A 70,880-nucleotide genomic window follows, 5' to 3' on the forward strand; every position below is an offset into this window, starting at 1 on the left:
CGAGAAAACGGAGCAGAGGGGAGCCTCTTGCCCCGACGGGACATTTGCTGCTGGATACACGATGGACTCCTGGAAGACGTGGAGGATCGTGTGTCTGTCCATGCTGTCGGCCGAGGATGTTGAAGATGCTTCATAACTGGATTTCTGATAACAGGATTTCCTCTTTTTGGAGCTGGCGGTTACCTGGAATATTGACAAATTTGGAAAAACGGACGAATCATTACTGAGTCTGACCCAAATACAACTGTTGATTCTACAACCTGACCTTGGCAGAGCGGCTTGGCAGGCCGGTTTAGTCACAATCTCCCTGGATTAATGAAAACAAGACCTGGACCAGAACTGTACCGAGCTGATGACATCAAGGAAAATGGCTGAGGAGCAGATCTGGGACATAGCCCACTGATAAAACCATGCACACATAATGGTAAATACACCTCCCTCCTTATCCAACACCTTCCCTGCCCCCCCTCCCCAAATAAGTGAGTTCTGTCTCATTTATTGAAGCTTTAACGCGTCTGAACTGGGAATTGAACCAGCGACTTTCTGATGAGAAGCACATCTCTTTGAAGAGTCAACGTCACCTCACCAAGAACTCTTTTATTCACATTTCTATTCAAACAACCAAGAACAGCTTTGTGTCCGAGTTAAACATGCATCCATGTCATTGTTGAGAAACTATCATTAAAATGACCTGGAAACCTGGAACGTGACACTGATACTAGTTTGAAACAGGAACGTTTCCTGTTCTGAAAGAGTTCAAGTGTTTTTATCTCAGACATCATATCCTGCTGGACTCTGAGCCTCATAAACCGGCAGATACAGCCTGAGCAGGTTTCCTGGTTCCCGCCCCTGCAGATCTGCAGCTATAAGACACGTCTGAACAACACGAGCTGAACACAGAGCTGACAGCCTCCGTTCTCTGCACACCTGATTTGTAGATCAGAGCTCAGACTATTCTCACCTTGTGGAAGTAAAACTGTCTCAGTCTCAGTTATCGAGAGGAGAAATGGCGCAGAAAGGAGATCAGCTGGACCAGGAAACCTTTTCTTGTTCGATCTGTTTGGAGATTTTAAAGGATCCGGTGACTATTCCCTGTGGACACAGTTACTGTATGAACTGTATTAACAACTTCTGGGATGAAGGAGAGAAGAAACTCCCCAGCTGTCCTCAGTGTAGACGGACTTTCACTCAGAAACCTGAGCTGGTGAAAAGCACCATGTTAGCAGCTTTAGTGGAGCAGCTGAAGAAAACTGGAGTCCAAGCTGCTCCTGCTGATCACTGCTATGCTGGACCTGAAGATGTGGTCTGTGATTTCTGCTCTGGAAGAAAACTGAAAGCCATCATCATCTTCATCTGTGTGGTCTGTCTGGCCTATTACTGCCAGAAACACCTTCAACCTCACCGTGATGTGGCTCCATTAAAGAAACACCAGCTGGTGGATCCCTCCAAGAACCTGCAGGACAACATCTGCCCCCGTCATGGTGAGGTGATGAACATGTTCTGTCGTACTGATCAGAAGTCTATCTGTTATCTCTGCTCTGTGGATGAACATAAAGGCCACGACACGGTCTCAGCTGCAGCAGAAAGGACTGAGAGGCAGAGAGAGATGGAGGTGAGTCGACAACAAATCCAGCAGGAGATCCAGGACAGAGAGAAAGATGTGAAGCTGCTTCAGCAGGAGGCGGAGGCCATCGATCAGTCTGCTGATAAAACAGTGGAGGACAGTGAGGAGATCTTCACTGAGCTGATCTCTCTCCTCCAGAAGAGAAGCTCTGAGGTGAAGCAGCAGATCAGATCCCAGCAGGAAACTGAAGTGAGGAGAGTCAGAGAGCTGGAGGAGAAGCTGCAGCAGGAGATCACTGACCTGAAGAGGAGAGACGCTGAGATGAAGCAGCTCTCAGACACCGAGGACCACAACCAGTTCCTCCACAACTACCCCTCACTGTCATCACTCAGGGAGTCTACACACTCCTCCAGCATCAGCATCCGTCCTCTCAGGTACTTTCAGGATGTGACAGCAGCTGTGTCAGAGGTCAGAGGTCGACTACAGGACATCCTGAGAGACACGTGGACCAACGTCTCACTGGCCGTCACTTATGTGGATGTTTTACTGTCAGAACCAGATTCAGAACCAGAACCAACGAGCAGAGCTGGATTCTTGAAATATTCATGTGAAATCACTCTGGATCCAAACACAGTAAACACACGGCTGTTACTGTCAGAGGAGAACAGAAAAGTGACTTTCATGAACAAACATCAGTCTTATTCTGATCATCCAGACAGATTCACTAAATATTCTCAGGTCCTGAGTAGAGAGAGTCTGACTGGACGTCGTTACTGGGAGGTGGAGAAGAAAGCAGGTGTAGTTCGTGTAGCAGTTTCATACAAAGATATCAGCAGATCAGGGAGGGAAAGTGTATTTGGATGGAATGACAAATCTTGGTCACTACGTTGTCTCTCAGACAAATATGAATTTGTCTACAACAACATCCACACCTCCATCTCAGGTCCTCAGAGCTCCAGAATAGGAGTTTACCTGGATCACAGAGCAGGAGTTCTGTCCTTCTACAGCGTCTCTGGAACCATGACCCTCCTCCACAGAGTCCAGACCTCCTTCACTCAGCCGCTACACGCTGGAGTTTATGTTCATGGTTCTGGAGCCTCAGCTGAGTTCTGTAAACTCAAATAGACTTATTTACTCTTCATGTCTTTATTGATTTTCTTCTCTTCTCAGAGATGATCGTCTCAAACTCTGATAGATGGAGGGATGTTTTCGTTCTATAAGTTAATGTTTTGTTGTTATTTCATCTTTGGATGTGAAAGTCGTTCTTTTGTAGTTTCACCTGGGAAATATTAATAATATTAACATGTTCTTTTTCAGTATAAAAACATAGAAATAAGCCTGTGTTGTAGTAATAATAATAATAATAATAATGACTTGGATTTATATAGCGCCCTTCAAGGCACCCAGAGCGCTTTACAGAAATCATTATTCATTCATACACATTCTCACCAGTGGTGGTAAACTACATTTGTAGCCACAGCTGTAATTGTTGTTAACTATTATTTTTTATGTGTTTCTATGTTGTATTTCTCTTTTCTTCTTCATGGACTCCAACAGACGACCCACCAGACCTTCTTCATCTCTGATTTCATGTCTGCATTCACTTGTTTCCTCATTCATTGGCAAACCAAATGTTCTTGTTTTCTAAAGGTGAAAATGTTTTTTTTAGACTCGAGCACAAAGTAAATGATTAGAGAAATGTTAGTGACAGCAGCAACGCAGCAAACAGTTGAGTGAAGCCTCTAGTTGGTGTAAACTAGTGTGTTGGGGCCGGTAGTCATCGCTGCAGCTGCAGGACCAGACTAGATCTGCAGATCACATGTTGATTTCTAAATCTGTTGAGGATGTTTCATGTTTAACAATCTGAATATTTAGTAAGAAATAAAACTTCTGACGTTCTAACAAAGTGTTTTCTTCAGTCTTCATTCCAGGATTTGACTCAGATCTGAGGGAGAAAACATTAATTTAATATTAAAGTAAAACGGATGCAGTTTTCCTCCTGAAACATCCCAAAGTACAGAGTTCATGTTCACAACAGATCATATTTCTGGATTTAAATGTGTCTTTACTGATTTTACTGCTCTTGTTCTGGTCAGACTTCACTCAGAAAAGAGGATTTAAATCTCCACAATCCTCCTTACCTGTTAAATAAAGATGAAATAAGTGAATTAGAACAGTGAACAGTGTAATCTCAGTTAAATGGAGCCGTCTTGGCAGCAGGAGCCGCTGCAGGAACATGTTCTGCTCTGAAGAAGCTGCTGGACGGTACCAGAGGGCGGTGCAGCGGTTCAGCTTCTCTCTGCAGGGTGGAGGTCTGGGAACGCTCAGGAAACCTCCCAAGATGACTCACTTTACCGTCAGCGTGTTAACAACTGAGAGCACGTTGTGACACGTGTGGAGAATCCTCAGCACAAGTTGAGCCATCCCCACCCCAGTCCTCAAATCAGGCACCAACAAGCATCCCTGCGTAATGCTGGGCAGATTAGCACCTTCCTTTCGAACGTATTAAATACAGACGCAATCACAATCCCCGCAAAAACTTTCAGGCTTGGTAAATCTCATTGCGCGTGGTAAATGGACCAATTTGCATTTTCCCCTCCCAGTATTTAGCGCTTTCTGGCGGGTACGCCCCATATTGATTATTCATCAGGGCAAAAGTACTAAATGAACAGCGTGTGCTATTTTGCTCATTTGAGAGGCGCAGTCCTCTTTGCACGCTGTTAGTAGATCAGCTTGCACATTGGTTTGCGGGTGATGTCAAGTTTGCACACGTTTTTACGCACGCAAACCTTTAGTAAATCAGGCCCTTTATTTAGGATCTTAGTAAATCAGGCCCTAGATGTAGTAAATGTTTGACTTTTAATCAGCCGTGAAGCCTGAGAGCAAGGGTCAAGTAAACTTTGAGTTTCAATGTGCAGGTGAACAGAAGCAGCAATAAAAATGAATCATGATGGAGACAGAAGCTCATCTGGACCTCTGGGGATGTAAAGTCAGCTCGGGTCGTCACTCCTGTGTTCCCAGGTTTCTAGAACTTCCCCAGACCAGGATCACACTGGTGTCTATGTGGCACCCTGGAGATGGCCATTATTATTATTTTATTAGTTCTTTTAATTAACTTGCCCCCCCAACCATTATTTTTCTTATTTAATACAGTTACTTGTAAGAACAGGGAAAATAACCTGCTTCACCTGTAATTAAACGTAGGGTAATACCCACTTCGCCAGTAGGTGTCAGTCTAGGCTTGGGAATGGGAATGACGACGCTGTAATCCTGGCGTACAAGAGTGAAAACTCTAATATGGAACGTGGTACGGTCAGGACAAGAACACAGAGCCTATACTGATCACAAACTGTTTTTGTTATATTTGCAGTGTTCTGTGCAATAAAGACAGCAGAACCAGGACATCTTCTGTGATCCTTTTACATGCGTAACATCTACACTGATGTTTAGAAGACTTGTTTCAGTTAAAATGATGATAATAATATTAATACGTGCATGTTTTTCTGAATCAGGTTGATTTAAAAGTGTAAAAACTGATTAGAAGCTTTGAGATCCAGAGACTGTGACTGTGGAGAAAGAGAAGCTCCAGCAGAAACATGTGACCTCCACTCTCCAGGGTGAAGTTCAGGAACATATCAGCCTGTGGTAAAGTGGAAGTGACTGCTGGTTCAGCAAACGCTGGTTTATCACAAGCTGCAGACGGCTGAGCTTCACTTCATAACACTTCACATTCATCATTCACTATATTTATGTTTTACCTCTTTTTTTAGTGATTCTGCTGTTGATGTAACTTTCTGTCCTGAACATTGTATCCTGGTTCACGTCTGCAACCTCAGGACCTGGAAACAGTGAAGATCAGGAGTCTGGGGAGTGACGTCACACCGCCCCCTACAGGAACATGGTTACATGACATGTGGTGAGGTTTTTAAAGAGGAAAGAAGTCACGTGTTTAAACACTTTTCCTCATGTCTGGATGTCTTTTTTTATAAATTTAATCATTTTCTTGATTTCTCGAATCCAGGCCTGGGCGCCTTTGCTGCATGTCATCTCCATTCTCTCTCTCTACCCCCTTCCTGTCTGCAACTTCATCAAAGGGCCACTAGAGCCACAAAAAAAAAGACTGATCAATGACCATACTTTTAGTTAATTAATTCTTTATAAATGAGTTATTTTTGGATAATTTGACAAAGTTATTTATAAACATGCTGCTACCTAAATGTAAAGAAATAAACCTTTTCATCAAGTGTAGTGTGTAATGTGACCACCAGATGGAGACAAATCATCTTCATGTAAATAAAAAGGTTCAGCTTTGTTACTTTCTTGAAGGGAACATATCTTGCAAACACAAGCATGTGTATCTGAAGAGGCTCTGAGTTCAAATCTTTTAAACACCACAACCTTGTTGCTGTGCTTAGTACCACCCAAAGTTGACCCAATGTCATCCAGAGAGATTGTCAGATGCAGATTGTAAGATGCAGATTTTAAGATGCAGATCGTAAGATGCAGATCGTAAGGGCTTTGTGACGTGACAGACACAGGCAACAGTAGAATTATCCCTGCGATCTTTGCTCCATGCAACTCAATATCATTTTGCATGCTGTCCCTCTTATGTGGGTAGTTCAAAGCTGAGATGTTAACTTCATAACAGGGACAACTTTCATCTAAAACACATCGTAGACCTTTCTTAAAGTCCCAAAGTCAGCTTTTTCTCCAGAATGTGTGCTTTTAGGGTTGATTGAGGCAGGATTTGGACCTATTTGTCTATTCCAATAAGTTTTGTACCTCGTCTTCTTTTTTTCTTTTACTGATAGTTATCTCATGGCTCAGAAACACCTCCAACAGGGGGGGGGGGGGTCTGACAGCCAGGGATCAGCTGAACGGGGTCCAAGCATGTCCGAACAACTGTGGGGGGGCAGATCCCTCCACAACCATGAGACTCATGACGTCACACAGGAAACATCTAGCCAGAGTTCCTGCTGCTGAGGGTGGATCCTCAAGCTGGAGCCTCATGGGAGAACTTAGGCTTGCCCACATTATTTTCTCCCTTTTTGTCTTCATTCTTGTTAAATACCAAAGTAAATACGTCACCTCCAGCAGCACTTCACCTCCTCCTGCAGCCGTTCTTCAGGGGTTGCCTCCAGGCAGGAAACAGTCCACGGTGGAAATTAATTGGAAAGCGATGCTGCTGATGCTGGCTGGTAAAGCAGGGAGTTACAACGGAGAAAGAAACAACAGCTTATTTATTTTATACATATTTGTCACAGCTGCTGGTTGCAAAGGTCTGTGCTCTGTCTCCTTCCTTCAATGTTATTCTGTAACGCCACCCCTGGAAACAGGCTGCCACGTAGGGAATAACAGCTACTTTGAGACTGATTTTCCTGAAAGTTATTATTTTCCTGATAAGTCAGGTGGTGCACCGTTTTGATTGATTCATTTTTATAAATAATCTTCTTTATTAATTATTAATAATTATCAAAATATGATTATTAATAACTCTATAATAACTCCCTTTTTGGTACAACACTGGCCTGTCCTCTCGTCGAGAAAGATTTGGTCAATTGTGTTGAGAGACGAGCTAACCAATTCCATGATTTTAGAAATATGAAAAGTATTTGAAAAGAGAGGCTCCAATAGAATGACAAAACAGAGAGCCTCCACTAAGAGCAGGAGTACTTTTGACAAAGTACTCTGCTATAACTAAGCAATCATGTGAGAAATACTTCCACAAACAGGAATTAGAGATATGTGATCTTTCAGCCATCTCAAGACATTCGAGTTTAGAGGCTCTGCTGGGATTTGAACCCAGGTTCTCCTGTTTACTAGACAGGTGCTTTGACCAACTAAGCCACAGGGCCTCTGTAACCTCTCACTTACCTCGTCTCCATGGTGATTTCTCTTACCAAAAACAACCAGGGCGTCACATACTGACGTTGCATAACACCACCCTCCATGGCACCTTTTCTTTCTCTTTCCAAAAATTTGAGAAGCACTCTTGCTGCCACAGGGGTGCTGTGACCCGGATTCGAACCGGGGTTGCTGCGGCCACAACGCAGAGTACTCACCACTATACGATCACAGCTTGAAAGGGTACTTGTACCCAGCTTTAGATATGTGCTCGCTTTCTGCAGTTATGTCAGTGAACACAGTGTGAGGTTGGAAGAAGAGTTTACGGAGGTGTGCCGCCCCTGTCGTCAGGTAAGGGCATTTGCTTCGAATGAGATATGAGGAAGGAAGAGAATGAATAAAAGAGGTCCCATGAAAGACAAACATAATGCATGAGCCGGGGCAGCTTTGGAAACATTATGGAAGACGGCCTATCCTGCGGCACCTTTGAAGTGTACATTTCCGGGCATACACAGAGACAAACACAGAAGAAGAAACGTGTACACTACCAAGGTTGTGACTGGGAGAGTATTAAAGATTAGGCTTTTTTGAGCTAGCCAGGAGTTGAACCTAGAATCTTCTGATCCGTACTCAGACGCGTTATCCATTGCGCCACTAGCCCTTTTTGACTGTAACATGTGGAAACACACGTGGTGTAACAACTCAGATGTCCCAACCAAAGTAGATGGCAGTGGCCAAAGCCATAGCCGAGTACAGTGATGAAATAGAGTCCCGCTCTGGGAAGATGAAAAATAATGGCAGTCTTTCGAGCCGGAGTTGAAACAGCGACCTAAGGATACCTGTTTTACTGGTTCTACAGCCCTCCGCTCTACCAACTGAGTTATCGAAGGAGGATGCATGTTGACAGCTGCATGACTTGTGTATAATTCTACCAAGGCCTGAAACTGGGAAAGGAAACATTTTAAATGAATTATTGTCTCCCTTATGCGCCGCTTGCCGGGTCCTTACCACTGGCAGAGTCCATTGTCCTTGGCTAAGGCCCAATCCCAATCTCCACCCTCACAGACTCGCAGACTTACGTGCGCGCTCCCGCACCTTGCGTAAGGGCTTAAGGCTGTCCCATTCCTCAAGTGGTTAAGTGCGCGAGGGCTCCCGGCAGACATTTTGAGCCCTTACTGCCCCCTTCCCGCAAGTCAGCATCCCAGCACACTTTTGGAAAGGGAATTACCCACAGTTCATTGCGTTGTGACATGAAAGGAGGTTACCAGGGAGAATGTAAACAAAACAGGGGGCGGAGGAAAAGGAACCATGTGCGACTGCGAGAAGAAAGAAGTTCACCTGTAAATATAAATACATAGCCCACTGGTGATTTAAATTCAGAAACTGTTGTCCCGTGATGATTTTTCAACGGCCCTATTATCTCCTTTACAAACAAGGAGCGACCAACAAACATATTATTTGACTATCGTTCTATCGTTCTTTTAAATACATATATATATATATATATATATATATATTAGGGGTGTAACGGTATTTGTATTCGTCCCGTCCCGTCACGGTATGGGCGGCACGGTTCGGTGCACACAGTCATACGGCGAATACGTCTGACTGAGTTAAAAAAAAAAGAAAATCAATCATCGTTTTTTTTTTTTTTTTTCCCCTTATAAATATCAAAAGTCACGTTCCATTACAGACCTAAATGTGTGCTAGTCTGTGCATATCAATAAATATATGTGCAATTCATATATCATCATAAATTGTAGGCTATAATAACGATAAAATGTTCTAATCCTTAATTTACAACTGTCCTGAACGCATCGGGCCGTGAGCCAGCGCCGTAGGCGCTGCGTTGGTGTAACCCGGTACCATAAATCAGCCTTAACAGTCACAGCAAATTTGCCGTGAAGGAGATTAGCGCTAAAGTTTAAAAGAGGACTAAATTTGTACAAAGTTTTGAATGTTACCCCGTTTTCCACGTTACTTGGATTATTTTGGGTTATGGAAGAGTCAACTACCGTTGGTGAGTCAGTGTAACCTTCTTAAATAATTTCTTTATCAGAGTTGTTGTATTCTTGACCACCTGCCTATTTGAGTGTGCTTTGTGTTGTTGTCAACGAGACCGCCGAGTCTATTCTCTGTTATAGAGCTCAGAAATGATGTTATAGACCGCTGTGTCTATATCTATCTAAATAGACTCTGTAATTTTAGACGAGTTATGTTTTTTTTTGTATTTAAACTGTATCAAAGATGGAACTGAGTCAGTCCGTGACTATCAGCTGTCAGGCCTGTGTGTGTGTGTGTGTGTGTGTGTGTGTGTGTGTGTGTGTGTGTGTGTGTGTGTGTGTGTGTGTGTGTGTGTGTGTTCTTCTGAACAAGTTTGTGACTTTACTCTGCTTTCTGCAGCATAGGCCTATAGGCTTGGCTCAATAAAAGTGAGAATAAATGTAGTTTGATGGTAGGATGAGGTGTTGTTGAACGTTAAAATGACTATCATAAGGGCCCATCGAGAATGCTCCGCCCCCAGACGGCTCTGCCCATATGCAGCAGTAGAGGAGCCCGGGTTCAAGTATTTATTAAAAGTGCTCGAGCCTCGTTACAATGTCCCATCCCGCGCTCACATAAAAAAACATAAAAAATTAAAAACACTAATGCACAAGTTAAATGTTTTATTCTATTTATTTTACACTTTAATAAGAGATGCTTTTTAGTTTTGTAGCCAATTGAACAAACTTTAACTTTCAAATGCTATGATCAAAATGAAGGAAGAAAAAACTCGTCTTATACATTTGGGACTTTTTGTATTTTTTTTTCTGTTGTACCGAACCCGTACCGAACCCGTACCGAACCGTGACCCCTAAACCGAGGTACGTACCGAACCGTGACTTGTGTGTACCGTGACACCCCTAATATATATATATATATATATATATATATATATATATATATATATATATATATATTTTTTTTTTTTTTTTTTTTTTTAATTTTTTTTTAATTTTTTTTTCTCTTTTCTTTTTTTTGGGCATGTTCGAAATAAAGTTTTTCATTCACTCATTCATTCATTCAAACGGAGGGAAGAAAACCAAAAAAAGGACAAATGACGTTTTGGACTTTCTTCAACACTAAAGACAGGAAAAGAGGCTGAGGGAGCTGGATGAAAAGGAGGAGGAGAGGGAAAAGAAGAGGGATGACCAGTTATCTAAGTTAATTGACATTTGTGGGAAGATGGAGGACAAAATGTTGTTTTCTTCATCATTTTTTCATTCATAATTTGAGGTTCAATTTCATTTGTTTTCATTTTATATTAGACCAGTGTTTTTCAATCCTGGTCCTCGTGGGCCCCAGTCCTGCATGTTTTAGATGTTACCCTGCTTCAGCACACCGTGATAAAAGTACGTGTGTCATCAACAGAGTTGGGCAGACCTTGGTGACAAGCTAATGAGGACCTTTAATTAGAATCAGCTGTGTTGGTGCAGGGAAACATCTAAAACATGCAGGACAGGAAACACGAGGACCAGGATTGTGTTGAATAAACAAGACTTGCTTTTCTTTAATCTGAGTACAGTGTTTGATTAAGATTTCCTACGTTAACAGAAATGCATACATGTAAATACTAGCAAGATAGTTTTAGATCCAACACAAACAAGTCAGGCAGTAATTTGGTTATTAATTTATTTATGACCACAAAATTTAAACAATTTCAGCAAGTTGAACAAAAACGTTGCAGTAAATAGTAATGATATAACTGAAATATTTAGCTCAGGTTACCATCAATTTATACGCTCTCTTACAAAAATGAAATGACATCATGCTGAAAAATGGAAAGTAATATTAGATGGTCATAACACAGCTGGAATATTTAACTCAGTTTACACGCGCTTACAAAAAAGAAATTACTCTGTGATTGATCCTGGCATACTGGATGTGCTGGTATGGGTAGATTGAAAGAAAGACAATGTTAATGTGACGCACACAAAATGTATGGTCACATTTTTTGTTGTTTATTTTCGTTTTATTGTGAAAGATTATATTTTCTGTAAAAAGAGTAAATTTCTGCTTGAAGCAACATGGACAATTATTACTTTCAAGCTCTTTCAAAAACACGGAACAGTGGGACAATCCTAGTGTGCCACCACTAGTGGGCAGTAAGACGATTCACAGCTCTCTCAGAGACCACCTGCTGGACGGACTGAGTACTTCCTCATTCTATTAAGGAAGGCTGACTGGAGAAACACGTGTGATCGTCTCTGTCTATTACTCCTGTTTTAACAGGTTTGTACATGACCAAAGTGTCTTAAACGGCCTACAGTTGTTGCTAAAGTTATTGTTTCCCTGTGAGATCGATTTTTGTGAAGCTAATGTGTTGATTTGAGTGACTGTGTGACCAGGTCCAGTCTGTTTATTTTCTGTTTAGTTTGCTGCTGCCTAAAATGGTGTTTCCCCACCTCTGTCTGTGTAAGTGCAGACCTTGTTTTTGGGTTCCAGAACATTCTTTGAATTAATTAATTAATCAATTAATTGAAGAAGTGTTAAAAACGATTTTTGATGACAGTATTTTGAATGTAAAATGTGTTTCTTTATTTTAATGCACTTTAAGCAGTTCAGATAAAAACGTTTTTCCAGAGCCATAAATTGAACTTAGTCATGCACAAACATACTAGCCAAGTATGTTTATATGTTACAGGCCTATGATAAGGTATTTATGGCATTATGCTAGTTTGACACTTACAAAATGTGTGCACTACTGTCTATATGACAGACACTTAAAGGGACACTCCCGGTATTTTTTATGTTTTGGTGAACAGATGCCAATTGAATTTAACAGTTAACTAAGATGTGAATGTGACTGAAAGGTGGTTATGATGACAAAATGTGAATTGTGAGATGATGTAATGAAAAGAAAAGAAGAATTGTGACTATGTTATTTTTGATTTATTGAAAAAAAGAAAAGAACAAGCAAGAGATAAAAAGAATAATAATTCAGGCTGAAATAAATATGCCTCATTCTATTAAGGAAGGCTGACTGGAGAAACACGTGTGATCGTCTCTGTCTATTACTCCTGTTTTAACAGGCCTTTCCGGTAGCAATACCTTATCTGTCTATGGGTCTTCGACCGGGACCTGTAACAGATTTGTGGGGGCTCGTCCGGGATCGGCGCCACCTGGTGGTCGGAGTAGGACGCCGGTCTAGTGATTCCTGAACCTGTGGGCCAAGGTGCTGCATCATCAGAGTGAGGAGCTGTGAGAGTCAAGGGCGTCTGACTGTTGCCAGAGCGAGGACTTCACGAGCTGAGGGTGTCTGATTGATGTTCGCAATGGCAGACAACGAGAGGAAGAAGCTGACTTGGACCATAAAGAAGAAACTGTTCAACCTTTCATCAGAGGAACTGCTAAAGCTTGCCATGTTGGTCTCAGAAGAACCTGCTCAAGCTAAGTTGGTCAAACAGGATGAAGAGGGTTGTTTTGATTATGTGTGTGCCTACATGGAGAGTACCGATCTGCTAGAGTCAGATGATTCTGGCGTCTCAAAGTTAAGTGATTTGCTAAAAGTTATTGAACTTATGGCTTTACAAAGTAAGAGTGATGCTGCCACAGCAGATGTTGATGTACCTGTTGTTTTAGCGGATGATGTTTCTGATGTTAATGTTCACCCTAACACACATGTTACCACATATGTCACAGATGCACACTCTGACAATGACCCAGTTGATGTAGTTTCTCAAACAGAGGCCCTTGAATTGCAAATAAGCAAGCTAATGTCTACTTATGATGATTTGCGCCAACGGGTTAAACAGGGTTCACCTGCTTCACACACCTTACCTACCACTCCACCCTCTACTTCTCACCAGTCTACACACAACCCTCCAAACACCTTAACTAACACTCACCCGACACATTCACACCAGTTCACACATGCCAGTCCATACACCACTACCAATACTCAGCCCACTGATTCTCACCAGGCCCGCAGTTCACACACCACAACTGATAGACAACACACTCCCCATTCTCACAGTTCACCTGTCATACCATTCCCCCATCCTAATCTTGAACAACATCCCACTCACCGTACTGAAAGCATGATTGCCCTCAAAGACCTCCCATTTCTCCAGAAGAAGGAATTCAAGGTACATGGTGGGCAGATTGGCGATAGTGCATCTGATATAACGTACAGCAATATCAGCAAGCAGATTGATCAAGGACTGAGGGAAATGCACACTGAGGGTGAAATCATACGAGCAGTGTTTCGCATTATAAAGCCTGGGAACTTCAAGGATATGCTCTCCAGCAAGGATGACATGACCATAGCCGAGCTGAAGAGCTTCCTCCAATCCCACTTCGGAGAGAAGAGCAGCACTGAGCTGTTCCAGGAACTAATAAGTGCCAAACAAAATGAGCAGGAAACGCCACAGCAGTTTCTCTACAGGATGATGGGGCTCAAACAAAAAGTGATCTTCAGGTCGAAGCAGACAGACTCTGAAATCAAGTACGAAGCACAAACGGCACAGAATGTCTTCCTTCGCACGGTCTATCAGGGCCTGAATGAGAAGCATGATGACCTCAGATGGGAGTTAAAGCCCCTCCTATCAGACCCTGCAGTCACAGACGATGCACTTCTAAGACAAGTCATCAAAACCACGAGTGAAGAAAGTGAGAGGAAGCGACGTTTGGGACGTAGCGCTCGCCCCAAGACAGCTCAAGCCCACAGTAGTGAAGTCATCACAAGTGAGGTGACCGAAACAAAGCCTGGCTCTGACACGAAGGCCAAGGATGACCTTATCCAGCAGCTAAGCGCTCAAGTACAGGCTCTGGCTGAAGTCGTATTCTCACTACAGTCAAAAACTGAAGCAAAGACGTCAACACCGAAGCCTCAGCCCGAGTCCACCTGCGAGTGCTCCAATAAGCAAAGTCAAAGTCGACATGTTAAGAAAGAGAGACCGTATGGCTGCCCTAACTGTGTTGCAGATGGCCGTCCCAACTGCAAACACTGTTTCGCTTGTGGAGAAGAGGGACACCGTGCTGTCGGGTGCCTAAAGAGACCTAAGCCGTCGGGAAACTCCCCCCGGTCGCAGCACTGGGACCACCTGTGACCGGCACCAACTTTCAGTCCCATCCAGACAGTACCAAACCAGCACTTGTGCATGTCAATCACCATCTTGCCACCCCTTCCCACTCATCGGCCAATGATAAGACCCCTTCACAGAGAGTAGCTAAGTTAATTGGGAAGAAATGCTTATTGAAATGCAGTCTAAATGGATATACTGTGAATGTGCTGCTAGACTCTGGGGCCCAAGTCAGTATTATCGACAAGCCATGGAAACACAAATACCTACCTCAACAAGAAGTGCGCCCTCTCAGTGAACTCATAGGAAACAGAGGATTGGATCTCACCGCAGCCAATGGAGGACAGATCCCATATGATGGATGGGTGGAACTCACCTTTAACCTACCCGGCAACGATGATCCAAATCTCGCCATCAGAGTACCCTTCCTGGTCAGCCGTGTGAGCCTTGTGACACCGATATTGGGCTTCAACGTCATTCAAGAGCTCATCCTAGGACAGGAGGGTGACATAGAAGTTGTTGCTGTTATTGGCAAGTTGCTGAGAGAGGCCATGCAGCTGGAAAATGATCAAGCAGAGACAATTGTGAACCTGATACAGACCAAAGAATCCAACCAGCATCATACTGTGGTGAGAGTTGGCCGTCAAGACATCACTGTCCGCCCAGGCCAAGTTGCCCACGTCAAGTGCAGAGTGCCTGCTGAATTCACCTCCTCTCTTGCTCTGTTCGAGGTCAATCATCCAGACCTGAGACTGGAGGAGCTGGATATTGGTGATGGCTTGGTCGAAGTCCATCACGTCAGGCAGCCCTATATTGAGATTCCGGTGGGTAACCACACCCAACACAATGTGTCACTGAACAACTTCACAACGTTGGGCAGTATCCAGTCGATCGACAAGATAGTGGAGACGGATCAGATGGACAGAGTCGAGATCAACAAGGTGGACTCACCTGTCCCTATCTATGAGGATAACAGTCACCAAAAGGAGCAACCATCCATGCTGTGGTCTCCCCCCATCGACCTTAGTCATCTAAGCGACGAGCATCAAGCAATAGCAAAACAAATGCTCTATGAGGAGTCACGTGCGTTTGCTCAAGATGAAAATGACATGGGGTGCATCCCAAGCCTCCAAATGGGCATCACCCTGAAGGATGACATCCCAGTACAGAGAAGCTATGCAGCAGTTCCCAAACCACTGTACAAGGAAGTTAAGGAGTACATCCAAGACTTACTGGCGAAGAAATGGATTGTAAAGTCCAAATCTCCATACTCTGCACCAGTGGTTTGTGTCCGCAAGAAGGATGGAAGCCTGCGGCTATGTATCGATTACAGGCTCCTGAACCAAAAGACAGTCCCAGATAGACACCCACTTCCCCGTATTCAAGATCTCATTGACACGCTGGGTGGGTACAACCTGTTCTCGATTTTGGATCAGGGAAAAGCTTATCACCAAGGCTTCATTGCCGAGGGGTCACGACATATGACAGCCTTTATCACTCCATGGGGCTTGTACGAGTGGGTGCGCATCCCCTTTGGGCTTTCAAACGCTCCAGCGGCTTTTCAAAGAAGCATGGAGGAAATGCTGGACTCCCTACGAGACGAATGTTGCATCCCATACTTGGACGACGTCCTCTGTTACAGCAAGACCTTTGAAGATCACGTTGAGTCACTGAGACAGGTGCTGAGGGCTCTCCAACGCCACGGCGTAAAGCTCAGGCCAACCAAGTGTGAGCTCTTCAGAAAAGAGGTCCGTTACGTCGGAAAGCTGATCTCGGCTGACGGAGTGCGGCTAGACCCCAAGGATCTAGAGGCCATCCAGGCCCTGAGCAGTAAAACTCCAAACACTGTCGGAGGAGTCCGTAAACTGCTAGGGTTCTTGAGCTACTACAGGACTTACATTCAAGATTTTTCTAGAATCGCCAAGCCGATGTATGACCTCTTGCAGTCCAAAAACCCTGTCACCCCTGTTTCTCAGCCCAGACAGAAAAAGGGTAAAGGCGCCCAGCTGTCATCTAGAACCCCAGTACAGTGGACTGAAGAGCACCAAAGGACCCTCAACCAACTCATTCACATCCTCTCCAATCCACCAGTGCTAGCGTACCCGGATTTTGAACTCCCTTATGAGTTGCACACAGACGCGTCGCAACAAGGTCTAGGTGCAGTGCTCTACCAGCGCCAGGGAGGAAAGCTCAGAGTCATTGCATACGGGTCCAGGACGCTGACGCCTGCAGAGCGGAATTACAACCTTCATTCAGGGAAACTTGAATTCCTGGCTTTAAAGTGGTCCATATGCGAAAAGTTCAGAGACTACCTCTTCTATGCACCCCACTTCGTGGTGTACACAGATAACAACCCATTGACCTACGTGTTAAGCACTGCTAAGCTCAACGCTGTTGGCCACCGATGGGTCGGCGAGCTGGGGGACTTCCGGTTTGAAGTCAAGTACCGCCCGGGGAAGGTTAATGTGGACGCAGATACTTTGTCTAGGCTGCCACTAGACATGGACAACTACGTCGACTCATGCACAGAGGAGCTGTCCAGAGACACCATTCTGGCAATATGGGAAGGCAGTCAAGCTGCTAAGCAGAATGATGTTGCATATGTTGCTGTCCTGAACCTGTCGCAAGATAGCTCAGTCCCACAGCCATCAGGGCTGCTCCCAACCATCCCCCTTGATGAGCTTGTTAAATCGCAACGAGATGACCCTGCCATCAGTCAAGTCATCAAGCTGAAAGAGACTACCAACACACTGACAAGTGACATGAGGAAAGGAGTCAGTGGTCTTGCAAGAAAGCTGCTTCACCAATGGGAGAAACTTCATCTGGAAGATGATTTGCTGTATCGGAAAACAAGCCAGAGGAGACAGCTCGTCTTGCCTGACCAGTACCGACCTCTGGTGTTACGACATCTCCACGATGACATGGGCCACATGGGAACAGAAAGGGTCTTGGGCCTAGCCAGGGACCGGTTCTATTGGCCATACATGAAGCAAGATGTTGAAGCTTATGTCACCAGGAAGTGTCCCTGCATAAAGCAGAAGAAGCCGGTTTCCCACATCAGAGCGCCAATGCGATGTATTACCTCCACCACTCCCCTAGAGTTAGTTTCCATCGACTACCTTCACTTGGAGCCAAGCAAGGGAGGCTTTGAATACATTCTGGTCGTTGTGGACCATTTTACACGGTACGCTCAAGCCTACGCCACCAGGAATAAATCTGGAAAGACTGCTGCAGAGAAACTCTTTGAGGATTTTATCCCACGATTCTCTTACCCGTTTAAACTGCACCATGACCTTGGTCGCGAATTTGAGAATGAACTCTTCAAGACCCTGCAACAACTCAGTGGAGTTGGTCATTCCAGGACCACACCCTACCATCCTCAGGTTAATCCAGCGGAAAGATTCAACAGGACCATACTCCAAATGCTCAGAACCCTTGGAGAAAAGGAGAAGGAGAGATGGAGAGACCACTTGCCGCAGGTCGTACACGCCTATAATTGCACCAGGCATGAGGCAACAGGGTTTTCACCTTTCTACCTGATGTTTGGACGTCATCCACGCCTGCCTGTGGACATGATATTTGGCCTAGCGACTGAAGAGGAAGCCACCTCTCCAAGAGGCTATGCTGAGAAGTGGGCTCAAAGGATGAAAGAAGCTTACCGACTGGCCTCTGAGAATAGTCAACAGTCAAGCGCTCGGGGAAAGAAATACTATGACCGCCACATGAAGGGCGTTGTCCTTGAACCAGGTGGCCGTGTCCTTGTGCGGAATCTGAGTGAGAGAGGAGGACCCGGTAAATTGAGGTCGTACTGGGAGAACACAGTTCATATTGTGAAAGAGAGAATTGCTGATGGACCTGTTTACAGGGTTACGCCAGAAACAGGTGGAAACAGGATCAGAACACTGCATCGTAACCTACTCCACGTGGTCAATGACTTACCTGTAGACTTACCCCCGCAGCCACAACCTGGAAAGAAGAAAAACTTACCTAGAGACCTACCTGAACCCCAGACCAGGCCAAGAACAAGGAGCAGACAGTCTGATCCAAGAAGACAGAATGAAGGAAGACTGTGCTGTGAGTCCTCAGATTCAGATGATGAGGGGCCAACATACTGGCTAAGGGTGCCAATGAGGAGAGAACTTGAGAATTCTCAAGCGCAGCCCAGTAGTGAACCTCAGAGACACACTGAACGTGTAATGAACACTGAACAAACCAGGCCACTGATACCTGAAAGACAAACCAGAGGATATCCTATCCGGGAAAGGAGGGCGGAAATGCCTGTGGGAGAGAACAGAGAAGAGGAGCAGTTACCTGGTGATGCAATACCAGATATTGAACAGGAAGATGCACACCGGCAAAGGGAGGAGCCAGAAGAACCTCAGATAATCCCTGTGGAACTCACCTGTGAGCAACCCAGTAGTCCACAACCACGGAGGTCCACTCGTGACAGAAGGCCTACCCAGATGTTCACCTACGACTCATTGGGCCAGCCCTCTTACCAATCCCGACCCATGGTCAACACAGTGGGTGCTTATGAGACACCAACCATGCCATTCTGGAACATGGGGCCACATCCCATGACATATCACACCCCTTTCAACACACTGCCATATCCCTTACCATATCATATGCTTCCTTACCCCTCGACCATGCCATACAGTGTACCACGCTTTGTTTACTGATTAACAAACGCAAACCTCAAATACCTACATTTACACAAACCTACCTGTATACACTACTTACCTTGAACCTATGGAAGGAAACATACACACATACACAGACACAAACACTCACTCCCACTTACCTTTGATTTCTTTGTTTTTGTTTTGATACTGACCCTGCACTTACCTTTGGGTATTTTTGATATTTTGAATTTAATAGTTTAAGAGTTGAATGTCTGGAGCCACTTTTCTTTTGTCAGGGAGCGTGTGACGCACACAAAATGTATGGTCACATTTTTTGTTGTTTATTTTCGTTTTATTGTGAAAGATTATATTTTCTGTAAAAAGAGTAAATTTCTGCTTGAAGCAACATGGACAATTATTACTTTCAAGCTCTTTCAAAAACACGGAACAGTGAGACAATCCTAGTGTGCCACCACTAGTGGGCAGTAAGACGATTCAGAGCTCTCTCAGAGACCACCTGCTGGACGGACTGAGTACTTCCTCATTCTATTAAGGAAGGCTGACTGGAGAAACACGTGTGATCGTCTCTGTCTATTACTCCTGTTTTAACAGGTTTGTACATGACCAAAGTGTCTTAAACGGCCTACAGTTGTTGCTAAAGTTATTGTTTCCCTGTGAGATCGATTTTTGTGAAGCTAATGTGTTGATTTGAGTGACTGTGTGACCAGGTCCAGTCTGTTTATTTTCTGTTTAGTTTGCTGCTGCCTAAAATGGTGTTTCCCCACCTCTGTCTGTGTAAGTGCAGACCTTGTTTTTGGGTTCCAGAACATTCTTTGAATTAATTAATTAATTAATTAATTGAAGAAGTGTTAAAAACGATTTTTGATGACAGTATTTTGAATGTAAAATGTGTTTCTTTATTTTAATGCAATTTAAGCAGTTCAGATAAAAACGTTTTTCCAGAGCCATAAATTGAACTTAGTCATGCACAAACATACTAGCCAAGTATGTTTATATGTTACAGGCCTATGATAAGGTATTTATGGCATTATGCTAGTTTGACACTTACAAAATGTGTGCACTACTGTCTATATGACAGACACTTAAAGGGACACTCCCGGTATTTTTTATGTTTTGGTGAACAGATGCCAATTGAATTTAACAGTTAACTAAGATGTGAATGTGACTGAAAGGTGGTTATGATGACAAAATGTGAATTGTGAGATGATGTAATGAAAGGAAAAGAAGAATTGTGACTATGTTATTTTTGATTTATTGAAAAAAAGAAAAGAACAAGCAAGAGATAAAAAGAATAATAATTCAGGCTGAAATAAATATGCCTCATTCTATTAAGGAAGGCTGACTGGAGAAACACGTGTGATCGTCTCTGTCTATTACTCCTGTTTTAACAGGCCTTTCCGGTAGCAATACCTTATCTGTCTATGGGTCTTCGACCGGGACCTGTAACATTAACAAGGAAATACATATTGTACTGTGCGCATGTTTAAATTGTGTTCTTTGTTTAATTTTATGCTCCTTTATATAGGCTACCACTTTGTTTTCAAACATCCGGATGATCATTCCCAAACTTATAATACCGGTAGGTAACATTTTGATCTAACTAGGAATTTTGTAAATTGAAATTTTAAATAAAGTTTATTGAAAAAAAAAAAAAAAAAAAAAAAAAACAGACGTTTTTATCCGACTTGTTTCCGGTTTCTGCTAAGTGCTGTCCCATTCCTATTTATACCATTTGGAGCCCTCACACCCTCGCACACCTGATCACGTGACGCTGACGTCACTGAAAGTCTGTGAGGGCTCAGGGCTTGAGGGTTTAGGGTGGAGTTTGGGATTGGGCCTAAGTGTCCGGGCCGTAGCAACCCCCCCTCTCCACCGCAATCAATTGAAGTGTGAATGGTGTGAAAATCTGATCCAAACACCCTAGTGGATTTTGTTGTGTCCGTGGCACCTTTTCTTTCTTTTTCCAAAAATTTGAGAAGCACTCTTGCTGCCAAAGGGGTGCTGTGACCCGGATTCAAACCGGGGTTGCTGCGGCCACAACGCAGAGTACTCACCACTATACGATCACAGCTTGAAAGGGTACATGTACCCAGCTTTAGATATGTGCTCGGTTTCTGCAGGTATGTCAGTGAACACAGTGTGAGGTTGGAAGAAGAGTTTACGGAGGTGTGCCGCCCCTGTCGTCAGGTAAGGGCATTTGCTTCGAATGAGATATGAGGAAGGAAGAGAATGAATAAAAGAGGTCCCATGAAAGACAAACATAATGCATGAGCCGGGGTAGCTTTAGAAACATTATGGAAGACGGCCTATCCTGCGGCACCTTTGAAGTGTACATTTCCGGGCATACACAGAGACAAATGAAAAAAGCAAGTAAATAAATAAATGACACGGAAGAAGAAACGTGTACACTACCAAGGTTGTGACTGGGAGAGTATTAAAGTTTAGGATTTTTTGAGCTAGCCAGGAGTTGAACCTAGAATCTTCTGATCCGTACTCAGACGCGTTATCCATTGCGCCACTAGCCCTTTTTGATTTTAACATGTGGAAACACACGTGGTGTAACAACTCAGATGTCCCAACCAAAGTAGATGGCATAGGCCAAAGCCATACCCGAGTACAGTGATGAAATAGAGTCCCGCTCTGTGAAGATGAAAAATAAAGGCAGTCCTTCGAGCCGGAGTTTAACCAGCGACCTAAGGATACCTGTTTTACTGGTTCTACAGTCCTCCGCTCTACCAACTGAGCTATCGAAGGAGGAAGCATGTCAACAGCTCCATGACTTGTGTATTCTTCTACCAAGGCCTTAAACTGGGAAAAGGAAACATTTTAAATTAATTATTGTCTCCCTTGCCGGGTCCTTACCACTGGCAAAGTCCATCATCCTTGGCTAAGTGCCTGGGCCGTAGCACCCCCCTTCCCCACCCCAATCAATTAAAGTGTGAATGGTGTGAAAATCTGATCCAAACACCCTAGTGGATTTTGTTGTGTCTGTGGCACCTTTTCTTTCTTTTTCCAAAAGTTTGAGAAGCTCTCTTGCTGCCACAGGGGTGCTGTGACCCGGATTCGAACTGGGGTTGCTGTGGCCACAACGCAGAGTACTCACCACCATACGATCACAGCTTGAAAGGGTACGTGTACCCAGCTTTAGATATGTGCTCAGTTTCTGCAGTTAAATCAGTGAACACGGTGTGAGGTTGGAAGAAGTGTGTGCGGAGGTGTGCCGCCCCTGTTGTCAGGTAAGGGCATTTGCCTCGAATGAGATGACAACTGACAGGTCATTTTCACAGCTCGCAGGGAATTGCACGCTGCAATCTAAAGGATTATGTAACAACCTTGAGATACCTGATTTTGCATCTGTATTAGGGATCAAAGTAAAACAGACCAGAGTGTCTACAATAAAAGAGCGTGAATGTACGAAATACGAAATAGATTAAATCGCTTTGCAGAGCATATAAGCGGGTAAACTAAATATATAAACTAAATAAGTGCAATTAATTGAAGCAGAAATTTAGTCCTGAAATAACAACATGAAGATGTTTGTGTTGTTTATTTAGGACGATAAAAACAGGAAGGTGCCAGTAGATGTGGTAATTGTTGCCTCAGATACATAGTTGTGAATAGCAACTCTGTCATTTAGCCTTGGAATGTCATCAAAGACATGTGATGTCACTGAGGATGTCACAAAGACTTATGGAGGGTATACATAGCACTCCTTAAAGTTGGGATTTTTTTTATTCACTTTATTAACAGAAATAGGGAAATCATTCTGCCACAGGAACATGAAAACATCATGACCTAAGTAGGTCAGTCTTGGAGTATAGAGGAGAAACATTTCTGATGTTACTGCACTGTGTGTGACAGTGCTGATCCTGGCTCCCAGGGGGCCCTAAGCAGGAATCGTGGCCGCCGGCAATTTGGGCCAATTTGGGCACGATTTGGGCCGATTTGGACTGATTTTGGCCAGTGTTTGGCCAGTGTTTTTTTCAAAACTAAAAGTCCATTATGACCCTGATGTGAGTTGAACACATAACCTTCTGATCTGGAGTCAGACGCCCTACCATTGCGCCACAGAGCCTTTTCTGATATCCTCTGAGGTTGTACACCAATCTAATCATAGCGGACACACCTTCCAAACCAAATAACTTCCGTCTTGTTTTCATGAAGCTTCATCCATGTTTTAAAGTCCCTGAGACAGTCCATCAAGGGGTTCAGTGGGTTACTATGATCCACCTTAATGGACAAATACATCTGGACAACTTCAGAAATTTAGCGGTAAGACATTTTTTACTCAGTGACAAAAGACAGCACAAGTAAGATGTTAAATGAAGACAGTATAGGGATTAAAACAGAGTCTCTATCAGCAGTTACCAATCTGAAATGATGTTCATACTGATGACTGTCAGAAACACAATGTGCACCTTACCTTCTGATAGAGATGATGCAGGTTCTCTGTCTTGGGGCTCGTCCGTTGCAACGTTTAAGGACCAAATCCCAGTGCTGACAAATGTCCTCATCTTACCATTAACTCTTGTTTGGACCAGACTAGTGGAGTTTCTATGTTGGACCAGGTAGTCTCAGGTGTTATTAATCTTCTCCAAGGCAGTGGAATGATGTACATTTATTTACGTATCTATTTATTTGCCATCTCCTATTCTGAAACAACCATAAGTGCCATTGTTGATCAAACCTTTTATTGTTGTATCAAAAACGAATTGAAGCACAATAAAGAATATATGTCAAGAACTGGATACGTATCTGTGCGTGTTCAGCAGTTTTTTCTATGTAGAGAAAAATAGATGTAAAATATATGAGATGTTCTACATTTGGAGCTTTGTTCATTTATTTATTTTTAATTACATCCAGTGTTTGAACAAGGTGTGACTGACTTATCTTATACATATTGTCACAATCAAGAAGAGGCAGCAACCATCTGACGGATGCACAAAAAATAAAGACAATTGAAGGAGAAAAATAGACATTTCTTCCCTGACTGGGAATTGAACCCCGACCGTGGTGGTGAAAACACCAAATCCTAGCCATTAGACCATCAGGGACACACGTGACATCCTCTTGAAGGGATTTCTGCGTCGTGCATTATATCAGTCCAGTGTTCTGTTGTGTTCTCCTCCCAATCTATACCTTAAAGCACCTCCGGTACTGGCAACCACAGCAGAACCGCAGCAGAACCGTGGTGTGTGCATCCCTGGCACCCGCTCACGTCAAACTTACCGAAGCTTTTCCAACGCAGCAGGCCCAGTATTTGGGCCTCTGCCGGTAAGTTTTGATAGAACTTTTAACTTCTATCGTGTGTACACCGCAACTGTCTGAGTCTTCTCTCCGCTGTGGGCTCCTCTTGGAGCCCTCGCGAGTAAGTTTTGCTCTGCACCACCGGCTAAAGCAACAACTAGTTAGCTGCTCACTATACCACTCTACCATTACTCCTTTACTGGTCACCGCCGTTTTCTGTCCTCAGCCACCACCACCTCCACCCCAACAAGCTTACCTGCTGGATGTAGCATGCTGTGGCTAATCCTGTGGATACTTCCGGGGTGCTCATCGCTCCTCTCTACCCGGACACTCGGTTCCTCGACGCTAGCTAACGTTAGCCTCCTGCTACCGCTCTCCACCCGGACCACGCCGCCTCTCCACTCCGCCTCGTACCACCACTACCACCCGCGTCTGACATCTGGTCCACTCTGGCAAAACCATCCTCGCTCAGGCCGCATGTTTTCATACAACTTCACGTCGCCAAACTCCATTCCTTCCTTCTGGCCCTCCTGCCGTCCCGCAACTTTTACATTACGTCATCACAACAAACACCATGTGAATCTGTCCAATCTCCGTCCACTTCCTCAGTTCTCTCAGCCAGTCACAAAGCAACACCACCTGAAACTGGCTCTGTTCAACACCCGCTCACTCAACAACAAAAGCCTGCTACTGAATTAATTTATAACGGACAATAATCTTGATTTCCTCTGTCTAACAGAAACCTGGCACAAACCCCTGGACTATTTCTCTCTAAATCAGACCACTCCCCCCAACTTCACCTACATTGAAAAAACTTGCGCTGAGGGGAGGGGGCGTGGTGTTGCAGCAATATACAGAGAGGACATTAAAACAACCTCCATCCCCAAAATGGAAAATTTCAGGTCCGGCATTCGGGCCCCGTACAGGACTAAAACTAAGAATGGTTTCAATGAATACCATCTAATCACAGAAAACTAAAATGTTTGGTAACACTTTACAATAAGGGTCCCTTAATTAACGTTAGTTAATGCATTATTAAGCATTAATTAACAGTTTAATAATAGTTAAATAACCATTATTATGTATTACTTAACATTAATTAGCATATTAGTTAATGCATTAATAAACAGTTAGTTAATGCATTATTAAGCATTAATTAACAGCGTACTAATAGTTAAATAACCATTATTATGTATTACTTAACATTAATTAATGATTAGTAGATGTATTAGGTAGCTGTTACTTAATGCATATTCACTCCAAATAAACACCATTAGTAAATGATTACTAGGGACATTATTAACGTTTTACTTATGTATTAACTAATGTATTACTTAATACTAAGTAATGCATACATAAGGATAAATAATTACATCATGTAAGGTTTATTAATGCTTACTAATGTATTAATTAACTCTGAGCAGTAGGCATTAATTAACTGTTTATTAATGCATTAACTAATATGCTAATTAATGTTAAGTAATACATAATAATGGTTATTTAACTATTATTACACTGTTAATTAATGCTTAATAATGCATTAACTAACTGTTTATTAATGCATTAACTAATATGCTAATTAATGTTAAGTAATACATAATAATGGTTATTTAACTATTATTACACTGTTAATTAATGCTTAATAATGCATTAACTAATATGCTAATTAATGTTAAGTAATACATAATAATGGTTATTTAACTATTATTAAACTGTTAATTAATGCTTAATAATGCATTAACTAACGTTAATTAAGGGACCCTTATTGTAAAGTGTTACCAAATGTTTAGTCACATGTTGTCCTTCAACTGTCTGGGTGGTGTCCAGAGGAGTCCAGACGGAAAACTGGTTTCTCTGAAACACTGATAAAACCTCACATTAAAGACACTTTTCGATTATTATTCTTATTTACTAGCATCTGAAGCCCAGCTAGCTCAGTCGGTAGAGCATGAGACTCTTAATCTCAGGGTCGTCGGTTCGAGTCCCACGTTGGGCGCTGAAGTCACATTTATGAAGTTTGTTTGAAGTGTAGAGTCCAGGTTGAAGGCTAGCAGAAAGGAATCACCTCCACTGCTGTTCTGGTCACTGAGATGGATTTTACACGTTGAGACTGATGACATCATCAATGACATCACATGTCTGATGACATTCCAGGGTTAGATTAAATAATTCTTAATTATGACAATGTTAGTATAGTGGGCAGTATCTGGGCCTGGGGTTCGATTCCCCGATGGAGAGACCAGCTATTTGGTACAATGGACATACATGACTGATACAAGTGAACAAAGGTCAATAGGATGAAAATGACTCCTCCACACACCAGTTGCTGTTGGCCTGCTAAAAAAGCTTTAATTGATGAAGTTCTTCTAAGATGAAACTGTGGATGTTCTGTTCACTTGTCAGTCCTGATCCAGAGGTCCAGCTTGTTAGACTCAGACCAGAGACCTTTTGCATTTGCGACGAACCAAATAACCACTACACTACAGAAACTGTGCAGCAGGTTATTGATCATGATTCAATTCATTCAATCATTTAGTTTCTATTCCCCCTTAATCTTATACAAAACCATCTAGACAGGTATGTAGAGACATAGATAGTAGGACATTTTGCACTAGCTAGCTATAGGCTAGCGTTAGGAGCATAGCAACCTGATAACCGCCAGGTCTACACAGATTTTGACGTAGTCAAGCTGAACTTGAGATGCGCTCCAATTGTCTCATAATGCCAAGTGGACGAGAGTAGGTGACATCATCACCAGGTAGTTGGCTTCCAACTGCACCAACTCCTAAAAAATGGACACCTCTGAAATAGCCAATTTGTGAGCATCTACAATTGCGAAAAACTAGAAAATCACAAGTTTAGTCACATGTTGTCCTTCAACTGTCTGGGTGGTGTCCAGAGGAGTCCAGACGGAAAACTGGTTTCTCTGAAACACTGATAAAACCTCACATTAAAGACACTTTTCGATTATTATTCTTATTTTTTTAGCATCTGAAGCCCGGCTAGCTCAGTCGGTAGAGCATGAGACTCTTAATCTCAGGGTCGTGGGTTCGAGCCCCACGTTGGGCGCTGAAGTCACATTTATGAAGTTTGTTTGAAGTGTAGAGTCCAGGTTGAAGGCTAGCAGAACTGCTGTTCTGGTCACTGAGATGGATTTTACTGGCTGAGAATGGTGACATCATCAATGACATCACATGTCTGATGACATTCCAGGGTTAGATTAAATAATTCTTAATTATGACAATGGCCGGGTTTCCCAGATCAGTTAAGTAGTTCTTAACAGCGAAAGACTTCTTTCAAACCTTCTTAAGGAGCCTGTGAAAGAAAATCGCGTTTCCCAGAGTCGCTCTTAGCTTAAGTATCTCTTTCATTAAGAAGGAAATGAAAGATGCTGCTGACCCAGTCTTTACAACCATCTTAGTGAACAAAGACTCACAGATCCAGCCGCGTCAGGCAAATCAATATTACACCAAGTAATGAAATATTAAAACAATGCACCCCGCACAAATTTTGATCTATTTTATACTTTAGATTTATATTGTTTAGCATTTATTGGTGACAGCAAAGGGGGGAAAAAAAGAAAAATAAGGAATAACAAGTGTGTTCCTGTATATCAGGGGTCGGCAACCCGCGGCTCTAGAGCCGCATGCGGCTCTTTAGCGCCGCCCTAGTGGCTCCTGGAGCTTTTTCAAAAATGTTTGACCTTTTTTTTTCCTTTTTTTTCTTCTTTTTATCCTTTTTTTCTTCTTTTTTTTTCCTTTTTTTCTCTTTTTTTCTTCCTTTTTTCCCTTTTTTTCTCTTTTTCTTCTTTTCTTTTTTTCTTCTTTTTTTTCCTTTTTTTCTTTTTTTTTTTCTTCTTTTTTTCTTCCCTTTTCCTTTCCTTTTTAATCTCGACATTCCGACTTTTTTCTCGACATTTCGACTAATTTCACGAAATTTTTACTATTTCCTCGACATTTTGACTTTTTTCAAGAGATTTTACTTTTTTTTCGAAATTGTACTTCAACATTAATCTCGACATTTCGACTTTTTTTCCTTGAAATTTCGACTTTTTTCTCGACATTTCGACTTTTGTGCATAATGCAGTGCATAATGAAAAAAAAATCTTCCCCCAGTTATAACTAATATAGAAACATGCAGCATGTGTTGCCTTCATTCTAAGGCTTATACAAGACTTTTCATTTTTTGCGGCTCCAGACATATTTGTTTTTTGTGTTTTTGGTCCAATATGGCTCTTTCAACATTTTGGGTTGCCGACCCCTGCTGTATATGCTTTATGCATTACGCACAAATAAAACGATCATCATGAATATCATTTATTTGATAATTTGGCTGCTATACAGCATGTTCTCGCTGCAAATCAACCGCGTCACCGTGCGCGAAGCAGAACTGTTTATATGAACGCATTGGTGCGTCAGCACTTCAATCCCCTGGACGTGTGTCGGACCGGGCTGTCCAGGCAGCCGTGACACCGATCCTCCTGCCCGAGCCCGAGCCCGAGCACCTACATGTGTGATGACAGGGAAGCAGCAGCTGAAGAACGGAATCCTTTGATGAATCGTTCATTACAGTCTCAAATATAATCAATGGTGTCGGTTTATATTAAAGAATCTTTTTGCCCAGAAGAAAAAAGAGCGAAGACAACGACCCATAACTATTTTCTTCTCTTGAAAAACCCCACCTGCACCGCGGGGTTTAGGATAAAAAGACGCTACAGAGTCGGGATGCAGCATCAGAAGAAGAGCAGTGGAATACGTGCGAGGCGGTGCTGATCTCCGCAATTAGAAGCCGTCTATAATTGTAAAAAGAATTTCACTTATCACGGGTTCTTTTTGGAACATAACCCCTGCGAAAAACCAGGGATTGCTGTAATTCCACGTTGCGATTTGCGAAACTCGCCTTCTCTTGGCTCATGTTTTTGAACGCACACACACGTTTCCTCCCGGTCTCTGCGTGTGGGGAAAAAAGCCTCACTGTAGCCAGAAATAACGGAGTAACGCACCGTTTGGATGAAAAAGGGTCATTGAATTATATTTATCATCTTAATTTTTCATTATAACGCACAGGCAGCAGGGAATTAATGCGTTAGGTAGCAGTGCTGCATGTGAAAATGCGCTGATAGTGATCGGTGATCGATTTGCCTGGCATCGATTGATTTGGTTTCAGAACCGGACAGCTGCTCCAAAGAGCTTCTGAAAGAGCGAAACTAAAGGACGGTGTTAAGAAGTCATCTGGGAAACACCCGTATCTTAGGGTTCTCTCTTAAGTGAAACCTTCTTTGAACCTCTCTTAAGTCCTTAAGAGAGGTCGGATCTGGGAAACCCGGCCAATATTAGTATAGTGGGCAGTATCTGGGCCTGGGGTTCGATTCCCCGATGGAGAGACCAGCTATTTGGTACAATGGACATACATGACTGATACAAGTGAACAAAGGTCAATAGGATGAAAATGACTCCTCCACACACCAGTTGCCGTTGGCCTGCTAAAAAAGCTTTAATTGAAGTTCTTCTAAGATAAAACTGTGGATGTTCTGTTCACTCGTCAGTCCTGATCCAGAGGTCCAGCTTGTTAGACTCAGACCAGAGACCTTTTGCATTTGCGACGAACCAAATAACCACTACACTACAGAAACTGTGCAGCAGGTTATTGATCATGATTCAATTCATTCAATCATTTAGTTTCTATTCCCCCTTAATCTTATACAAAACCATCTAGACAGGTATGTAGAGACATAGATAGTAGGACATTTTGCAGTAGCTATCTATAGGCTAGCTTGAGGAGCATAGCAACCTGATAACCGCCAGGTCTACACAGATTTTGACGTAGTCAAGCTGAACTTGAGATGCGCTCCAATTGTCTCATAATGCCAAGTGGACCAGAGTAGGTGACATCATCACCAGGTAGTTGGCTTCCAACTGCACCAACTCCTAAAAAATGGACACCTCCGAAATAACCAATTTGTGAGCATCTACAATTGGGAAAAACTAGAAAATGACAAGTTTAGTCACATGTTCTTCAACTGTCTGGGTGGTGTCCAGAGGAGTCCGGACGGAAAACTGGTTTCTCTGAAACACTCTGATAAAACCTCTAGCTCAGTCGGTAGAGCATGAGACTCTTAATCTCAGGGTCGTGGGTTCGAGCCCCACGTTGGGCGCTGAAGTCACATTTATGAAGTTTGTTTGAAATGTAGAGTCCAGCTTGAAGGCTAGCAGAAAGGAATCACCTCCACTGCTGTTCTGGTCACTGAGATGGATTTTACCCAACGTCTGGATCTGGGCTGAGTGGTGATAGGAGAGGTGTGCTTGGGTAACGTACATAAGCCGACCGTTAACACGTTCAAGTCCCATGTGCTGGATGGCGGTTGCCATTCCATTTTTCAACCTTGTACAAGCTTTATGCACGTCAAGGCACAACCAAGCTTTAACGGGCCTGGCAGATCACCAGAGAGGCATCCTCTTAAAAAGAGACCATAGACTTGGAGAAGATTGATAATTGACATTTGAATGAACAGAGCTCTCTCTTTGTACCCACTCCTGACTGGATCAAAGCTTTCTCAAGAACCCTGGCAGCCAACGACTGTTCACTGATGACCAATAATCACCTCAATATTCATGAGGGCTGGTAAATGTGATGAGTTAAGTCTGCTTTCTACTGCTTAGGAAATGTCACATGAAGAACTTACTACACTGAGAAACATTGTAATTGTTGACAAACAGTTTCCTCCCTAACAGAGGAGAGGACTTTATCCAACCGTGTGGAAAACCCAGAAATTGGATACTTTTTTTCCACAAAGTACATGGTTTTAAACATTACAGGAGTTACATCCTTACCTTTGTCTTCATGAGTTTAAAGGCTCTGCTGGGATTTGAACCCAGGATCTCCTGTTTACAAGACAGATGCTTTGACCAACTAAGCCACAGGGCCCTCAACACACGTCTTCAACTTGTTATAAAAACCCTGTTGACACAACAAGTTCATTCTACCTCTGGAGCAGCTTTATTTCACCTCACTGTGATATATTTAGTACACAAACCTGTTCCACTACTGCCCTGGCTTTATGTGAAGTAACAGAGCTATGAAGGATGGTAACTTTTATACTTACCATATATGGTTACCTGCCTCCTAAGCGGTGATTGATTTATCTGAATGTTGGACAGTTCACCCAGGGTACAAAAGTAGCCAGGACCAACTCTGAATTGTGCACGTTACCAAATGTAGCAACAGCGCCCTCTGCTGTTGTTCTTCTTCCTTAATCTTATACAAAAACATCTAAACAGGTATGAGACATTTAAAATTGCTGGTTCAAACACTTGTAGAAATGGTCTTCATGGCTGTTGTGCTTCAACATTTGTTGTGTTATTTTCTTGTTATTCTTATTTTATTCATGTAAAAATGTGCTTTATAAAACAGAGCTGATCAGGCAGTTTTCATTCACCATAAAGTTTAAAGATTATTTACATTGAGTGTGGGTGCATTGCCTACAAATTGTTCAACTGGTCCAGATGAAGCTGATATGCTGCACCTGGGCAGCAGAGGGAGGAGCTGAAGGGAGCCTGACTGAGCGTCCTGGGTGTGTTCAAAACACCCACTACGTTTGGAAACATTTGCACCGTTACAACGTTGTGGATAACGTTGGCTTTCGGTGGAAGATTCATACTTCACCCTAACCTCTCGGTCACCTCAGAGGAGCAACTTGTGGACCACATGGCCTAATGGACAAGGCGTCTGACTTCGGATCAGAAGATTGAGGGTTCGAGTCCCTCTGTGGTTATAGAGCCTACAGATAGTTAGATCTGGTCTCCTAACTGGCATTCATTCTTTAGAGGACAGTTTGGTTTAGCTACCCTCACGGAGGGTACGGAGTTTAATAATACACACAATATTTCATCATTTAAAATCATCTAAAACATTCAGGATGAAAGGAAAAATTAGGAACGCGAGATAGGGGAGTTCAATAATACAAACAATATTTTATTATTTAAAAAAGGCACATTGGTTGGGGCAATATAACAAAAAAGGAGCCCAATTAAAGAAAGGGGAAAGGGTTTACGGACTACGCCTTACCGGCTGATCTCTCGGCATGAAAGAGAAGCAAGATGTAGGTTTTCAGCATTCACACATCATGCCAATGTTGGTGTTCAGGTAAAGCATTGTACTACAGTCTTGAAACTTTTCTACTTAGAGGATAAAATCCACAAATTGCATAAATCTCTGGGGCTCGTCCGGGAATTGAACCCGGGACCTCTCGCACCCAAAGTGAGAATCATACTACTAGACCAACGAGCCACAAAACACATATCCGGCAAACAAAAAATCACGGTCACATCATACCTGTCTAGATGTTTTTTTATAACATTAAGGGGGAATAGAAATAGAAACTGAATGATGATCAATAACCTGTTGCACAGTTTCTGTAGTTTAGTGGCTATCGTGTTTGTCTCACATGAAAAAGGTCCTTGTCTGGCTGAACTTCTGGATCAGGACCTCTCAGTGAACAGAGCATATCATCCACTGGAAGATTTACAGCACGGTTTTGTATTAGAAGAACTTCATCAATGACAGCTTTTTTAGCAGGAAAAGCACAACTGCCTATGGTGTGTGGAAGAGTGATTTTTATCTTATTGACCATTGTTCATATGTATCAGTCATGTATATCCAAAACAGACTTTCTCCCCGTCGGGGTATCGAACCCCGGTCTTCTGCGTGACAGACAGAGATACTGTCCACTATACTAAAGACACCATAATGCGATCATCTTGTCATAAGTGCATGCAGCTTGCTCAGTGCCAGTATGGGATCCGTTTTAAAAGTTTATTATCACCTCTCCAGAAGGAAACTAAGGTTCGTTCACTCAGGGAGGGAGATAGGAGAAGAAGTTCAATAATACACACAATATTTCATCATTTAAAATAGGCACATGGGTTGGTGAAATAACACAAAAAAAGGGAGCCCAACTAAAGAAAGGGGAAAGGGTTTATTGACTACGGCTTACCAGCTGATCTCTTGGCATGAGAGAGGAGCAAGATGTGGGTTTTCAGCATTCACACATTGCCTGGAATTAAAACTATGGTTGAATTAACTCTGATCATCCTGCATTTTCATCCGTCTCGCAGAGCTGGACCACTGATCAACCATCACTAGCTCCAGAACAAGGACTGGAACAGATCGGTAGTGAGGAAGAAGAGGAGAAGCACCAAAAAACCAGAGTTTTGAAGAGATTTACCACCACCGATGTAGATGCAGAAGGAGTCCTACCGGGCTATGTTGGCCGGTGGGACTCCTGATGCAGTAGATGGGTACCGGCAGGCCAAGCGAGCCGCGGCTCGGGCAGTCCTGGAGGCAAAAATTCGGGTCTGGGAGGAGTTCGGGGAGGCCATGGAGGAAGACTTTCGGTCGGCCTCGAGGAAATTCTGGAGGACCGTTCGGCGCCTCAGACGGGGGAAGCAGTACTCTGCCGGCACCGTTTATGGTGCTGGTGGGGAGCTGTTGACCTCGACTGGGGACATCGTCGGACGGTGGAAGGAATACTTTGAGGATCTCCTCAACCCGACTGACATGCCTTCCACTGAGGAAGCAGAGGGTGAGGACTCTGGGGCGTGCTCATCCATCACCCAAGCCGAGGTCACCGAGGTGGTTCGTAAGCTCCTCGGTGGCACCGGGGGTGGATGAGATTCACCCTGAGTACCTCAAGTCTCTGGATGTCGTAGGGCTGTCTTGGTTGACACGCCTCTGCGACATTGCATGGAGGAAGGGGACAGTGGAGTGGCAAACCGGGGTGGTGGTCCCTCTGTTTAAAAAGGGGGACCGGAGAGTGTGCTCCAACTACAGGGGGATCACACTTCTCAGCCTCCCCGGGAAAGTCTACACCAGGGTACTGGAGAGGAGATTACGGCCGATAGTTGAACCTCGGATTCAGGAAGAACAACATGGTTTTCGTCCCGGTCGTGGAACACTGGACCAGCTCTATACCCTCCGCAGGGTGCTCGAGGGTTCATGGGAATTTGCCCAACCAGTCTACATGTGCTTTGTGGATCTGGAGAAGGCATTTGACCGTGTCCCTCGTGCACACACATATTTTTAACCTAATTTTTTAAAATGTTGTTCTTAAATCATTTTGAATTGTACATGAAATTGGGTTTACAAATAAACTTGCCTTGTGTCTCCTGATAAAGAAATGAAATTCCTTTTGTTTAAAGATTATCTTTTGTTCTTCCTTTCATCAAGGCAGGTTATCGTGCAGATTTGAATAATTCCAGGTACATATCAAAGTGTTCTGTTGCAGCTAAAGTTTGTCTGGTTGGTGAACTCTTGAGGATGGATTAAACAAAACTGAAAGTTCATTATGACCCTGATGTGAGTTGAACACATAACCTTCTGATCTGGAGTCAGACGCGCTACCATTGCGCCACAGAGCCTTTTCTGACATTTCAGAGGTTGTTTAATTAACACAAATCTAATCATAGAGGACAAACTATAGAAACATGATTTGGAAGTAGATCAAAATGAAAAAATAAAATCAGAAAATCACATTGGCTGATTTTTAAAGAATGTATGTGCAAATTATAGTTGAAAATAAGTATTTGATCAATAACAAAAGTTAATCTCAATACTTTGTTAAACGCCCTTTGTTGGTCCGTGGCACCATTTCTTTCTTTTTCCAAAAGTTTGAGAAGCACTCTAGCTGGCACAGGGGTGCTGTGACCCGGATTTGAACCGGGGTTGCTGCGGCCACAACGCAGAGTACTCACCGCTATACGATCACAGCTTGAAAGGTGATGAAATAGAGTCCTGAGGGGTATTCCAGGAAGCGGGTTTAGTGAAAATCCTGACTTTGTTAAGCCTGAGATGAGGGAAATCCAGAGTTTTCAGTTCCTGAAAACGAGTTAACTCAAACTCTGAGTCAGTTACTACGGCAACGGAGCCTCTGAACCTAACCTGCTCGCTAGCAGGTTTACTTCAATAAAGCCTGAGTTTCTCTCCGTCTCCTCCCTCAGTGGCGTCAATTCAGCCAATTGGCCTTTACGCAATACACATCCGTGTTCTGCACCACGGACAGCAAGAGCAGAGTTAGAGAACGTATTTTATTCACTATGTCAGTGCAACAATAACACAGGGACATCCGAGTTTAACTTCAAACAGTTAAAGTCCAAATGCAAAAAGGAGAGGGAGGGAGCAGAAAACAGAAAGAGAGAGAGAGTAAAAATATTTCCCTTAAACAGATTTATAAGAGGGTAGGGTGATTTGATATCTTAGCTTAAAATGAACTTGCATAATTAATCCATCAGTGGCTAACAGCCTCGTTAATATCTTCTGCTGCTGGGGAAACATTGGACCCATCACTTGCCTTCTTTCTTTTTTTTTTTTTTTTTTTTTTTTTTTTTTTTTTTTTAAATTGCGTGGTTGTCTGCTTCCTTTTCATTTTTATAAGTTAATAACACTGCAGAGCTAAAAACCAGATTGATAGCGACCACTGTCGTCAGGGATGCTGGGACATCACATTTCCAGATATGAGGGGGGTACAAGTGTTGGGAAAGATAACACCTAGTGAAATCCATCATGTTGTTCTGATATGCATTTGTAGTTATTTTATATGTATTAAGTAATAGAATAAATCAATACAAATAGACACAGAGTAATTCCATAAATGTATAAAAACAATAAAAAAAACCTTTACATTTTCCCCTGAAGCCGAGGTGTGGCGGCTGCCCCTGATCTAAATGACAATACAATTTCATTCAATACCATTCCGTTTTCATCTGTAATACTATAAGACAGTGTGCTTAAATGTTAAATGAATACTGCATTCAAACTTACACATTGACTGCAGCAACTTTCTCCCACGCCAATTCTCTCCTTTGCTGCTGCAGCTGTTTTTTTTGTTTTTCAGAAATCTGCTCTCATACTCTCCATACGCACGTATTAACACTTATAACTCCAGTGGTGTGAAGTATGTGGATCTTCAGATGTAAACTAATGTTTCCTCAAAGGGATTTTGTAAATTGAAATGTTAAATAAAGTTTAAAAAAAAAAAAAAGAAAACGTCTGTGGATCTTTTGTTGTCGCCGGTTGCCATGGTGAATCCTTGTATCAGGGCTCTACTGATGATGGCTTTTTAACTCGCGGTGGGTTGCCTACCGCCCTCTTCTCCCCTCTATGGGGTTGCTGGTGGCCTGGGTTCTTCCATGTCGGCCTCTGGTCTCGCGGGTGGCGGGGTTGCTCCCCCCCCTTCCCCCACTATAGATACACTTCAGGTGGAGCTTTGTTTGGTTAATTACGCACGCACGCACTCAGTCAGTCATGTCACACACACACACACACACACACACACACACACACACACACACACACACACACACACACACACACACACACACACACACACACACACACACACACACACACACACACACACACACACACACACACACACACACACACCACTACATGACGCCAGTCAACAACAGACAATCCCCCCCCTTCACATTGCCTTTTCCTTCCATCACATACTGACATTGCCCCATCTGTTATCCCTGTTATATCAAACCGTCTCTGTAATATTAGGCACCAACATCATGTGGGCCAACTCCAAAACAGATATCTCCTACCGCTCACTCAGGCTCCCTTCATTGGGAGTGCTGTTGGTCCAAAACTCTTTAAATTTGCACTCCAAAATGCTCGTTCTATTAATAATAAATCATTCATTTGGAATGATATTTTCAGTTCTAAAGATCTAGACTTCTTGTTCCTCACAGAGACGTGGCAGAAACCTGACGATTACACATCCCTGATTGAACTATGCCCTACAGGCTGCTCTTTCATCTGTGCCCCCAGAGACACGGGTCAAGCTGGGGGAGGCCTAGCAGTGGTCCACAAGGACTGTTTCTTTGCCCGGACAGTGAGCACTGGTTCTTTCTCCTCCTTTGAACTGTTAATGGCCAAAGTAGGACGATCGGATCATTTTTATTGTGCCCTAATTTACCGCCCTCCAGGTTTTAATGGTTCATTTTTATCTGAGTTTAGTGATTTTTTAACTTCTATCATCAAATTTGAGCGAGTCCTTTTGCTTGGTGATTTTAATTTACATACCAATGACACTACCAACAATTTTGCCGTCAATTTCCTAAATATTACAGAAGCCTTTAATTTTAGTCAACATGTGTCAGGTCCCACACATATTGGGGGAAACACCCTGGACCTTGTCTTCTCTTTAGGATTAGATATTGATTGTGTATCTACTGAGGAACTCTCTGTAAGTGACCATTATTTCATTTCTTTTAATTTGTCTTTTAATTCCAACTGCATAATCGGCAAGAGAGAGAAACTCTCGCGCTTTTTAAATGAGTCCTCAACTCAGGAATTTGCTGCCGCATTTGACAGCAGTTTGGTTTTAGAACAATCCGGTCAAACCGATACTGCAGGTCTAGTCGACTCTTTCAATGCACAGTGTGTGGCTATTTTAGACCGGACTGCCCCTATAAAGTCCAGATCCGTCCCTTCTGTAAATGTATGTCCTTGGCTAAACGAAGTCACTCGCTGCTCTAAACGGAAATGTAGAAAGGCAGAACGCAAATGGAAAGCTACCAAGGTCCAGGCTGACCGAATACATTTAAACGAACTCCTATGTGAGTATAACAACTTAGTCAAGGATGCACGGGCTTCATATTTTGCTAACATCATCGCATCCAGCAAGAGAAATCCCCAAATTCTGTTCAACACCATAAATACTATTGTCAGCCCTGCCCCTCCGATTGTCCCAGTCTTTTCAAACAATGACTGTAGCGACTTCCTCAAGTTTTTTATTGACAAGGTGGAGAGAGTCAGATCCAGCATTGTGCCCTCCTCCTCCCCGCTCTCCTCATGTCCCATTAGACAACCAACCATCCACAGTTTTTCCCAGATTTCCCTGCAAGATTTGACTGTTCTCATAAGGTCCATGAAATCCTCTTCTTGTCCATTAGACATCCTGCCCACATCCATGTTAAAGGATACTTTTAATTCAGTAGGCCCATGTATATTATCAATCATTAACTCCTCACTGTCATCCGGCTGTGTTCCACCCAACTTTAAACAGGCAATAATTCAACCACTTCTTAAAAAAACAAACCTGGACCCATCAACACTGTCAAATTACAGACCAATTTCTAAACTGTCTTTCATCTCCAAACTCCTAGAAAAAACAGTGGCCAGTCAACTCACCAACATATTGGAACAACACAGCATCTGTGATGAATTTCAATCAGGTTTCCGCCAAAAACACTCCACAGAAACTGCCCTTCTAAGGGTCACCAATGACATCATGATGTCCTCTGATAGCGGTGACTCCTCCATCCTGGTGCTATTGGACCTTAGCGCGGCCTTTGATACCGTGGACCATCACATCTTGGTCGACAGGCTAAATAAATGGGTGGGAATCACTGGGAGTGCCCTAGATTGGTTTCATTCCTATTTAACTGATAGAAGCTTCTCGGTGGCTGTTGGCCCCTACTCCTCCGAATCCACAACCCTAACATGTGGCGTTCCTCAAGGATCCGTGCTAGGTCCACTCCTGTTTGCCTTATACATGCTTCCTCTCAAAACCATTATCAACACTTATGAGGGAATCTCCTATCACTGTTACGCCGATGACATTCAATTATACTGCTCTTTCAAACCGGATAACATGGACATTATGATCACCAAACTCCATGATTGCATCTCTGCCATTAAGAACTGGATGGCTGCCAACTTTCTGCAACTAAATCCAGATAAAACTGAGGTTTTAATTATTGCCCAAAGTAAGATTGCTGCAGACATTGCAGATCGTCTAGGATCATTAAAACAGAATATTTGTTCCAACCCCAGAAACCTTGGTGTTATTCTGGATCAGTCCCTGCTTTTAGATAAACATATTCATTCCCTATCTCGCACTTGCTTTTATCACCTCCGTAATATCACCAAACTAAGATCAGTTGTATCGCACCAGGAGTTAGAAACCATTATCCACGCATTTGTATCATCACGACTTGACTACTGTAATTCCCTTTTCACCTGTCTGTCCAAAACCTCATTGGATTGCCTCCAATTGGTTCAGAACACAGCTGCTAGAATACTCACCAGGTCTAGGAGATCATGTCATATTACACCCGTCCTCGCCTCTCTACACTGGCTCCCAGTTCAATACAGAATACGTTTTAAAATATTAGTTATTACTCATCGAGCCCTCCATGGCCAGGCACCAAATTATCTGTCTGACCTGCTAACGCCATATGTTCCCATAAGGTCACTGAGATCCTCTTCCCAGGCTCTGTTGGTTGTCCCTCGGACAAAGTTAATAACCAAAGGTGATCGAGCATTTGCATGTTTTGCCCCCAGGGTATGGAACGAGCTCCCCTTCCACTTAAGAACAGTTGATTCTGTGGACATTTTTAAACGACTGCTAAAAACTCATCTTTTTAGAAAGGCTTTTCCACAGCTGGAATGATTAATTGTTGTGTGTTGATTGTTAACTCCATATTGTCTATTCTATTTGTTGTCTTATTTTATTAGAAATATTGGTTCCTGAATTGTTTTATTGATCATAATTGACTTGTTTTATTTTGTTCTTGTTAAAGCACTTTGTGACTGTCAATGGCCGGGTTTCCCAGATCCAACCTCTCTTAAGGATTTAAGAGAGGTTCAAAGAAGGTTTCACTTAAGAGAGAACCCTAAGATACGGGTGTTTCCCAGATGACTTCTTAACACCGTCCTTTAGTTTCGCTCTTTCAGAAGCTCTTTGGAGCAGCTGTCCGATTCTGAAACCAAATGAATCGATGCCAGGCAAATCGATCACCGATCACTATCAGCGCATTTTCACACGCAGCACTGCTGCCTAACGCACTAATTCACTGCTGCCTGTGCGTTATAATAAAAAATTAAGATGATAAATATAATTCAATGACCCTTTTTCATCCAAACGGTGCGTTACTCCGTTATTTCTGGCTACAGTGAGGCTTTTTTCCCCACACGCAGAAACCGGGAGGAAACGGGGTGGGCGTTTGTGTGCGTTCAAAAACATGAGCCAAGAGAAGGCGAGTTTCGCAAATCGCAACGTGGAATTACAGCAATCCCTGGTTTTTCGCAGGGGTTATGTTCCAAAAAGAACCCGTGATAAGTGAAATTCTTTTTACAATTATAGAGCGCTTCAGATTGCAGAGATCGGCCCCGCCTCGCACGTATTCCTCCTCTTCTGAGACCCTGCATCCCGACTCGCGCTGCAGCGTCTTTTTATCCTAAACCCCGCGGTGCAGGTTTTTTCAAGAGAAGAAAATAGTTATGGGTCGTTATCTTCGCTCTTTTTTCTTCTGGGCAAAAAGATTCTTTAATATAAACCGACACCATTGATTATATTTGAGACTGTAATGAACGATTCATCAAAGGCTCCTGTTCTTCAGCTGCTGCTTCCCTGTCATCACACGTAGAGGTGCTCGGGCTCGGGCACGGCGCAGGTGTCCCGGTCTGACAGCCCGGTCCGACACGTCCAGGGGACTGAAGTGCTGACGCACGAATGCGTTCATATAAAGTTCTGCTTCGCGCACGGTGACGCGGTTGATTTGCAGCGAGAACATGCTGTATAGCAGCCAAATTATCAAATAAATGATATTCATGATGATCGTTTTATTTGTGCGTAAAGCATAAAGCATATACAGGAACACACTTGTTATTCCTTATTTTTCTTTTTTTTTTCCTTTGCTGTCACCAATAAATGCTAAACAATATAAATCTAAAGTATAAAATAGATCAAAATTTGTGCGGGGTGCATTGTTTTAATATTTCATTACTTGGTGTAATATTGATTTGCCTGACGCGGCTGGATCTGTGAGTCTTTGTTCACTAAGATGGTTGGAAAGACTGGGTCAGCAGCATCTTTCATTTCCTTCTTAATGAAAGAGATACTTAAGCTAAGAGCAACTCTGGGAAACGCGATTTTCTTTCACAGGCTCCTTAAGAAGGTTTGAAAGAAGTCTTTCGCTGTTAAGAACTACTTAACTGATCTGGGAAACCCGGCCAATGTCTGTGAAAGGTGCTCTATAAATAAACTTTACTCACTCACTCTCTCACACACACACACACACACACACACACACACACACACACACACACACACACACACACACACACACACACACTTTGGTCGGCTCCGTGTCGGTTTTGTGTTTCGTTTGTGGTTTTTGTTGCAGATTTCCAGTGCTTGACGTGTGCTTCCGTGTGCTCCTGCTTCTTGGATTGGCAGTGGATGTCACCCCCTCCTCCCCCCCAAAAAAAAACCTCACTGGGTTTGTATGTGTATGCGTATATATATGTATTAATATGTATATGTATTAAATATAGTAATAATGCACATGCCATGGTATCAACCATTAATGTGTGCAGACAAGGTTAAAAAAAAATATTGTAGTGTATTTGGATGTTTCTCAACAAAAAACCAACACATTAAGAAGTTACTAGTCAATAAATGTGAATTTTACTTGCAGAAATTACAAATATCGGGGGAAAATAAGTCACTGAATAGCCAACTTTACTTTAAAGTCATTTTGTATGCTACATGTACTAGTTGACTCGATTAAACATGTGGCATTAGTGTAAATAAGGTGACTTTTCATTCCTTCAGCAATCCAGTCTTAGAAAAACACTGAAGTCCTGAGGACTTCACAGTGAAGATGTCTGCGGGACAACTAGACACTTCAACCACCCGGTTCAAATGCTATCAGTCCACTGATAGGGGATACTACGTGTTAGTTCCCCCATGACCATGGCGCCCACACCCTGGGTGGGGTTGGTGAAAGGGCCTTTCTGTGTGGAGTTTGCGTGTTCTCCCCGTGTTTTTGTGTTCCCTCACAAAAACATGCACACAGTTCTGGGCTATAATTTGGTTAAGGTTAGGTTTAGGGTGAGGGTTAGGTTTTAGTGACAAAACATCTACAAAACATCTACTGAGCCTAAGTTTAGTTTTCAATAGCAGTAGCTGGGAAAGCCATTAGCAACCCAAAGAATAATGACAAAAATCTAGCGGGTAGACAGTATCCCATCTACTCACACCATTCAAGGCTCTGATTACACATGATAAATTCCTATTCAGTGGACTGATAGCATTTGAATCCGCTAGCAATATCGTATTGTATCGTGACTCAAGTATCGTGATGTGTATCCCACATCACACTCATTTCCTCATTAATTTGCAAACTAAATGTTCTTGTTTTCTAAATCAATAAAAACATTTTAAAGGGGAAAGAAAAGCAAACCGTATCTGACTGTAATGACTTCTGAAATCTTCAAGGTTTTCTGTTTAATGCTGCAGATATTAAAGTTTATAAAATGGTGACAGATGGTTGGCTGTTCTGTTTCTGACGTGTTGATGGTTGCGTTTCTTCTTTTGTCCTCGTTTCTCTGAAGTTTCTTCATGTTTTTCAGAGGAACGTTGTAAAAACTGAACACGTAAATATATCAAACTTGGACTAACCTCTGAACGGAGTAGATGGAGAGAGTTTAACAACATGGAGCTGCAGATTAACTTACAAAGAGAATGTGAGTGAAGAAGAAACAGACGGGAAAAAGGACGTGTGAGAGAGGCTTTGTAGATGAATGAAATAAACTGTCACGTTTAAAGAAACTTCAGCACATCCTAACAGCTCTTTATTTGCACCGTGGAGACGGCAAGTTACCAACAGCAACAAATACTAACGATTTTAAGAAGGAACAGGGATTCAAACAAACTCAATGCAGAGCTTCAAAAAAAAGTACACGACCACATTGTTCCCTCTGCGTCAAGTTGACGGAGAAGCAGAAATCCGGGTTGAACCTGCAACCCTTGTGGGGAGGGGATCAGGCTCATCATCCACAGCAGGTGGTGGTTGGACTTCTGCGGGTTCTTCTTCTGTGGGTCAGACAGGAGTGGACAGCTGCCCCCGGAGGACGACAACATGAGCTTCATTTGTCACGAGTCACCAGACTTTTCCTCCGGGTGATTTTTCATGTGACTCAGCAAATCAATTCTGCGGCTAAAACCCTTGTTGCACGTCTTGCACAAATACTTCTCGCCCGTGTGTGTGCTTATGTGGCTTTTAAGTTCTGATAATCTAGTAAAGGTTTTGCCGCAGGTGTTGCACAGGTACGGCCTTTCACCAGTGTGGACCCTCGAGTGAACCACCAGGCTAGAACGTTGCCTGTAACTCTTTCCACACGTTTTGCAGATGTAGGGCTTCTCGCCCGTGTGCGTGATTATGTGGCGTTTAAGAGCTGATGAGTCAATAAAGGTTTTTCCGCAGGTGTTGCACAGGTACGGCCTTTCGCCGGTGTGGGTCCTCAAGTGAATCACCAGACTGGAACGTTCTGTGTAACTTTTTCCACATGTTTTGCAGATGTAGGGCTTTTCGCCCGTGTGCCGGGTTATGTGGCGTTTAAGATGTGATAATTTAATAAAGGCGTTGCCACAGGTGTTCATGTGATCCATTAAAATACTACTTTTACTGAACTCTTTCCTGCAAGTGCTGCAAGAAAACGCCTTCTTCCCCGTATGGGTCCTGATCAGCTTTGATTTACAGTTGCTGTCTGACGGGACAACAGCATCTTCTTGGTCACCGTGTCGTGAGTCTGAGCGTAAACTTTCAGTCCCTTCCTCATCTTTGTTTTGAGCTTCAGGAGAAGTGTGCAACAGCAGCTGGCCACAGTTTGGTCCTGGTTCACCATTTTCAACTTTCACATCAGCGACATTGACCAATGAGACATCCACCTCTACTTCCTCGTGCTTCATCTCCTGACCGCTGGAGTCTTCCTCCAGTTCTGTAGTCTGTGGATGCCCTGGTTCCTCCTGGTCCGGGCTGCAGCTCCTCTCTGGTTCCTCCTGGTCCGGGCTGCAGCTCCTCTCTGGTTCCTCCTGGTCCGGGCTGCAGCTCCTCTCTGGTTCCTCCTGGTCCGGGCTGCAGCTCCTCTCTGGTTCCTCCTGGTCCGGGCTGCAGCTCCTCTCCAGGCTATCCAGGTGCTGGTCACTGAAAACCCCGTCCTCCTCCACCTTACAAACATTTTCTTGTAGGAGTTCTGGAATTACAAAAAGGGACAAAACGATTGGATTTTAACAAGTCAAAAGTGCTTCCCAGTGTTGATGGTTTGGTTGTATTTGTGAGGTTTAAAGTTCGAGACAGTCGACAGTTGAAGAATAAAGTTGTTCTAGAAAGGGCTTCTTCCGCGTCATATATAACGATCTAACTACAAGTACTGCATATCAACACCGATATGAACATCCTCCAACCATCATGTTTTTTGCCAGTGTCATATCACATCTTACAAGTTCTAGTTCTAAGTTATAGTGTATAACAAAATAAATGTTGACCGGTTTGAGAAGCAGGTTGATGACATCCGATGGGATGATGGATACACCCATGATGATGTTGAACAAGCATATCAGTCATTTTTCAAGTCTTTCAACTCTGTATTGAACAGGTGCTTTCCTCTTGTCAGTAAAAAAAGAAAACTAGGTCTCTGCATTTAGAAAACCCTGGTTTAAACCAGATCTCCATAAGTCTCTGAAAGCTAAGAATAGATTGTATAAGAAATTCATCAGTAATCCATCCCCAATTAATATAGCAAATTATAAGACATTTCATAACAATTATAATCATCTTGTTAGAACTGCCAAGAAAAAGTACCTTTCCAACAAATTCAATGAGGCTTCTAATAACATAAAAACTACCTGGGGAGTTATTAACCAGCTTCTAAATATGAATAAGTCTACAGTCACTCTTCCATCTCAATTTGTTGATGGAAATCGAGTCTACTCTGACCCATCTGACATTGCATATGTTTTGAACAATTATTTTGTTAATATTGGAACAGTTCTTTCAGAAAGGATAACTCCTTAGCCGGGTCTCCATCTGAGTTTCTGACGGGTTCCCATCCTTCTATTCAGAGCTTCAAACCTCCTACAGAGAAGGAAATCTTGGACATAATGATGTGCCTGAAAGACTCAGCTGCTGGTCATGATGAGGTCAGATCTAACTTCATTATGAAAACTAGACATTCAATTGCTGAGCCTTTCACCCGTATTTTCACCAAATCTCTAGAAACTGGAATAATACCCAATGACCTCAAAATTGCCAAAGTAGTCCCTGTTTACAAATCTGGAAACCATAGTGTATTTAGTAACTACCGGCCCATTTCTGTTCTCCCATGTTTCTCAAAGATCCTGGAAAAATTGGTCTATGACAGAATGATGAAACATTTGCAGGACTGTAATATACTGTATAGGGCTGTGCGATTAATCGATTTTAAATCTAAATCGGATTTATTAATCACAATCGATGTTAAAAAAAAGGAAAATCGGAAAATCGATTTTCCGATTTTTTTCAGAGCTCGTCTAGTCATCTTCGTTTGGTCAAGAAAATTGTAAATGTTGTCACTTTACTAAATTCAAGGAGGATTTACAGTATCTTTCAATCGCACTCCATTCCCAATAGGGAAATGTGTTTGCTATTTTTCTTCAAAAATAAAGATAAAATATTTGAAACAATTTATTCCATTGTCTTTTGTAGTTTTACCAAAAAGAAAAATCGAAATCGAAATCGAAAATTGGGTTTTCAGAGAAAAAAAAAATCGGGATTTTATTTTTGTCCAAAATCGCCCAGCCCTAATACTGTATAAACACCAATATGGATTTAGGAAAAATCCTTCTACAGAAATGACTTAACTTCAATTGGTTGATAAAATTCACACTGCAATCAATAATAATGAATACGCTTTGGGAATGTTTCTTGATTTATCCAAAGCTTTTGACACAGTTAATTTTGATATTCTTATTAAAAAATTATTACACTATGGATTTGCTGTAATCACTCCTGTGTGGCTTTTGAATTATATTCATAACCGTCAGCAATTTGTTATCATTTATGGTAAATCATCAGAGAGGGCCACCTTAAAATGCGGGGTGCCCCCAGGGGTCTAGGGCCCCTGTTGTTTTTGATTCATATAAATGATTTGGCTGCAGCCTTGTCCCCTTGTTTCTCGTACTTTTTTGCCAATGATACAAACATATTTATTTCACATAATGATTTTTCATCTCTAATGGGAAAGGCTAACCATGATTTAGAAAACATTTCAAAATGGTTTAAAATTAACAAACTATCACTGAATATAAAAAATCTAATTTTATTATATTTTACATCAAAAAATAAAATATATTGTAAATCTAACACCGGCCTGTCTATAGGAGACGACCCGCTCACTCAGGTTAACAACCATCCTTGGTGTAATTATCCATGAAGGTTTAAGCTGGAAAAACCACATCAACCACGTCAGTAAAAAAATATCTAAATCTATTGGTATTATTAGCAAAGTCCGTAGTTTGGTGAATTGTCTCCCAACTCTTTATTATAGCTCGATATATCCATATCTCATATACTGTAATATTATTTGGGGAGCTACCTATAACACACATCTTCATATGTTGCAAAAAAAGATTCTGCAGGATTGCCACACACTAATGAAGTTTTAAAAGCACCTAAATTATTACAGTTTCTGACCTCTCTCTTACAAGTATGTTTTAAATATGCTAATGATCCCTCTGATTGGTATAAATCACTTATTAAACAGATTCCAAAGTCAACTAAAAGCGACCCTAGGGTCCCTCTTAATTATAGAGGAATCAGCCTCTGATTCCTCTAGTACAGTTCATAAACTGTTTTCTAATATTTTAAATTTTAGGCTGTATCAGTACCTAGAGGAGGAAAACATTTTAGTGGAGGAGCAGAATGGGTTCAGAAAACATAGATCCTGTCTAGATTGTCTAGATATTTATACCCTGTGTACTGTAATAAGAGCTAGAATTTTTGAAGGAAAGTCTTGGTTTTATTGATTTTCAAAAAGCTTTTCATTGTGTGCACAGAGACTTGTTGGAGTTTAAACTTGTGTCGGCTGGGTTTGACGGTTTATTTTACAAAGCAGTGCGTACGATTCATAGTAAAAGTGCACATGCACCCAAAAGCCGAAAATGGCGTGTGCACAAAAAAATCTGGATACATAAAACCGTGTGCACGCACACTTGCACGCAATGTTCGCTTCATAAATCACAGTCCAGCTGGAAGATTGCGCATGTGAATTTCGCCTCCTACCCCACCCTCTACACACCCGTTTTTGTACCATAAATGGGCAATGCAAACTCCATGATGACTGTATTTCCATATGAATGAGCCACCTTTATAATCTATTTATTGTTCTGACAGCTCAGGTCCCTTTTAAACAAAGTATATCTCTTTTGTGCACTTTATTTTTATATATTTGGCAGATGTAAAGCATACATGTGTATGTTTTCTGTGTTAGTCCATTTAGTTTTTTTTTTTTTTATCAATACTTTAAAAGCTCAGGGATGTTCAAGGAGCAACCTGTTTGTGAACTTTCTGAAGATTATCTGCACTGTGAATTTACACTGTCAGTTCTGTTTCGAATGGTTGGAATTTAATGCTTTTTTGTTTTGTTTTTTTTATCCGATTCATCGATTAATCGAAAAAATAATCGACAGATTAATCGATTATTAAAGGGGACATATTATGAAAAACACGTTTTTTCTTGTTTTAACATATATAGGCCCGGTTTCACAGACAAGGCTTAAGCCTAGTCTCAGACTAAAATGCTGTTTGAGCTGGCTTAACTTTAAGTCACTTGCACAGACATATCTTAAAATAGTCATAGATTTAGTCTGTTCTGGATTAAACAAAACCAATTGCAAAAGGGTGGATTAGAGCTACTCTAGGACTAAATTTAAGTTTATATTAATCCTGCAAAGAGGCAGGTTTAACTTCAGCTTAGTACTGTTTGTGAAAGGGAGCACAGATGTTTTGGGAGCATGGAGTATTTGGAATATCTAAATGAAGACCAATATTCGCTACAGAGGCCAGCCAGACAAATACCTGTGGATAGGAGTAATCCATTGAATCAGTTTGATGAAATAACTTTCCGAAACCGCTTTCGTATGTACAAAGAAGATGTACTGGAGATAATTACTTTGCTTGAGCCTAGACTTTCCTCCATGTCTCATAAAGGAAGGCCTGTACCCAGTTCTCTCCAAGTTCTGATAACTTTGAGATTCTTGGCATCTGGAACCTTTCATCGTGAAACTGGTGATTTGTGTGGTGTCAGCAAAGCAACAGTGTTTAGAATAGTTCACAATGTCTGCAGTGCCATTTGTGAACTGAGAAATCTGTACATTAAGTTCCCTGATGCTGCTGAGCAAACCAACTATAAATCGTGATTCTACGAATATGGGAACTTCCCAGGAGTGATTGGCTGTATTGATGGATGTCATGTTGAAATCAAGTGTCCATCAACTCCTGATGCTGAGGAGTACAGGAACCGTAAGAACTGGTTTTCCATCAATGTTCAGGCTGTATGCACTCCCAATTTAGAGTTTCCAAACATTGTCGCCCATTTGAAGGGAGCAACACATGACTCAAGGATTTTTCACAACTCTTCATTGTGTGCTCAGTTTGAGAGAGGGCAACATAGCGGAATACTAATTGGTGACAGTGCATATGCGCAGAGTTCCTATTTATTCACACCTTGGCCACATCCCACAACAACTGAGCAGCAAAGATATAACAAAGCTCATATTCGCACTAGAAGGATTGGTCGAGCGTATGTTTGGGGTGTGGACAAATCAATTCCAGTGTTTATGCAATACACTTCGTTTTGAGCCAAGAAGATGCTGCAAGGTGATCATTGCTACAGCTGTGCTGCACAACTACCTGAAGCTGTACAACTACCTAAAGCAGTATAATTGTCCTGACCCTCCAATGGAAGACCAGAATGATTCAGATGTGCCCATGCCAGTCCAACGAGGACTTGCACTCAGAGCTGCTTTCACATTGCAGTGCAATAGTGTGCTGAAAAATTAAATGAGAAACTCAACCAAGGCTGTCCTAAAATTTAGGTTGTGGTGACTACAATACTCACACTCTTGTCAAGTGTATTTCATTACATTACATAGCTATCTCATGCATCTTTCTTTGAACAACTCTCTCTTCTAATTTCATATCCAATTCGACCTATAGAATTCTCATTTTCATGTCATGCTCTTCTTTCAGATATTTCATTTTCTGCTCATGAACTTCTAAGGCTAACTTTTCATGCATTGACATCCTTTTTGGTCTCTGCTGGAAGGTTTTGGCAGCATCTTTTCTCTGGGATGCCATGCCAGATGTGGAAGGTGCACAGTCACTGTGCACTGGCTCTTCCACCAGGGTTAGAATAATTTCCTCTGGGAAAAGAACACCGTTAGATACAAAAGTGTGGTTACATTTTAATTTGCATTGAATTCACTGCAAATGGCAGCCCAAGCATTGTTCTTCTTATGTTCAACAGCAGCACTATGCCCTTTACTTTCAATAACAGCTTGATTTCCCAAAATTTGTTTAAGTAGAGTTTTTTTTCATACTCAGTATAGTTCTTTGAGCGTGTTCTTTTAGCTTCAACCATGTTTGGTGTCAAAATTCCCTCCAGCAAAACTGTCCTCAATTCCATTCCAGGTTTTTGTGAGCACCATTAGGCTAACAGACTGTGCTCCCACTTAAGCTAATGAGGTGTTCTGCTTTAAGCTTACTCCAGGACTCCACAGTCTGGGACTAACTAAGACAAATATAAGCCACGCTCATGCAAGCCACTTAAATGACCTAGCTTTACTAGTCTGACTTAGGCCTAATCCTGGCTTGATATAAGCCTTGTCTGTGAAACCGGGCCATAAAGTGGTCTCCCCTCACCCTGACAGCAGAGGGGAGATGAAATCCCATGAATTTCTGCAAGGTCTCTGACCCCCGCCTCACAGAATCCCCCAGTGTCACGTGAATTTTTTGGAGCCGATTAGAATCTGCGCCTAGGGTGACATCACCCGAGGCGCAGAGGTTCGGCCTCCGCTGCTGAAACCACGCCCACAACCAGCTCTCTCCGCCGGCTGGCGCTTCAGCCATTGTTTAGAAGCGGTGGCTGTTTGAACAGCGAGGGAGAGTAGAAATTAGGTTTTGCATCGACATTTACCTTTATAAAAGGATCAGTTCCCACAGCACAGACCCGATAACTGCACACGAGTCAGCGGTAAGTTCCTTTTTTTTTTAATGTTATTTATATTTGTATAATCTTTGCATGGGCTAAGTATTTAGCTTAGCTCCGGAGCACCGGAGCTGCTCACGGACCGGACCGTCGAGGAGCCCCGGGCTCGGGGCTCTATTAGTACCGTAATACATTTTTCTTCTGTGGTTTCAGATCTTTCAAGCACCTGGAGCTGTTCACATTCAGAAGACGCGCGGTCCTTCCTTGAGCCAGCAATAGTGCATACATTTTATTTATATATTTTAACAATAAGGTTGCCATTTGTGAAAATTCAGTGTTGTGATTTCTTTACAGTTAACATGATTCATTTGTCATGTAACATAAGAAGTGAAATGATGAGGAATTGGAGTAAATAACCGTGGTGTACCTGTTTAGAATTAAATTCAATCTTCCTGTTTGAAGACGAGGTGACTAAAGGCTGATTTATGGTTCCGCGTTACACCAACGCAGAGCCTACGGCGTAGGTACGTGTCGATTTAACGCAGAACCGTGGACACGCTTTGCTACGCAGCCGCTGCTGTTCTCCCCGGAGCGACGCTTTGTCTCCTCCCCTGCTACACGTCATTCAAGCAGCCAATCAGCACAGATCCTCATTATCATAGCCCCCCCCGCCCTGAAAATGAATGACAGAAAAAGGCTTTAGAAGCGGAAAAAATAAAAACATGGCCCAGAGACTGAATTTCTGATTTATGTAGAAAAAACAAGCTTTAGATTGTTTTTAAGACATTCAAGGCCTGTTTAGAATATACATTAAATGCCATAATATGTCCCCTTTAAAATAATCTTTAGTTGCAGCCCTAAAGTATTGTTCCTTCCAGTTTCATTTTCTTTGCCATGTAAAGATTTTTTTCAGCTCAACAGTGATATTCACCATTTTAATACAAGACAGGCTAATCTAGGGGTGGGCGGTACACCGGTGTCATAGTCATCACCGGTGTGAAACTGCGCCACGACATGGATTTTGCAATACCGTCAATACCGTAATAAATCAATTATAAAATGATTAGCCTAAATAAGGCATTAAAAACTTCTGTGATATGCAAGGTTTGCTGCCGTGTTGTGACAGCAAGAGGTTGATACACAAGCAACCTGTTTCATCACTTAAAAAACACGCACGCCCGTGAATATGAAGAGGCAACCCGGGCCAAAACGAGCGCAAGTGGGACCAGCAGCTGGTCCCGCTGGGACCGCTGCTCCGCTGGTGCTGCTGAGCAACACCAGCGGAGCACGTCCCAAGACTACACAGCTTTCACTGCAGGCATCGTGCTGCTACACCTTATGACAAGAGTAGTAAGAAATGCAGGGCTTAAAGTATTCCGGCACCGTGCCGGATCTCCGGCGTACAGAGTTTTTTTCTCGGCGTGCGAGTTTGACTGCTTTGAAAAAGAAAAAAAAAAAAAAAAAAAAGGTTTGAGTCAACAAAGTTCGTCTACCAATGGAATGAGAGGAAAGCAGCTCTGGCTCAACCAAACTAACACTAGCCAATCAGAAGTAGAGCTGGGCGGGTCTTTGACGGCTGCGGAGCGCAGAGCGCTGTTTCAACCTGCTGGAATAAGAATCACCGACTTCAAGATGGAGAAAAAAATAATGAATGTCAGTTTAAAAGAATCTTTTTGCCCAGAAGAAAAAAAGAGTGACAAAAAAATACCCATAACCATGTTCTTCTCTCGAAAAAACACACCTGTACCGCGGGCTTTAGAAGAAAAAGACGCTACAGCGCGAGTCGGGATGGAGCGGCTCAGAAGAGCAGGGAAATACGTGCGAGGCGGTGCTGAACTCCGCAATTTGAAGCTTTGCATAATAATTGTAAAAAAAAAAAAAGGGTTGCTACTATGTGAATATCACTTATCACGGGTTCTTTTTGGAACGTAACCCTCTCGAAAAACAAGGGATTACTGTATATGAATACTCATGGCATAAACCTGTCAAGTTTTGGATTTAAAATTAAGGGAAATTTTCCACCACCCGCTGTCCAACCAGCCCAACCGAGGTCCAGTATTACATTTTAAGACAGGTTTACAAAATATTTAAAATATAATATAATAAAAATAAATAAATATATATATATATATATATATATATATGTAAGATCTTTAGGTTTTTTGGCAAATAAATATGTTGAGAATGCATAATACTCTCCCATGTCTCTTTTTGATAAGGATACTACCATTTACTTATTATATTATAAAAATATTAACCTTATTCCCAAAACGTACCAAAAAATACTGTGATATTATACCGTCACCGTTCAAAAGATGAAAAATACCGTGATATTAATTTTAGGTCATATCGCCCACCCCTAGGCTAATCATTTAAATCTCCTGAAGTTCCGTACTGGTTTGTGTCAGTTCTCCATCAGATACAGTTATGGAACACCTACAGCAATCTCGTCTACCTCTACTTCATTCAATCATTTTAAACGTAAGCTCAGGACACATTTAATTGATCAGATTACCTAGTGATATTTCTAGATAATTTTTTTCGTTTATCATGTAGATACCATGTATTCTATTCATGCTGCTGTTTATTTGCTTTGTCTTTGTTTTTAGAATGCAATCATGTATTCTGCATATTTTAAATCTTTGTACAATCTTTTGCTGTATTTTACAGGCAGAGGCCTCGTATAAGCCCCTTGGGCTTTTTGCCTCAACTGAGCACGACTGCGGTCCGGCAAACCGTCATTCGTATTTACGGTCAAATCAGCCGCTCCTAAATGTTCATGTGCTCTTATTTCAGCCTTTACGGTAAATGAATGAATGAGGCTCAGAAACGGAAAGATATTAAAGGAGCATGACGCTCCTTTTAAGAAATTAGACTCTCTAGCGCCACCCTTGACCACGACGGCCGTTGGGGGTACTGCAGCCAACAGTGAAGCCGGCACAGGAGAACGGGGAGAACGCTCATGCAGCGTCATGTGACGTCACATCCGCAGGACAGCGCGGGAAATTCGGCCCCACAATTGCAGCACATTTTGCAGCACACAGCCTGTTCAAGGCAACGAAGAGATACCGTATTTTCACGACCATTCGGTGCACCGTGTGAAAAGGCGCACCCTCAGTTTTGTGTGTCATTTTTGGATTTTAAACACACATACGGCGCACCGACCCAAAAGGCGCAGTCTACAGACACGGAGCTGCACACACGCGCGCGCCGCAAAACACACACACACGCGCCGCAAAACACACACACAAGAGTGCTTATTTAAAAATAGAGCGGGAGCAAAACTTAGTTTGATATTTTATTTCACTTTTCACATCAAACCCTTCAAAAGGTTCATCTTCTGTTTCCGCATTAAAGAATTTAAAAAAAAACACTGGGTCGCCGCACATAAACCTGTCTCAGCCACTCGATCATCTCTTCATCCATCCAGCCCTTTTCATTTCACTCTGGCTGTAAAAGTCTCTTTAGGAAACGCTTTTCTTTTAAAAATCACCATAGCCGGCAGTTTCTGTCCATCAGCGTGGCAGGCAAGCACAAGAGTAAATAAACTTTTCATACCCCGTTGTGCTGCGGATCCCGACCGCGGCGGTCCCGGGTCCCGCTACGCTTCCCCGCGCCCCGGGTCCCGGCTCCGCTCCCCCGCGCTGGTCCCGCGTCGCGGCTCCGCTCCCCTGCGCTGGTCCCGCGTCGCTGGTCCCGCGTCGCGGCTCCCGCTCCGGTCCCGCTCCGCTCCGCTCCCCAGCGCTGGTCCCGCTCCCCAGCGCTGGTCCCGCTCCCCAGCGCTGGTCCCGCTCCGCTGGCTCCGCTGGCTCCGCTGGCTCCGCTGGCTCCGCTCCCCAGCGCTGGTCCCGCTCCGCTGGCTCCGCTGGCTCCGCTAGCTCCGCTGGCTCCGCTGGCTCCGCTCCCCAGCGCTGGTCCCGCTCCGCTGGCTCCGCTCCCCAGCGCTGGTCCCGCTCCGCTGGCTCCGCTCCCAAGCGCTGGTCCCGCTCCGCTGGCTCCGCTGGCTCCGCTCCCAAGCGCTGGTCCCGCTCCGCTGGCTCTGCTCCGCTCCCCAGCGCTGGTCCCGCGCCGCTGGTCCCGCGCCGCTGGTCCCGCGCCGCTGGTCCCGCGCCGCTGGTCCCGCGCCCCAGCGCTGGTCCCGCTCCCCAGCGCTGGTCCCGCTCCGCTGGTCCCGCTCCCCAGCGCTGGTCCCGCTCCGCTGGTCCCGCTCCGCTGGTCCCGCTCCCCAGCGCTGGTCCCGCGTCCTGCTCCCGGGTCCCGCTCCACACCCCCTGCGCTGCTCCCAGGTCCCGCTCCACACCCCCCGCGCTGGTCCCGGGTCCCGCTCCGCTCCCCCGCGCTGGTCCTGCTCCGCTCCCCCGCGCTGGTCCCGCGTCCCGGGTTCTGCTCCGCCCCCCCCCGCGCTGGTCCGCGCCGGTCCGCGCTGGTCCCCGTTAACTCCACCGTGTGATTCACCTAACGTGAGCGGCACGGCTGCAGAATGAGCGGAAGCTCTCCATCTTTTCCATATAATCCGCCGGGCGCTGCTGCTGCGCTGGCCCCGTTTCATGAAGCGAAAGCACCAAGACGGACCTCCATGAAAATGTTAAATTTTCATTTCTTCCGCCTGTGCTTCACACGCCCCCTTCTCCCTTTACCGTTCTCATGGTGGCCGTCCACCTTACATTACCGTAATACAGGTAATAGATACGGCGCACCGTTTCATTGGGCGGGGTTTCATGGGACATTTAAAGAAAAAAAAAGAATTTTATGTGCGCCTTATGGTCGCGAAAATACGGTACACTAAAGGCTCATTCTTTTTGGTTTGGAACGCTTCATCTGACATTATTACTAGAAAACTTAAAAAATACTAATTTTTTTCATAAATCCTGCCTCATGCTCCTTTAAGTACTGAGTTTGAGATAAAGCAGATATGTTTTTTTCATATAGCCATACTTCCACTGTAATATTTACACGCTATTACTGTAAAAGAAAAGGATGAAACACTTTTCTTTTAAGATCTAAACTTCAAACACCTTACTTTTCTAAAAAGGTCAGTCTCCTTTTTCGCTTAAGGTTCGGTTTTGCAGGACTATAAAAATTAATTTTCCCATAATTTCACCCAATGCCCCATATAGCCCTCGTCACAACTACAATCACTACAGGCACAGTGAATTTCAAACAATTTTACAGTACAAATATTGAAATATTAACATCTAAACTTCAAACATCTTACTTTTCTACAAATGTCAATCGGCTTTTTTGCTTCAGGTTCTGTTTTGCAGAGACTGTAAAAATGAATTCTCCAATACCCTATATAGCCCTCTTCATAACTAGAATCACTACAGGCACAGTGAATTTCAAACAATTTTACTGTACAAATATTGAAATATTAACATCTAAACTTCAAACAATTTACTTTTCTACAAAGGTCAATCAGCTTTTTTGCTCCAGGTTCGGTTTTGCAGAGACTATAAAAATTAATTCACCCATAATTTCACCCAATACCTCATATAGCCCTCTTCACAAATGCAATCACTACAAGCATGCTTAATTTCAAACAGTTTTACTGTAGAAATATTGAAATATTAAGGTGTAAACTTCAAACACTACTTTTTTTACAAAGGTCAGTTGCCTTTGTTGCAGAGACTGTAAAAATGAATTATTCCATAATTTCAGCTAATACCTCAGATACCTCTCTTCAGGACTACAATCACTGCAAGTATGCTTCATTTCAAACAATTTTACTGTACAAATATTGAAATATTAAGATCTGAACTTCAAACTTTTCACTACAGGTCTGCTCAATTTCACATTGACTGTACTTTTATAATCCACACAGAATCACAGGCTCAGTCCCGTCACCACAATCGCCTCATTGTTTTATAATCATCCTTAAGCACACTATGTGGATATTTGATTTAGTTTTAGAATTCATTTTTACAGTCTCTGCAACAAAGGCAACTGACCTTTGTAAAAAAGTAGTTTGAAGTTTACACCTTAATATTTCAATATTTCTAAAGTAAAATTGTTTGAAATTAAGCATGCTTGTAGTGATTTTAGTTATGAAGAGGGGTATATGAGCTATTGGGTGAAATTATGGGAGAATTCATTTTTATAGTCTGCAAAACAGAACCTGAAGCGAAAAAGGCGATTGACCTTTGTAGAAAAGTAAGGTGTTTGAAGTTTAAATGTTAATATTTCAATTTTTCCAGAGTAAAATTGTTTGAAATTCACTGTGCTTGTAGTGATTCTAGTAATGAAGAGGGGCTATATGGGGTATTGGGTGAAATTATGGGAGAATCCATTTTTATAGTCTGCAAAACAGAACCTGAAGTAAAAAAAAAAAAAAAAAAAAGTGTTTTCCTCTTCCTTTTCTTTTACAGTAAGAGTGTGTAAATATTAGTCATACTCATGTGTTCATTCATTCATGTTTCCAGGGTTACGTACCGACTCTGTGGAGTCTGATCTCAGGTTTCAGGACGAGGTCCAACAGTCTGCGCTGACGGTCGAGCTCTTCTTCAAACTCCAACATGGTTTTTTCAAACACTGAGAATATTTCTACAGCAGCTGCTGTTAGTCGCTGACCGATAAACTCTCTCAGATGATTCACCTTAGACATTGTTGAAGAGGAAAAAGAAAGGAAACCACAGAACCGTCCTCCTCACAGGAATCACTGCTCACGTGTTCCGTTCGCTCCAAACTTCCGACCTTCGGCCGGGTGTTACAATCTGGAGTTCCGGCGGAGCTCACGGGTCTACGGATAGTTCCTACTTGCAGTTACAGTAAATATCTCATTTACCAACGAAAATAATTAGAACAAAATACATACAACATTTTCATCACTGGTTTACTAATAATTCTGTCATTTAGCAGACGCTTTTATCCAAAGCGACTTACATCTGAGAAAACAACACAAGCAAGAAGGTTTAGACGGAGTTTTATTTTTTCCGACACAATGAGAGCTGACGCAATTTATATGATAAGCCTCTGATTGTTACTATCAATAAATAAAAGAAAAATATGTTTTTTAATTCATTCTTTATTATTTTTCATAAAACATTTATGTTGTTAAGAAACTTTTATTGCAATGGGCCTCAAAATAATACACATGGTAAGTCTTTAAGACATTAAAACATTTAAACATCCAACTTAGTTTAGTTCAGCGCTTCCAGTCGGTGGATTTATTATTGACGTGCACATGCAGGACTCATGAGTCACCGTTTGGCATTAAAATAAAAAAGTAAGTTAAGTCAGAGGGAAGGTAAACTTCGGATGGTTCGACCAGAGGGAACACAGGGAAGGAAATGAGGATCAATTAACATGATTTTGGTGTGAAAATATAGATATACAAGACACATTTAAAGCTGCAGTTTCCAACATTTAACCACTAGAGGGAATAAAGATCCCAAACTAACCCCCAAACTCAGAATGACGGTTCATTCATGCAGGAATCACCCACAGGTTTTCTGCAGGGGTTTGTAGCCTCTTTTTCCTCTTATTGTGGCAGGTTAGAATTATATAAAGCAAGAAGTTTAATGCGTAATTAGTGGCGTGTCCTTTTGATTGGCATTAATTTGTCCAACCTGTAAATAAATACTTTTTCTAAGAATTGGTGTCTGTCTTCAGTTCTGTACAGTGGGATGACTTTTGCAGTTTTTGTATTTTTATTTGGAAATGTCAATCCTTCAATAAACTTTTTGATTATTGTCATATCAAAACAGTTGTCACCTTGTTTTTACATTTACTTACAATATCTATGATTTCTCTCTCCTCCACAGCTGTGAGAAACATTGAATCTGGATTTCTACTTATTGTTTCCTTCCATCCATCAGCTGATCCAGGATCACACATTTTTCTGCCAGATTTGGTCCAACACTCACAAAATACCTGTAAAAATTATTAACAACCTCATTCATATCATTAATGACTTCATTGTTATTGGTTAAATATTGTGGATAATTCGTCTGTCTTGAACTTTTCCTAATGGCATCGTTCAATATATTCCAAATACATAAATAACATTATTTTTAGTCCTTATTCATGAAGGAATTCATGTCCCTCTCCATGAAGGCAAGTGGTCTCTGCCCTGAAACAGCAAAGTCCTCCCTCCATTATCATGTTATTATTTTAATTATTATTGTAATTATTATTACAAAAGTGCATCTCCACTCGTTGAGTTTGCACTTTAAAAGAGATGGAAAATGGACTAGTACCAAAAGCCAGGCTCCACAAGGTTTTGAGGAACTGCAAGTTTCTGCTACAGAAGGAATCTCCAACCTGTGCTTCAGTCTCTGAGAATCCTTGTGGCAGGAAGTTATCAAAAACAACTGCAATGCATTTGATGGACATAAAATCTGCCTTCTTTCATGGACTAGAAATGTGGAGAGACATTTTCATTAAACCTTCTCCAGAGACCAAAAGAGCAGATCATGTTTTTTTAACCCACATCAACTCCATGGTTCCTGACACAGTGGATTCCTATCAGTTTTCCTACCGAGCCAACAGATCAGTGGAAGAAGCGATGGCTTCGGCTTCACTTCACCTTCCAACACCTGGACAGGATGAACATGCACGGCTTCTGTCCCTGGATGTGTCATTTGATGAAGCCAAGATCAGTGAAATAACAATCTGGATCAAAATGACGTGATTGAGGAAGTTGAGGATAAAAGACAAAAGTGCATCTCCACTTTTCAACTTCATTTGATGACATTTCTCTTTCCACATTGTTTTCTGAACTAAATGCCGGTTGTACTGATCACGCTGTACCAATAATCTGCTTCACTGACAACTTTCCTGCACTAAAGTCTTTTTTTATTTGCGTTTTTATCAATCAATCAATCATCATTCATGATTCATGATGATTGATATAAACAATAAAAAAAAAAATCATCCATGTAAAATGAAAATTTAATTACATTTTTCATGATTGTTTCTGACTAAATATGAGTTGAGGTAAAAAGATATTTACTTCTTAACGGATGTCTGATATAAAAGGGTTCAATCCAAAGTCTATCCTCTTCCTGGAATCTGATCCCGATGATCCTCCCTCTTCTTCCTGGGGTCCGTTTCACAAAGCAGGTTCAACAAACTCTGAGTCTAAGCCTGAACTCTTAGTTGATCTACTCTGAGATCGGAAACTCTGAGTTTTCGGTTCCAGAATTTGAGTTAGTTCAATCAACTTTGTTAAGTTTGAGTTAAGCGCGTGCATGAAAAAAATAAAAAGCCATCAATTGAGCCCTGATACAAGGATTCACCATGGCAACCGGCGACAACAAAAGATCCACATACTTTTTTCTTTTTTTTTAAACTTTATTTAAAGGTGACCTATTATGGCATTTAATGTATATTTTAAACAGGCCTTGAATGTCTTAAAAACAATCTAAAGCTTGTTTTTTCTACATAAATCATAAATCCAGCCTGTGAGCCCTGTCACTACTTTTACCGCTTCTAACCTCTTTTTCTGCGCCTCATTTTTAGGGAAGGGGGGGGTATGATAATGAGGCTCTGTGCTGATTGGCTCCCTGAATGACGTGTAGCAGGGGAGGAGCATAAACCTCGCTCCGCCAGAGCAGCCCGAGCCTGTAAATTATCACAACACTGAATTTTCACAAATGGAAACTTTATTGTTAAAAAAATAAAATATGAGTTGTATATAAATAACATTTATGCACTATTTAAGCCGGATCTACCCGGCGGATGCTGAACGCTGGCCCCAGAGCCACGCCGGGCGCCCGGGAGCAGCGCTGCTGGAGCAGCGCGCATCACCGCGGCTTTAACCAGGGAATCTGACCGGTTCCGACCGGCCGGGACCGCAGGAACCGGCCTGGAATGGTAGCAGGGACTCCCGGGGACCGACCAGCGGAATTTCAGCCGGATCTGCCCGGCGGATTCTGCGCGCTGGCGCTGCAACCCCACGGCGGGCACACAGATCGGCTCCGGAGCGCATCCGCGGCGCATCTCCCGTTACCGGGGATCAAACCGACAGATTTCGCTGAAAATCTCGGAGGGTGAAGCTGGTCCGACCTGGGACAGACCCCCGAGGACCCAGCTCCCAAACCACCCAGGAACCTGGATGATTTAACCCGGATCCGCGGCGCCTTGACTGGCTGAAGGAACCACCGCTCCAGCAGCGGAGAGAGCTGGTTGTGGGCGTGGTTTCAGCAGCGGAGGCTGAACCTATGGAAATGAGCGCCTATGGTGACGTCACCCTAGGCGCAGATTCAGAATGGCTCAAAAAAAGGTCACGTGACACTGGGGGACTCTGTAAGAGTCTTCTGTCAGAGACCCTGCAGAATTTCATGGTATTTTGTCTCCCCTGTGCTGGCAGGGTGGGGGGAGACCACTTTATATATGTTAAAACAAGAAAAAACGTGTTTTTCATAATAGGTCCCCTTTAAGTTACCTCTCTTTGTGAAACGGGCTAGAGTTACCTCTCTTTCTCTGGTTTGAGTTACCTCCCTTTGTGAAACGGAAAACTCAGACTTTCCCTCATTTCAGGGTTAACAGACTCAGAGTTTTCACTAAACCTGCTTTGTGAAACGGACCCCAGGGGTCTCAGACTCCAGTCCTCGAGGGCCGGTGTCCTGCAGGTTTTAGATGTCTCCTTGCTTCATGTTGAGGAATTGATCAAAATCAGTTCATAAGTCTGCTCGTGGTAAAGTGATTTTTTATTCAGTCAGCGGTGAGCGTATCTACACAGACCAGAGTCTGGTTGAAATGCTGACCCAGATTGATTTGGCCACACGGTTTTTATACAAAGGTCAATCAACAAAAGACATGAATAAACAAGCCAAGTGAGAGACGAAAAGCACTTCCACGGTGCCTGTCTCAGCAGAGATTCAGGACGCCGGAACTTGCCTGACAATGTGTCTCGATCATTGAATGAGACTGAAGCCACCTGCAAGTCCTCATCCCTGCAGGGGTCCTTAGGAAGCTGGAACTTGACAATGGATCAAGCGGGGGTATGAGGCTGGGGCAACCTGCAAGGCGTCGTTGTCCCTGCAGGGGGGCCACGTGCTGTCACAATGGTTCATCATTCAACACACCTGATTCAAATTAACGGTCGTCACCAGCTTGTCATCAAGGTCTGGACAACTCTGTTGGTGTCACAGCTACTTTTATCACGGTGTGCTGAAGCAGGGAAACATCTGAAACATGCAGGAATGTGGCACTGGAGGACTGGAGTCCGAGACCCCTGCTGTGGACCAACAACTAACCAGGAATGGGTCATATTTTCATCGAACGGTTAGTTGTCCTGTTAACGGTTCATTAATACTAATATATCTTCACTTGTTTTACCTTTGACAACATATCTTTGTCTCACTTTTCTCTGTTCTTTACTTTCATTACTATGGAACCAACTTCCAATCTGGGTTAAGGAGGCTGACACCACCTCCACCTTTAAAACTAAACTTAAAACATTTCTGTTTAGTAAAGCCTATAGTTAGTGTTTAGTGAACCTCTAGCTGGTGTTGGTAAATCTCTAGGTAGTGTAAACTCTAGTGTGCCAGAGTCGTTCCTGTAGTTTCTTGTGCTAGTCCTCCCTTCTCCTCCCTTTTCTCTCTTTTGTCCATGTTGCAGCATCCTTTGCCGGACACCGGAACCTGCAGTGTGGGAGTGAGAGGGGCAGGGTAACGGCCCGGGCAGGCGGGGGAGAGGTTTGTCGGTCAAGACTCCTCTCCCTGGCCCTGCCCCTTCTCAAACCTTTCCCCGACCCTGCACCCCAACCTGGGACTTGATGATTGGGCCGGAGCTTCGGGAGCTGTGTGCTGGCCTGCGGTCCCCACCCCTGGTCATCCCGTTGCTGCTTCCACCTGCCTGCTGTGCTGCTGCCGTCCCTGACCCACCAGTCTGGCCCTCGGCAGGAGGGTCCCCCCTTATGAGCCTGGTCCTGCTCAAGGTTTCTTCCCTCCTAAAGGGGAGTTTTTCCTTGCCACTGTTTGGCTTAAGGTTTTTCTCCCACTAGGGGAGTTTTTACCTGCCATTGTTTATGTAATAACTGCTCGGGGGTCATGTTCTGGGTATGGGTCTCTGGAAAGCGTCTAGAGACAACTTTTGTTGTATTAGACGCTATATAAATAAAATTGAATTGAATTGAATTGTTCTTCATCCTTTTTTTCTCACTCTCACTTTTCAGGAGCTAGGTGTTCTCTCTGAAAGGGGGTTTTGTCCCTTGCTAGTGTTTTTTTGACAGTTGTTTGGGGGTCATGTGATTGGTCTCTGGAAAGCACGTAGATTGTATTGTATTGACTCTATACTATATAAAGAAAAGATGCGAGCACGACGAGAATGGGATTCGAACCCATGCGTGCAGAGCACAATGGATTAGCAGTCCATCGCCTTAACCACTCGGCCACCTCGTCTGTTTTGTTAGGCTATTCTATTTCAACCAGTACTCACTCAACTAGCCCTCACTCAACTAGGCCTTACTCAAATAGACCTAATTTAACTATTCCACATTCAGCTAGTCATCATTAAACTTTTGCTTATCAAATAGCACTCTTTCAACTAGTCCTTACTTAACTAGACCTCATTTAACTAGTCCTCATTCAGCTAGTCATCATCAAACTATTGCTCATTCAACTAGTCCCTACTCAACTCGTCATCATTCAACTGGTCCTCATTTAACTCGTCTTTAATCAACTAGTCCCCACTTAACTAGTGGTTATTTAACTGGCCCTCATTCAGCTATTGCTTTCTCAATGAATCCTTTTCCAACTACTCCTCATTCTACTAGTCCTTACTGAATTAGTTCTCATTTAACTTGTCCTCATTCACCTAGTCCTTGCTCAACTAATCTTCATTCAACTAGTCCCTACTCAGCTAGTCTTCATTCAATTATTTCTTACTCAACTCTGCATCATTCAACTATCCCTTATTCAACTCATCCTCTTTCAACTAGTCCTTAGTAAACTAGTCCTCAATCAACTCAACCTTATTCAACTCGTCCTTGCTCAGTAAAACCTCATTCAATAAGTCCATACTCAACTAGCCCTATGACCAATGTCTGCTGTCTACACCTGTTTATATAGTGGTCTCTGTAGACCAAAAACTAACCAGGAATAGATCATATTTACATCGAACTGGTAGTTGTCCTGTTAACGGTTCATTAATAATAATATATCTGCACTTGTTTTACCTTTGACAACATATCTTTGTCTCACTTTTCTCTGTTCTTTCTCACTCTTCTTTCTCTAGCCACCTGGGGGGTATTCCAAGAAGGAGGTTGAAGAAGAAAAATAAGTTTTGTGTCCTGAAATGTCCTTAATTCTCAAAACAGTCATATCAGCTATGCACCTGTTGTTTAATGTAACTGTGAGAGAGGCGCTTGTTCACACGGGAAGCTCAGTCCCGTGTGAACCAAGACTTAGCGTGAGAACTGGCAAGCGGGGGTTGGAGGGGCCCTTTCAGCCCCCTCCGCGAGCTGTCGTATAAAGACGGAAAAAGCCGGAAGTCGGGTCAGAGACAGCTGCGGGTCTAGTGCACGGACGCCGAGCGGGTTGATGGCTGCTCTGCCCCAGGACTTTCCGGCTCTCCAGTCCTTTGTGTGTCGAGGTAAGAGTTATCAAAGCCTAGCCCCTGTGTAATTGTTTGTTGCTCTGCCATTTGCGGGGGATAACCTGACACAGTTATCCTAGCAAAGGGCAGTTGTGTGTGAGTCTTTTTGTGTGCACTGCTCGCTAATAAATGTATTCATATCTTATAGCAAAAGCGAGTGTGTGTCTGATTAATTTTTGCACAGCCGACCGCTCCCGAGCCTAAAATGAGTTTCTCCCAAAACAGAGGTTTACTGGCTAAACTGGGTATGTTAACCCAGGTGTAGCCCTGTGGGGATTTGAGATTAAAAAAGCATTAATTAGTGTTAAAAAGTCATTTATTAGAGTTATTTTCAAAATAAATAACCTTTGTGATTGAAAAGAAAGAAAAAAAGGTTAATGGTTATGTTATGTCAAATGTTTATTTGTGTTATAAAAGAAGTGCATTTAATATGTTTTTATTTCATGATTGTGAATGTTAATGAGGCATTTTGCTGATGTTGAAGGTACAGGAGTAAATGTATGTATTTTATTTTGAAAAGCCGGGTACGGATGTTGGTCGGGTTGAGAGAAAGGACGCGAAGAAGACGCAGGGGAGACACGAGGAGAAGGCGCAGGGAGGACGGAGCAGAGAGACGCAGGAGAGACGACACGAGAGCGGAGGAATGACGGTTGGCAGGAAAGCAGACAAAACGTGGACAACTTTGGCTAAAAGTCTGTCGAGTTTTCTGTCTGTTTCACCAGAGTCGAGCAGGAGTTCGGCCAGGACTCTGAGAAGACGTGTGGTGATGGTCGTGTGCGGTCCAGTGGCAAACTGAACCCGAGAACGACCATGCAGCAAAGCTAGAGGCTAGTCCAGCCGCACGTGGTTTCCCGGGACGTTGTGGAGGGCGCGGCCAGCTACCTGGACGGCAAGGACCGGGAGAAAAGCGGGCGTGGAGCCGAGCAACGCGGGATTGGCAGTGGCGGTTCCTCAGGACGGGTCCTCTTCGCAGAACCTCATCTCTCCTCCGGCCATCAGTCTGTGTGTGTGTGTGTGGATACGACACTCGGGGGGTAAGGTACCTTTTTTCTTTTGTCGCCATTTCATGGTGAAACAGCCATTTTGTTTTAGGCTTCAACGCACACAAGCTTCATTCAGGCCTGCAACGTTGGGACAATTAATTGAGTGCTCAATTTAATTGGCACGTGTTTTATTTTGGAGTTTATGGAGACCCTTTAAAGTGGGATATATTATATTTTTGCATTTTGTGAAAGAACTGTTTTTGTTTTATCTGTTTCAAACCAAGTTTTGAGTAAACGATTTATTTTTTGGAAAACTGGTTTGGTTATTGAATGTAACAGGTGGTATTTTTTAAGTTTATTACACAAACCCCATTTTTTTGTTTGGAGGAAAAAAGAGCTCAGGTTAGCCACCTCTCGCTTATAGGTTTTCACCCTAGAGAGGCGCTACATAAAATGGAGGCACCGCTGGGATTATTTTAATGTGGGTTTTTTGTGTTTTCTGTAGGTTTTGAGTTGTAATCTCTGTGTTACCTGTTAAGCTAAAATGGAGACTGAGCTCCAAGCAGAGTTAAAGGGATGGTGCCGTGGCGAGTCGATAGATGAAGCTCATGCAGTCATGGTTATCATTAAAGAGGATGTAGACGCTCATGTGATTGAAGAATCCATGCAAACCGTGAAGAGTTTGGGACGTGTGCGTATCAGAGGCCGAACTTTCAACCTAAGACGCAACCAATACCAGGTTTTGTGTGAATGCAGGGAAGAAGTTAAAGGAGACATGGTTCCCTCTGAAGTGTTTCCTATTGATGGTGGAGATCCATGGTCTGTCGTCCTAGTAGCTCAAGGTACTCAGGATGGTGGACCAGTTTCTGAATCCCCACCAGCTGAAAGTCAGAAGGGTGAGAACCTCAGCATGTTATTCCCTGCCGAAGAGGCTGTAGCCAAATCAACAGAGGCTATACTGCGAGCAGTGAGTGGTTTGATTGATAAGACAGCGAAACCATCAGGTGAACATGGAAGCTATCGCCGCCTACGGGTTTTCTCTGGTTTATCTCCCACACCAGCAGGAGAAGAGCAGTTTGACCACTGGTTGGGTCAAGCACGACTCCTGGTAGAAGAGTGTGAATGCTCGATAAAAGAGAAAAGGCGTCGACTGATGGAAAGCTTACGAGGTCCTGCTCTGGACATTCTAAACGCAGCTCGGGCCAGTGATCCTGATGTGAGCCCTGACGATTGTTTAGAAGCACTTGAGCATGCGTTTGGGACAGCAGAATCAGGGGAAGAGTTGTATTTTGCTTTCCGCTTACTACAGCAGCAACCAGGTGAGAAGCTTTCTGACTTCCTTAGGCGGCTAGAACAGTCGTTGGGCAGGGTCGTGCGGAGAGGTGGTCTTCCCCCGGGTTATACAGACAGAGCCAGGCTTGAACAGTTGTTGCGTGGGGCTATAGCATCTGACCTGATGCTGGTCAATCTTCGTCTGAGGGAGAAGAAGGAAAAACCCCCAACCTTTCTTCAGCTCTTAAGAGACATACGCACTGAGGAGGAATATGAGGCCTCAAGAAAACAGCTTACACCTATAGTGCAGAGTGCGTATAAGGAAAATGTTGTTGCGAAACAAACTGAAATCCAAAACTTACGGTCGGAGATCAGAGAGGTCAAATCCTTAGTTGCTGCTGTGGTTTCTAAGCCGGCTCAAGATGTGTCAGATAGCCAGGAGAAGAAAACTCCCCTAAACGCTGCGCCCAGTGAGTGCAGTGCTGATAGTGAGATAGCAGCTTTAAAAAAACAGTTAAAGCACCTACAACAGAAGTTCACTAACAAAGTAGCTGAACCTAGAGCCTCTGTTTCCACTGTAAATGCCTCGAAACCGGTAGCCAGCGTTCCCCAACGATCATTCAAAATCTCAGAAGAAGATTTTTGTTATCGATGTGGAGAGGGTGGGCATTATGCTGGGAAGTGCCAAAACCAGGAAAACCAGGCTAAGGTTATCAGGAGACTTATTCAGGCTCTGAAGGTGTCAAAAAACAGGCCGTCGAATAATGCCACTGTGAGTAGAGTTAACTGCTCGGTGGTGGAAAGTAAAGCGGACATATCAGAGACAACAGGTATACCCGATGGGTTGGTTGGTCCACCTAGCCTGATGCCATTGAAGGTTAATGGACAACCCTGCACTGCTTTGATGGATAGTGGCTCGCAGGTGACGATCATATTTGAGCCCTGGTATCAGAAACACCTATCAGATATCCCCATTCATCCGGTGTCCCGTCTTTCCCTGTGGGTTTTGAGTGAATCTGGAGATAGCTACCCATACCGTGGTTATGTGGTGGTTGACTTGGAGTATCCAGCTGAGGTGTTGGGGACCAGTCAGACGGTTACGGTCCTTGCACTCATTTGTCCTAGTCCAGGGACTGGAGATGAGATACCTATTGTGGTGGGAACCAATACTAGTCATGTTAGACGTTTGGTGGACCAATGCCAGAAAAATGGTCTTGATGTCGAAAAAACACTTGGTTTTCGGGTGGGTGTCAAAGAAGATCAGTCTGACTTACATGGAGCTACGTTTCAGCTTAGTAATGATGAGGCTGGGCGGGTCCGATGGATGGGTCCTGGCCCTTTGACCTTACCTTCAGATGGTGACATTCAAGTGGTGTGCAAGGTTGAGTTGAAGAAACCTGTCGGGGGTGAAATTCTAATGGTAGATTCCGCACCGGCAGCTGCATTGCCTGCTGATGTGTTTCTGCATCCCATGGTTGTGCCCAGTGGGGCTTTGGATGTCAACAGTTTGAAAGTGTTAGTGAAGAACGACTCTTCAAGAGAGACTTCCCTACCTGTGGGAACAGTGATTGGAGGTATGTACTACGTTGATTCGGTAGTCACTATTCCTAACAAGGAGACAGGCTCCACAGACTTTGATGAAAGCGTGATAAACTTTGGAGATTCTCCCATCTCCGAACAATGGAAAAACAGACTACGAAAGAAACTGGCTCAGAAGTCTCATGTTTTTTCCATGCAGGAGTGGGACATGGGATTGGCCGAAGGGGTGGAGCACAAGATCCGCCTTACTGATCCCCGGCCTTTCCGTCAACGATCACGCCGCCTAGCCCCAGCCGACCTAGAAGATGTGCGAAAGCATTTGCAGGAGTTAATGCAGGCGGGGATCATAACTGAGTCACGAAGCCCCTATGCTTCCCCAATAGTGATAGTTCGAAAAAAGAATGGAGCTATTCGGATGTGTATAGATTACAGGCTTTTGAATAGCCGAACCACACCTGATCAATATACCACGCCCTGCATTGAAGATGCACTGAATGCTCTTACTGGGAGTCAGTGGTTCTCTGTTCTGGATTTGCGTTCAGGTTACTACCAGATAGCCATGTCCGAAGAGGATAAAGAGAAAACGGCATTTATATGCCCGTTAGGATTTTTTCAGTTTGAGCGCATGCCACAAGGCATTACAGGGGCTCCAGCAACCTTTCAGAGGTTAATGGAGAGGGCGGTAGGAGACATGAACCTCCTGCAGGTGCTGGTGTACCTTGACGATTTGATAGTGTTTGGTAAGACGCTCGAAGAACACGAAGAGAGACTGCTCAAAGTCTTGGATCGTCTTGGAGAAGTTGGGTTAAAGCTGTCGGTAGACAAGTGTCAGATATGTTTGCCGAGGGTCAAATACCTAGGGCATATTGTGTCTGCTGAAGGGGTCGCGCCCGATCCTGATAAGATTGAGGCTGTAACCACCTGGCCTAAGCCAACAAACCTGAAGACGTTGCAGTCTTTTCTGGGTTTTTGCGGTTATTACCGTAGGTTCATACAGAACTATGCTGCAATCGTTAGACCACTGACTGAACTCACCAAGGGCTATGCTCCAACGCAGAAGAGAAATAAGCTTGCCCCAGGTGTAGACAAAGTCTACCTGAAAGAGTCAGAGCCTTTTGGAGACAGGTGGGACAAATCCTGTACAGATGCGTTCCACCAGATCATCCGCTGTTTGACCCATGCCCCTGTACTGGCTTTCGCTGATCCACAAAAGCCGTACATTCTGCATGTAGATGCGAGCTTGAAGGGTCTTGGGGCCGTATTGTACCAAGAGTACCTTGAAGGCCTACGACCGGTTGCGTTTGCGAGTCGAAAGCTGAGTTCGTCAGAGAAAAATTACCCCATACATCAGTTAGAATTCTTGTCCCTTAAGTGGGCAGTAGTCGACAAATTTCACGACTACTTGTATGGAGCAATTTTCACTGTACGCACCGATAACAATCCGCTGACGTACGTGCTGAGTACAGCCAAACTCAGTGCGGTAGGGCATCGCTGGCTGGCTGCTCTATCAACGTACGAGTTTGATGTACAGTATCGCCCTGGGCGACAGAATATTGATGCCGATCTCTTGTCGAGAAACATGCCAGGTGCAGATGATTATGGTTGGGTGACACTCCCGCAGTCTGGGGTCAAGACTATCTGCCAGAAAGTCGCCATTCCAGAAGCTGCTCACATAACGCCTGTGTATGTTGCGCAGCTCGGGGCATCCGCTCACTGTGTTCCAGATGTTTATGCATTCCCAACACACATGGAGCTGAAGTCACTAGAACTCATGAGCAAAGAGAGTCTCAAGAAGGCTCAAGAGGTTGATGAGGCCATTGGACCAGCCATCAAGGCTCTTAGAAATGGATGTTGGCCTGAGGAGGCAAACATGAGTCCAGAGTTGTTGAGGTTTAAGAGAGAAGCAGGAAAGCTGTCCATGAAGGATGGCATGCTGTACCGTTACAGTAAAAGACCCTCCGGGGAGGTGGTCAGTCAGTTGGTCCTGCCAATAGAGTTCCGAGAGACTGTCATGAGGGCTATGCACGACGACCTTGGCCATCTGGGGCAGGAAAGAACGGTGGACCTGCTCCGCAGTAGATTCTTTTGGCCTCGGATGTTGGTGGATGTCGGGGAGTACATCAAAGATTGTGTAGAGTGTATTACACATAAGACACCGGTACAGAGAGCTGCTCCATTGCACCAGATCGTTAGCCATGGGCCTATGGATTTAGTGTGCATGGACTTTCTTTCTCTAGAGCTTGATTCCAAAGGCATTAGTAATGTGTTGGTCGTTACGGACCACTTTACAAGGTATGCGCAGGCCTTTCCTACAAAAAGTCAGAAGGCACCAGTGGTGGCAAAGGTCCTGATGGAAAAGTACTTTGTACACTATGGACTGCCCTCCAGGATCCACTCGGATCAAGGAAGGGATTTTGAGAGCCGGTTGATTAAAGAGCTGATGAACTTGATGGGAATACGCAAGTCGCGAACAACTCCTTATCACCCCCAGGGTGACCCTCAGCCGGAAAGGTTCAACCGAACATTACTTTCTATGCTGGGTACGCTAGGGCGAGAAAAAAAGCGCTCATGGAGTCAGCATGTGCCCTACTTAGTCCATGCGTACAATAGTACTAAGTGTGATGCCACGGGGTATTCGCCATACCATCTAATGTTTGGCCGTGAAGCGAGACTTCCGGTAGATGTATGTTTTGGAACGTCCCCTGATGGCGCTGAAGATGTGTGCCATACACGATATGTCACAAAACTTAAAGAGGATTTGAAGCAGGCTTATAAGTTAGCCTCCGAGGCTGCAAACAAAAGACACCAGAGAAACCGAAGGTTGTATGACCGCAGAGTTACCTTTCAGTCCATTGAAATCGGTGATAGGGTTTTGCTCCGGAACTTGGGCCTGAGAGGAAAACACAAACTGGAGAGTAAGTGGAATCCTGCTCCTTATGTGGTCATAGGGAAAATGCCGAACCTGCCTGTGTTCAAGATAAAACGGGAAGATGGAACAAGAGGGACTAAAACTATGCATAGGGATCACCTTCTTCCTATAGGCCAGTTGGTGAGAATACCTCCCACTGAGGAGCTTGAATGCCCAACAGATAGGCGCAAGACCAGAGCAGTCGCAAGAAGGCAAAGACAGAAAGAAGCCAGA

General features: G+C 43.3%; 2 protein-coding genes and 15 non-coding genes across 17 annotated transcripts; 5 read left to right on the top strand and 12 right to left on the bottom strand.

Moving 5' to 3' along the window:
* The first annotated feature begins 952 nt into the window (after positions 1–952).
* Positions 953–3,457, top strand: LOC133452324 (tripartite motif-containing protein 16-like). The gene has a single exon (XM_061731571.1). The coding sequence runs from the start codon at positions 1,007–1,009 to the stop codon at positions 2,687–2,689; it is 1,683 nt and encodes a 560-aa protein (XP_061587555.1). The 5' UTR covers positions 953–1,006; the 3' UTR covers positions 2,690–3,457.
* Positions 3,458–7,345: 3,888 nt separating this feature from the next.
* trnat-agu (transfer RNA threonine (anticodon AGU)) lies at positions 7,346–7,419 on the bottom strand. Its single transcript has one exon. It is a non-coding gene; the product is annotated as a tRNA-Thr (tRNA).
* A 152-nt stretch (positions 7,420–7,571) lies between these two features.
* trnah-gug (transfer RNA histidin (anticodon GUG)) lies at positions 7,572–7,643 on the bottom strand. Its single transcript has one exon. It is a non-coding gene; the product is annotated as a tRNA-His (tRNA).
* Positions 7,644–7,996: 353 nt separating this feature from the next.
* trnar-acg (transfer RNA arginine (anticodon ACG)) lies at positions 7,997–8,069 on the bottom strand. Its single transcript has one exon. It is a non-coding gene; the product is annotated as a tRNA-Arg (tRNA).
* Positions 8,070–21,570: 13,501 nt separating this feature from the next.
* On the bottom strand, positions 21,571–21,643 carry trnar-acg (transfer RNA arginine (anticodon ACG)). Its single transcript has one exon. It is a non-coding gene; the product is annotated as a tRNA-Arg (tRNA).
* Positions 21,644–21,783: 140 nt separating this feature from the next.
* On the bottom strand, positions 21,784–21,872 carry trnay-gua (transfer RNA tyrosine (anticodon GUA)). Its single transcript is given in 2 exon segments — positions 21,784–21,819; positions 21,836–21,872. It is a non-coding gene; the product is annotated as a tRNA-Tyr (tRNA).
* Positions 21,873–23,121: 1,249 nt separating this feature from the next.
* Positions 23,122–23,193, bottom strand: trnaw-cca (transfer RNA tryptophan (anticodon CCA)). The gene has a single exon. It is a non-coding gene; the product is annotated as a tRNA-Trp (tRNA).
* Positions 23,194–26,288: 3,095 nt separating this feature from the next.
* trnak-cuu (transfer RNA lysine (anticodon CUU)) lies at positions 26,289–26,361 on the top strand. The gene has a single exon. It is a non-coding gene; the product is annotated as a tRNA-Lys (tRNA).
* A 1,000-nt stretch (positions 26,362–27,361) lies between these two features.
* trnak-cuu (transfer RNA lysine (anticodon CUU)) lies at positions 27,362–27,434 on the top strand. Its single transcript has one exon. It is a non-coding gene; the product is annotated as a tRNA-Lys (tRNA).
* Positions 27,435–30,448: 3,014 nt separating this feature from the next.
* trnak-cuu (transfer RNA lysine (anticodon CUU)) lies at positions 30,449–30,519 on the top strand. The gene has a single exon. It is a non-coding gene; the product is annotated as a tRNA-Lys (tRNA).
* A 696-nt stretch (positions 30,520–31,215) lies between these two features.
* trnat-ugu (transfer RNA threonine (anticodon UGU)) lies at positions 31,216–31,289 on the bottom strand. The gene has a single exon. It is a non-coding gene; the product is annotated as a tRNA-Thr (tRNA).
* A 774-nt stretch (positions 31,290–32,063) lies between these two features.
* trnar-ucg (transfer RNA arginine (anticodon UCG)) lies at positions 32,064–32,136 on the top strand. Its single transcript has one exon. It is a non-coding gene; the product is annotated as a tRNA-Arg (tRNA).
* Positions 32,137–32,579: 443 nt separating this feature from the next.
* On the bottom strand, positions 32,580–32,651 carry trnap-ugg (transfer RNA proline (anticodon UGG)). Its single transcript has one exon. It is a non-coding gene; the product is annotated as a tRNA-Pro (tRNA).
* Positions 32,652–34,708: 2,057 nt separating this feature from the next.
* Positions 34,709–34,780, bottom strand: trnaw-cca (transfer RNA tryptophan (anticodon CCA)). The gene has a single exon. It is a non-coding gene; the product is annotated as a tRNA-Trp (tRNA).
* Positions 34,781–35,058: 278 nt separating this feature from the next.
* trnah-gug (transfer RNA histidin (anticodon GUG)) lies at positions 35,059–35,130 on the bottom strand. Its single transcript has one exon. It is a non-coding gene; the product is annotated as a tRNA-His (tRNA).
* Positions 35,131–42,846: 7,716 nt separating this feature from the next.
* Positions 42,847–57,063, bottom strand: LOC133452329 (zinc finger protein OZF-like). The gene is made up of 2 exons (XM_061731575.1): positions 56,835–57,063; positions 42,847–44,414 (listed from the first exon to the last, which is right to left on the bottom strand). The coding sequence occupies exons 1-2, from the start codon at positions 57,004–57,006 to the stop codon at positions 43,315–43,317; spliced, it is 1,272 nt and encodes a 423-aa protein (XP_061587559.1). The 5' UTR covers positions 57,007–57,063; the 3' UTR covers positions 42,847–43,314.
* A 5,604-nt stretch (positions 57,064–62,667) lies between these two features.
* Positions 62,668–62,749, bottom strand: trnas-gcu (transfer RNA serine (anticodon GCU)). Its single transcript has one exon. It is a non-coding gene; the product is annotated as a tRNA-Ser (tRNA).
* Between the last annotated feature and the right edge of the window lie 8,131 nt (positions 62,750–70,880).

Source organism: Cololabis saira, chromosome 10 (genome assembly GCF_033807715.1).
Source record: "Cololabis saira isolate AMF1-May2022 chromosome 10, fColSai1.1, whole genome shotgun sequence".
NCBI classification, from domain to species: domain Eukaryota; kingdom Metazoa; phylum Chordata; class Actinopteri; order Beloniformes; family Belonidae; genus Cololabis; species Cololabis saira.

Excerpts from the sequence above, each read along its gene's own strand:
- LOC133452324 (XM_061731571.1), top strand. The coding sequence starts at position 1,007 with ATGGCGCAGAAAGGAGATCAGCTGGACCAGGAAACCTTTTCTTGTTCG.
- LOC133452329 (XM_061731575.1), bottom strand. The coding sequence starts at position 57,006 with ATGTCTAAGGTGAATCATCTGAGAGAGTTTATCGGTCAGCGACTAACA. Across the intron at positions 44,415-56,834 it reads GATCAGACTCCACAGAGTCG|AACTCCTACAAGAAAATGTT; the intron begins GTACGTAACCCT and ends TTGTAATTCCAG.